At 56.3% G+C, this 69,530-nt stretch overlaps 3 protein-coding genes across 3 annotated transcripts; all 3 read right to left on the bottom strand.

Moving 5' to 3' along the window:
• Positions 1–14,574: 14,574 nt before the first annotated feature.
• On the bottom strand, positions 14,575–29,824 carry LOC311201590 (bombesin receptor-activated protein C6orf89 homolog; the record flags this gene model as incomplete). The annotated part of the gene is made up of 7 exons (XM_084276003.1): positions 14,575–14,944; positions 15,346–15,469; positions 15,890–16,016; positions 17,231–17,352; positions 17,682–17,836; positions 28,172–28,337; positions 29,636–29,824. The coding sequence occupies 7 exons, from the start codon at positions 29,822–29,824 to the stop codon at positions 14,859–14,861; spliced, it is 969 nt and encodes a 322-aa protein (XP_084132129.1). The 3' UTR covers positions 14,575–14,858.
• An 8,351-nt stretch (positions 29,825–38,175) lies between these two features.
• Positions 38,176–55,453, bottom strand: RAB44 (RAB44, member RAS oncogene family; the record flags this gene model as incomplete). Its single annotated transcript, XM_084275780.1, has 16 exons — positions 38,176–38,353; positions 38,798–38,874; positions 39,666–39,767; positions 40,717–40,831; positions 41,180–41,261; positions 41,720–42,268; positions 50,714–51,834; positions 52,359–52,453; positions 52,669–52,717; positions 53,077–53,264; positions 53,576–53,671; positions 53,794–53,884; positions 54,166–54,309; positions 54,596–54,767; positions 55,034–55,148; positions 55,244–55,453. 16 exons carry the CDS (start codon positions 55,451–55,453, stop codon positions 38,272–38,274), a joined length of 3,288 nt encoding a protein of 1,095 aa, XP_084131906.1. The 3' UTR covers positions 38,176–38,271.
• A 2,708-nt stretch (positions 55,454–58,161) lies between these two features.
• CDKN1A (cyclin dependent kinase inhibitor 1A) lies at positions 58,162–62,416 on the bottom strand. The gene is made up of 3 exons (XM_084275967.1): positions 62,411–62,416; positions 59,787–60,179; positions 58,162–59,378 (listed from the first exon to the last, which is right to left on the bottom strand). Exons 2-3 carry the CDS (start codon positions 60,169–60,171, stop codon positions 59,329–59,331), a joined length of 435 nt encoding a protein of 144 aa, XP_084132093.1. The 5' UTR covers positions 60,172–60,179; positions 62,411–62,416; the 3' UTR covers positions 58,162–59,328.
• Between the last annotated feature and the right edge of the window lie 7,114 nt (positions 62,417–69,530).

Raw genomic sequence — 69,530 nt, 5'->3', positions numbered from 1 at the left:
AAGGGAGCAGAGACACAAGGGAGTGAAACACGGTGTCCCAGACAACAAAAGAGACCCTCCAACAAGTCCTGGAACCACCAGTAACCTCAAACATCATCCACTTGGCTCTCTGGAGCTCAAATTGGACCAGCACACACGATGGCTTGTTTCTCTTGGACCAGCTTCCACCACACACAAAATACATGTCAACTGGGCTCTGTAGCTAAATTCTAATACACTTAAGTTACACGGAGAGGGAAGCCATGCAGAAGGCAGCTGTATGGAGGAGCTGGCAGCTCCTCTTTAGCACTGGAGGTTCTTCTTCTGTGCTTGCACCTAGGTGTAGGCACATGCGTAAGATAAAGTCATGGCAATGGAGTAACTGTGGGATGGGTACATGTGGTAAGAGAGCAGGGGAGAGGAGGGCTGCAGAGGTGTGAGGAGGAGCAGAAAGGGGTACACTGGGGTGGTACTGGCCATAGCTATTCCAGAAGCAGGAGGAAACAGAAATCCTCTCCTGTGGAAAAGAAAAAGAGAAAGCCACTCTGTCTGGAGATGAAGAGGTGAAACTTCCCCAAAATGGGGACAGACACATCAGGAGGGGGAAAGGGCATTTTGTGGCAACTCATCCTGACCAACACCAAACCCAACTGCCACGTCTCATGTCTAGTTGCCACTCAGGTTTCCAAATCATTCTGCTTTCCCTGGGGGACGTGGTGTGGCAGGGCCTGCCAGCCACACAGGCAGGTGGGATAGCTCATCGCTTCCAGTTTGGAAGCGGACCAGAAGCCCAGGCTGGCTGGGAAGAAAGAAGAAGCATCCAAGGTCACCATGAATATGGCAGACACCCTCCTGCCCTTGGGTCTCCTCAGGAAGGGGACCAGGTTCCAATGGGACTGCCCTTGGCTCATCGGGGCTGGAGCAGTTAAGAAGAGAACGTGTCAACCCAAATTGTCCATGGTGTCTCCCAAGCCTACCGGGGTTGTGGAACAACCAGTGCTGAAGAAAGCCTTGGTGACTGGTGTGGGGACAGCTGAGGAAGACTGTTCAAAGCAGAAGGCCCACCAGGATGACACTGGGTAGGAGGAAGAGTGAAAGCCCCAAGCAGGTACCCGGGGCTCCAGCTGTGGGCTGATCCATGCTTGCCTCTTCTGAGTTTGTCTCCAGTTCTTCAGTGTCCAGGGCACCTGCTGGCAGAGGGGAAGAAAACTTGGAGTTAGAGGGGAAGAGCTGGACGAGAGAGGAGCTCTGGGTCATGCAGGTCCAGCAGTGACGTGCACCGAGACGCCGTGAGGCAGCAGCGCACCGGAGGGCACGACACAGCTGGGGGGTTAGTGGGGCGCAGGCTGTGAACAACCCCATGCTGCAGGAAGGAGACACCCCGTCCACACAACCCCTTTCCGTGTTAGAGGGAAGAGTGAGGAAGAAGGGTCGGTGCCGCGGGGCGGGAGAAGGATCCACAGGACCAGTCTGATACTGGTTCCTCCCAAGCGCCCTCCATGCTGCTTGGGGATCACTGAGCGTCTGCGTGTCCATGCCAGGACAGACTCCACAGCCACCTTACCTGAGAGGGAGGTCTGGAAAGCAGGGCTCTGCCCTCTTTTTTCCTTGGAAGATGATGTTAAACGCAAGAAGGTGGGCTCTTCAGGGCTGAAGACCACTGACTTTGAGGGGGTTATGAGCTCAGCTTTGTTGAAACCTAACTTGAGCTCTGGAACAACTTCCCTGAGGGATGGAGATGGACTGGAAAAGGCTGGCTCCTCTTTCCCAGACTCTTGGACACCTGGATTTGTGTCTGGGACTGCCTTGGGGCTGAAGGCTGTGCCCATGCTTTCTCCTAAAGCTGGATCTTCTGTAGTTAAGGGGCTAAGAGGCTCCCCAGTGTCTACCTCTGCTTCTGGAGATACTTTATAATCCAGGTCTGATGTGGGCTCAAAGGAAGGAGTCAGCCCAGTTGCCTCAGTAGGACTGGCTGCCTCGGTCTCCCTGGGCTCTGGCTTTGTGGTCATGGCAGGCTCTGTTTGTGTCTCTGCTGGTGTGGGAGGTGCTGGTGGTGTAGTGGTGAGTTTTGGCTTTGCTGATGTTGCAACCGCAGGTGTTGGCTGGGCTGTAGTGGGAGTAGATGTGGGTGTTGGCTTAGCCACAGCTGTGGTGGCTTTGGGTGAGGTGGGTGCTGGCTTGGCTGTAGTCATGGTGTGTTTTGATGTGGAGGCTGCTGTTGTGGTGGTTATGGTGGGTTTTGGCTTGGCCATAGCTGTGGGTGTTGGTTTGACTGTAGCTATGGTGGGTTTTGGTGTTGTAGGTGTGGCCTTGGCCATAGTGGTGGCTGTGGTGGGTGTTAGCTTAGTGGTAGGGCTTGTTGTGGTGGGTTTTGGTGTGGTGGTTGGTAGCATGGTGGCCTTTGGCTTGGCTGTAGTGTTGGTGGGTGCTGGCATGGTGGATTTTGGCCTGGCCATGGCTGTGGTGGCTGGTGGTGTTGTGGGTCTTGGTTTGGCTGGGGTTGCTGTTGGGAGCATGGTGGCAGGTTTTGGCTTGGCAGTGGTTGGGAGTGGTGTTGTAGGCTTTGGTTTGGCAGTGGTTGGGAGTGTGGTTGTAGGTTGTGGCTTGGCTGTGGTTGGGAGTGTTGTGGGTTTTGGTTTGGCTGTGGTTGGGAGTGTAGTTGTAGGCTGTGGCTTGGTGGTGGTTGGGAGTGTGGTTGTTGGCTTTGGCTTGGCTGTGGTTGGGAGTGTTGTTGTGGGTTTTGGCTTGGCAGTGGTTGGGAGTGTGGTAGTGGGTGTTTGCTTGGCTGTGGCTGTGGTTGGGAGTGTGGTTGTAGGTTGTGGCTTGGTGGTGGTTGGGAGTGTGGTTGTAGGTTGTGGCTTGGTGGTGGTTGGGAGTGGTGTTGTGGGTTTTGGCTTGGCAGTGGTTGGGAGTGTGGTTGTTGGCTTTGGCTTGGCTGTGGTTGGGAGTGTGGTAGTGGGTGTTTGCTTGGCTGTGGCTGTGGTTGGGAGTGTGGTTGTAGGCTGTGGCTTGGTGGTGGTTGGGAGTGTGGTTGTGGGTTTTGGCTTGGCAGTGGTTGGGAGTGTGGTTGTTGGCTTTGGTTTGGCTGTGGTTGGGAGTGTGGTTGTTGGCTTTGGTTTGGCTGTGGTTGGGAGTGTGGTTGTTGGCTTTGGTTTGGCTGTGGTTGGGAGTGTGGTAGTGGGCGGTGTCTTGGCTGTGGTGGGTGTTGGTGTCATGGGCTCTGGTTTGGGGGTGGTTGTGGGCTTTGGCGTGGCTGTGGGGGGGGTGGATGGCCTTGCCTTTGTGGTCACAGAGGCTGGAGTGGTCTCTTCTACAATGGGTTCTGGTAAGAGATGAAAAGTGCCATGGGTTAGGGCTGGGGCCAGCTGACCCCAGCAGATCCCCTGCACTGAGCAGGGCCAGCAGAGAGCAGCCAACCCCTCTCAGGTCCCTCTGGGCCATCCCCCACTCTGGGGTTCCCAGCCTGGAGACATCTCATCTGCCCCTCAGGGGACATCCTCCTGGGGCAGGACTGCTGGCTAAGGGAGCACGGGCTCCTTGTCCCACCCTCCTCACCTTGAGCCATCTGACCTGTCTCAGGGGCTGCCAGTGCACCTGATGTCTCATGGTCCAGCCCTGCAGCTGCTGGTCCAGGGCTTCTGGGGAGCTCCAGGAGTGTTCAGAGCTCGGACCCCAGCCCAGGGGTGCACAACCTAAGGGGCTGTGAGGGGACACGCGCGGCTTCGCCCCACTCACCACACAGGGAGTTGACACAGACTCTGCCCTCGGGGCACTGGGAGCACGAGGGTCCTTCCCTGTACGGCTTCCGGCCCTTCATATTACCCCTGGAAGGAGAAGACACCAGGGCAAAGGATGTGAGAGGAGAGGAGGAAACAGCCCTTCCAGAGAGGGGCCCCGCTGCAGCTGGAGCATCCCAGCTGAGGCAGAGCTCAGGGTTAAGGTAGAGCACAGGCTTCGGGCTCCCACCACGGGCTGCTGGGTGCTGCTCACTCAACAGCCTCACCCCACGGCTGCTAAAACCAGGTGAGACATCCCCAGGGACCAGTCCCCCTACCCCAGCCCCTAGAACAGGGTGCTCAGGGGGTGTTTGGAGTGGTGATTTTTGTCTCCCTGCTGCTCGAGACCCCACAGAGGGTCTGCAGGGACCGGCTGCTCTTGCTGGTCTCACCAGCCCCAAGCAAGTGGCCCCTGAGGCTCACCCCAGGGCTCTGCAAGCTGACACCCACCTCTCCTCCCATGTCCAACCCTTCCTGCTGGTGCAAAGAGGCTTCTCCACCTTGGCTGGAGAAGAACCTCTTCCCCAGTGGGACAGAGCAAGGCACAGAGCAGGGAGCTGCTGCTGAGGGTACAGCCTTGGGCAGCCCTGGGGCGGGGGGGCTCCCTCCCTGGGGACCTGAATCAGACCTCAGCAGGCACCGTCATGGGCAAGGATCAGCAGACAGCCCCTCCTTCCCCTGAGACCAGCCCAGGACAGCAGAGGCCTTTCTGGGAGCCGCTGTGCTTTTGTTCCTGACCAGGGGCAAACCCTGCTCTGCTCCAGGGACCGAGGGAAGGACATTCCCAGCAGGAACCCCCCCAGCTGCACCCAGCCCCCAGCAGTGGGACTCACGGGGGGTAGTAGTTGCAGACCAGCAGGTACATGTCCTCTGTCTCGATCCCTTCGATCTTCTCACAGAACTTGGCCCCGCAGCCGATCTGGTGTGTGCTTGCCCAGACGACCTGAGGCAGAGACCAGGGGTGAGGGGCAGGCGGCTGGGTGAAGGCAGGGGACCTGCTGGCAGCCTGTCTGCTGGCCTTGAAGGCTGCGCTGTCACCACACCGATGTCCTGCTCATCTAGTGTGTGCCCCAGATCCCACATCCCCACCTTGCTTCAGCATTCAGGATCCTGCCCCTTGTCCCTGTCTAAGTGTCACAGCTTAGACCATCACCACCTCTGCTTTGGTCCTGGAACCCTCCATCTATCCATCCCATCCATCCATCCATCCCATCCCATCCCTCCCTCCCTCCTTTCCATCCATCCATCCTTCCTCATATTTACCACCCCCATCTCTGCTCCCACCCAAGCTGTGGAGAAACACTCAGACCTCCTATCCCTGCCCAGGACAAGCTGGCACCCAGCTCTGCTGAACAGCCAAAAAAAAAAAAGGCTGCAAAGCCCTTTTTTTATATCAAAAGGGTCTTTTTCCAAGAGGCTGCTCATGGCTGGCACCTTGCCCAGCTCCCCTCGTGGCATTGTCATGCCTACCAGGTCCCCCAATCCTTTTGGAAAGACTCTGGGACAGCTCCTTTCCCAACAGCCCCATCCTTCCACCCTGGTACCTGGGTGTAGTGGCCACACATCTGCCCAGGGACACACGTGGAGGTTGTCAGGTTGTAGTACTTCTCCTCCCCGTTCCAGTCTTCCACAGCAAACTCCAGGTCCAGGGTTGGGGCCATGGCAAAGAGGTTTTCCCCCCGTCGTCCCCTCTCCTTGTTGTGGTCCCAGATGCACTTCTCTGCGTAGGCTTGAGCAAAGGCCTCCAGCTCTGCGTCCCAGCTCTGGAAGGAGCTCAGTGTCAGCATGCGGAGAGGAGCACTGGGCTCTCAGACACACACAAGGACCCGTGCCAAGGACCCCTGGGTGCTCTGGCCACCGTTCCCCAATTCCTGAGTGCAACCCAAATCCCTCCCCACCGTGGTCCTTGGGAGAGGGGAGCTCCACAGCCAGTCCCAGCTTACAGGTCAGACAGGAGGTCGGCACAGCGCTCACAGCCCTGCCCAGGGCATCCCTACCATCAGCACGGGGCATCAGCCCAGAGAAGCCACCGAGCCAGAAGGGAGGAAACTCACCCCAGGTCATGCCGGGGGGAGCCTGGGGACACCCCTCTTTTGGCCTGGGTGGGGATGGGAGGGGAGCAGAACACATCTCCCCTGGCAGCTGCACAGAGCTGGGACCACACGCTCCCGGGAAGCAGCGTCTGTTCGCCCGGATCCGAGCGCGGCTGCGTGCCAGGAGCCCCCCGAGCAGCCCCCTCCTGCTGCCAGCTGAGCCCACCAGCCACGCTGACAGGCAGGAGGAAGAGGAGGAGAGGTTCTCTCGCAGGGATGAGTCGGAGGAGCCGCAGCTGTTTGGATCCTCCTGGTGCCGTTTGATGGAGGCAGCAGCTCCCCTCTGCAGCCGGCTGGAGGGCAGCCCAGCACCCCGCGGGTCCTAACGGGAGACCCTGCCCAGAGCCGGGGCTGGATGCAGGGGGGTGGAACACGGCCCCAGCGTGGGGAATGCCACCTCCTGGGTGTCGAGGGGATGGGCACGGGCCCCTCAGCAGCAGCACCGAGGGACCAGGGGGAAGGAAACCCCGAGGTGTGTGGATGGGGCACATGTCAGTGACCTCCCGCTGTGGCCCCAGGCCAGGCTGAGCGCGATGGCTGGAAACCAGTTTGGGGAGCGCACACCCCCCTCCCTCTGGCACAGAGCTCATTAAAACACAAAAGGGGCTTTAGGCTACACATCCCCCCTGCCCCCCCATCACCTATTGCCACAGCAACCAGACCCGAGTCCCAAACAGAAGCGGGGTGAGCTCAGCCGGGCACGGTGCCACCGCAGCAGGTGAACCCGGAGGCGAAGACAGAGGGAGCAGCGTCCCAGGAGGGAGGCAAGGACTCTGCTTTCATGGAAAGCCTCTACCAGGAAACTGTCAGGGCTGCTGGAAGCAGAACAGTTGTTGTGCTTCAAAAAAGAAAGAAAGAAAAAGAAGAAAAGCCTCTGCACTGGGAACGGGCCCTGGGTGTCCGAGCTGGAACCCAGCGGGGCTGCGGAGGGAGCATCCCCGGCACACAACACTCAAAGCTTCAGTGGGAGCAGCAGCCACCGGTTCAGAGATGCTGCTGGCTTAAGGACCCTGAGAGACTGTTTCCCTCAGGGTTTCTCTACAACTAAGGCTCCAAAGCCCCCATACTCTGTCCCTCTCTTCAGTGGATGTCGCAGGATTGTGGCACGTGGGGCTCTGTCCCCTTTGAGTCCACAGTCACCAGTCACCCCCTCACACCCTGTACCTGAACTCGGCTTTTTGCTGCATTTGCTCAGTAAACTCCCATTTACCAGCCCACAAAGGTGTCATCCAGCCTGGGCAACGGTCGGGCCAGGCAGAAAGGGCTCCTCCAAGCACACTGTGACCCAGGGAACAAAGCCCTGCGACTCTCTGTGATAAACAGCTCTTCTCCTCACACGTGATGCAGGACAAAACCTGAGAGCCAAATTTTAATCAAATCAAGGGCCTGGGTAAGACAAAAAGCTGCACCAGCTCGGGAGCTCGTTGTTGCTGCCACCTCAGCCACGTGTGCTGCGGGCACCTGACTCAGTTTCCCCATGTCAGATGAGGGACCCCTCACCTCTCAGACAGCCACGCTGAAGTAGTGGTGGGGTTTGAGGAGCAGGATGGAAAGTCCAGACTGGTGGTCGTGTTTGAAGCTGACATTCCCTCCTAGAGACAGACCTCCTTTGCCTGTACAGGCACATACACTGCACCAGGTGCTGCCCCTCAGCAGGTTCCCCCCCCCAGCCCCGAGCACTTGCGCACGGACACGTGTCCCTGCTTCTCCTCCCATCCCAGGGAGCTCCATTGGGCACACGCTGAGAGCTGCATCCCTCTGACAGCACCAGGGGACTCAGGTCACACTTGGGAACTTCCCCAGACAGCAAAGACAACTCCACAGGTGAGAGCAAACTTGTGTCTTCAGAGCCAGTTTGGGGAACCCCCTCCAGTGATGCTGGTAACACCAGGGAGGAATCGCTCTGCCTCCCCTCAAGTAACCCCCGATCCCTCCCAGCATTGCGACCAAGGCTCCCACTAACACAAACACCCTCTGAAGCTCGTTCCCCTGCAATAGAATCCACTTACCATCTTCAGCATATCCATAGCAGGGGGAGAGACCTGGGCGCGGTATTTATTGTGCCCGTCCAAGATTATCTTCTTTTCTTCATCACTCAGGGACCAGCTCAAGTCCAGCACTGTGAGCAACAGGAAAACAGGAGGAAGACCTGAGCTCAGCATCGTGCAGCTAACTTCTGCTCTCAGCAGCCCACGGCTCTGGCAGGCGGCTTTAAAGCACCTCCCAAAAGCAAGGAACACCCAACAGCTTGAAAACTGGGGAGGAAATGTATTTCTTTATTAGAGCAGCATTTCAGAGCCACAGGGTACACACCCATCTCACATATCGGCCTTGGTGGGGAAGCAGCAGCACGGCTGGTGCCAACAAGCACGCAGGGTCTGCTCCCCAGGAGCCCCAGTTGGAATCCCTGGGCTGGCATCCTCATCCAAGCCTCCGCTGCTCCAAACCTCAGACATCCCCTTAGCCCCCAGCTATGGCTCTTCTACCTCCTGTCCCTTTTCTCCTAAATTATAGTAATAATAATAATAATAATCCCTAAGCAATGGGCCAAGCTGTTTCACATGTTCCCCATCCCTGGAACGCAGCTGCCTTTGGAAACGAAGGCAACAAGATACAACTGCTGAGAACAGCTTGTAGGAACAGCCAGAGCCCACCTCACCCAGCGGCTGCACTGGCCGTGCTGGGGGAAAGCAGTGGGCAGCTGGGGAATGGCCCCCTGCCCCGGGCTCCCCCAGCCTGCTGGGACTTGGGGTTGATGCTCCTTCCCCGTGACATCAGTAGAAGAGGGAGCAGGGGAGAGGAAGGACAGGATATAGAGCTGAAATTGCCCCAAAACAGGGAGCTGAGGGTCTATAGGTGCCTTCAGGGCATCGGCTCTGGAGGGAGAAGCTGCTCCCTCCCTGGGCAGACACCTGGAGGCCTCACTGTCAGGTATCCCCATCGCCCCCCCAGCCTGTCTGCAGCCTCTTCCCCCCATCTGTGATTGTGCAACGGCCCCGGCTCAGCTCCAGGAGCCGCCTTTGGGGAACACAGGCTGTTCAGCAGGATCAGCGGGTGGGCAGCTCTGACCAGCACAGCCAAGTTACTCACAGGCTGTCGGCTCTGCCTCCCCCCTCCCCTCCCCTCCCAGCCCCCCAGGAGGTGCTTTGCCATTTTCCCTATTGCTTTGGACCATGCCCATCACCTCTCTTGCTCCACAGCTCTCCTACTTGCCCAAATCTTGTACCTCTGCTCCTTACCTTCTCCTTCGTGAGGTCCAGGGTCTACCATACTCTGGATACTCTGAAGTTTCTGCAGGGAGGGTCTGAACCAACATCTCAAGAGGAACCTTCAACTCACCTGGTCAAACCAGAGGTTCCCATTTATTGTGAACTGCAGTTTCACTCCAAGCAAACCCGTCTGCATCGTGAGATACCTCAACAGCTCTGCTGCTGCAGAGAAACACCTAGAAAGGATCATCCCCAACTCCTGTCAGGCAGCTCCTGGGGCCTGGCTTACGAAGCACAAGGCAGAGCTGAGAAGACCCCGGTCTGCAAACGTGGTGTGGAGATGAAGGACCAAGCCCCACACAGCCCCAGGTGTTGCAGCCTCCTGATTAAGCCTTGAGGAGATGGAGAATCACAGACTCACAGGGGTTGGAAGGGACCTCGAGAGCTCATGGGGTCCAACCCCCTGCCAAAGCAGCTCCCCAGCTCATATAGCACAGGTCGGCATCCAGACAGGGCTGGAATCTCTCCAGAGATGGAGACTCCACAACCTCCCTGCAGCAAGAAGCTGCAACAAGGATTAAAGAAAAGGGGGTGCTGATGAGGAAGAGTCCTGGAGGGTCCCAGCCAGCGCACGGGGCTTCAGGGGCACATGAGCAACAGCCGGTGCCTCGGGCAGGGCCAGGCGGCCGCTGGCAAAGGGCCGTTTCCAACTCCCCAACCTGCCCCCACGGCTCGTGCCGGAGCCACGGCCAAGGCGTCGCCAGGACCAGCGCAGGGTCCAAGTCCCACCCTGGGGCTGAGGAGCTGCTGTCCAGCCGCATGAGGTCAGCGCCTGAGGAATGCGCCTTCCCTGCGGCTGGCTGCAGGCACAGCCCGTCCCCCGCCCCGGGGCGCCGGCAGCCCCACACCTGAGGGGCTGTGAAGGCTCCAGAAAGACACTGCAGCAGGGACAGAGCGTGGTTGTCCTACTGGCTCCCAGCTTGAGGACCTTCCACGGGGCTTCTCTGGTGTCCAACAAGGTTCACGCAGCGTTGGGATCTGCCTCTTCTCTCCACTCACCTTCTTTTATCAGCTCCAGGGCAGTTCAGCATCTTCTGCCCATCAAGGTTTGGCTGGATTGTGAAGGACAGAGACGGTTACTGGGAGGAAAGGAGGGACAAGCAGAGCTGTTGCATCACCTTTGTTTTGGGAACCAGGCTCAGGCTGATAAAATGTTTTCCAAAGTGCTTCTCTGGACATTTTCCCAACAGCTTCACACATAGAATGACACATCCACTGAGGAAAAGCGCCCCAGAAAAGGTTCAGTAACCCCTCAGTGGCTGGTGAGGAACACGAGGAAGGAAATAAATGAGGAAAGGGGAAAAGCTGCATTAACACTTGTGTTTAATTGCAAAAAGTAAAAACTTTTTTTTTATTCTTCTTACATACAAATCTCACTTATTTACACACTTTACAGGCTTTTTCCCAAGTATTTACAAACTTTGCAATATATTAAATTATGACCATCCATAAAATTCTGCATTAAGTGCATATTTACATTCTTTTTTCTGTTTGTATTTTTTAATCCATCACTGAATCGATAGTGTTCAGCACTCCAACAGTCTTTATGCATATATAGCTTTTCCTCCCAGCACCCCTGAGCCTTTACAACACCCCTCCCCTCCCAGCAGGCAAAGAGATAATGCTAAGAATAAATCACCTGTCATTTGTTTGCCTCTCCAAAGCAAAGGGAAGTCCAGTGCTCCCTTGTTTAACTCTGCAGGCCAGTAAATCTATCCTTTCCCCAGGGAGGAGTTTCCTGAAGAGGGGAATAGAGGGTTCTACGTAGAAAATTTACCATGGGGAGAAAGTTTGGTTAGAGGGAAGGGAAAGCTCTTTAAAAGCTCTTTGTGCACCCACTGAAGTGGCCTCAAGCCCAGCAAGCGCTCAGGTCTCTCCAGGACTGTGGGGCTGACTGGGGCTGGGCAGGTCCTGCCAGCCTGGCTCCCCTGGAGCAGCGTTCCTGATGTGGAACACGGGGGTTTGGAGGCAGCAGGATCTCCTTCCCAAGACCTGGCTGGTGTTCATGTCTCCAGTAACGAGATGCTCTCCTGCTCAGGGTGTTCCCAGGCTGCGCTGGGGACCTGTTACTGGGAAGCCGGGGAGGCCGGTCATGAGAGAAGGGAGGTGCTTTGATCCAGCCCAGTAAATCCAGCTTCTCTGCCAGATCATTACAGCAAGAGGACTGAGTAGGGAGAGAAGCTGAAGGCCCAAGACTCCCATGGAAATCTGACCGTGGAAAGCTCACCAGGGCGTTGGGAAGGGAGTTAGAGGCTGGGATCTGCAGAGCTGCCCCGGGGGGGTGTGTGAGCAGTGCCAGTGGGGAGGAGAACACAAACCAAAGGGGGGAAAAGGAATCAGTGGGAACCAGCAGCTCCCTCCAGCAGGGATGCTCGTTCCCTGGTACTGAAGTAATTAGTAACACTCAATCAGTTACCCTGAGTTCAGGACTGACCCGAGAACAACGGTCACTGACCCCTGCTATTGGCACCAGCTTAAACCACAACCCTCCTGCACCACCGGCCCATCTTAGGCTGAGGAGTTGAGAAACGACCCCTCCTCATCTCTGCCCACGGGGCTCTGGGGCAGCACCCACTCCTGGTGAGATTCCAGAGCAGCCTCCAGCCATGGGGTGGGAAGGATCCATCGCCCAGCCCACAGGCCAAGAGCTCTGAAGCAGGTTTAAAAGCCAGGACGGGGACACACACATCACCAAGGCACCATGGGGAGTGGGGATTGTCCAAACCAGCACACACACTGGGAGACACACAAGGGCCACGGTGAAACCAGGGGTGAGGGAGATCCCAATGGGATACACCTTCCCCTCCACCACTCAGCCCATCACAGCTGTCACCACGATGCCTCAGTAGCTGAGGAAATAGCCACATTCCCCCCAGTAGATCACTGGGAGCCACCGGGCTCTCAAGGGAAGTCCCAGCCAGGAGATGACCAGGGCTTACCTTGCACCCACCTCCTGGGTTTGCCACTTTGGCCTCACCTCTGTGTTTTCTCTCCCAGCTCCCTGCCCCTGTCGTGCTGCAGAAGGCGTCAGCACTACTCCTCTGGCAGCTGAAGACAGGAGCTGCTCTAGAAGCTGCACTACAGACCAGGGCTCCGCACTCAACAGCGGCTGGGGCCAAAACTGGCTCTTTATCAGCAGGAAAATCGCCCTCCTTTTAGTTTAGCAGCTAATTCCTTACAGCTTTTGGAAGAGGAAGAGAAAATATACTGGAAGTTTAAAAACAAATGATGTAAACTCCAGAGGGAGCAAGGCTGGGACATATGCAATGTATCGCCTAGACACAGCGCTGGAAACTTATGCAGAGACCATAAAGTGCACTTGGAAAGCTGATCTGCCAACAGCCCAGGTTCACCATCTTCTGTCCAACCAGCTGCAGCTCTTTGAGCAGGGGAGAAGCAACACACCAGAGGGCTTTAGCTAAACCAAACACAAACCTGCCCCAGAGCCCCCCCGTGTCCCCCCACAATCCAAAGAGCTACTGCAGAGAGATCCATTTGCTCTGCTGCTTCCCAAAGGAGCCAGGTGGGTTCTCAAGCACAACACACAGAACAGGGGCATTTCACAGCCTCTCCAGAATTGTCTCTGCAGGGATTTTTACAAGTTACATTCAAGGACACTTAGAAGGAAGGAGCAGCATCCCCAAACCACCCACGGCCCCAGCAGTACCGGGCCCAGCAGGTTCCCTCCCTGTGAGTCCCCAACCAACTGCTCCACAGCAACGGGTCAGGTACAAAACCAGCAAGAGGTGGAGTAACCGTTGTCAGCCTTTGGATTTGACTTGAGAAGCTGCCAAGGTGTAAATAGCAACAGTCACTAACGAGGCCCCTAATTCTGCCATCACCAAACTCCCGAATTTCCATGAACTAAGACCCAGGCTTCAGGAGGAGGGAGAGGGGAGGTGTGTGTGTGTCTTGGCGTGTACAAGGTTGTGTGTGGTGTCACAAGTGTAAAACACACCCCAAGCACCAACAATACTAACAGGAGTCTTGCTAATCCTAGTCCCTTTACTATTTCACTACAAATTAAGTTAATCCTTTTACATCCTGACCAAGTCAGGCTCTCCCCCTTCCCTTCTATTAGACCCGGTGCACATCAGTCCAGCGTGCAGCCTGGGATGGGTGCTGGGGTTGTTCTTTACTTGCTTACAGGAGATAAACAAGGGTTGTGCATAGAACTGTTTGTAGTGTCAAGGCCTCAGACTAAATTCTTTGGAGTAGGAACTGTCCCCTCTGCCTTATCCTTGTACAGGAGCCAGCCGTGGTCATCCCACTTGGCAGCTTTATCAGAGCCTAATCAGATCAGTAGGATGTTTGCTCCCATTCTCCTGGCCTCACTCAAAACCAAAGGCTGGACAGAGGGGTTTCCAATCCATCAGCTTACACGTACCTAAAATATTTACAGAGGAAAAGGGTCTCGCTCCTGAGAAGAGAGTGAAGTTGCTTTCAAACAAAACCCCTCCCAATTCCATATTAACAAGTGTGAGAGTATGTCCTGAACCACAGCCCTGGCCTATGAGTTCAGCCTCACACATCTGTAAGTGATCTCCAACAGCAGGATCAGACCCCAAGGATCAGACTTGGAAGGGACCGCAGCATCCGCAGGCTGCAAACAGCGAATCCGAGCCTCTCTCAGGGCATGGGATAAAGCAGTGCTCAAGCAGCAGGAAGCATGAGAAGGCAGCTTGGAAAGGAGTCAGGAAAAAGCAGCCTTCATTCTGCAGAGAGTCCCCAGTCTGGGAAGAGTCAATGTGAAAATAAAATGAAAGGCAGGGATGGGGAAGCTTCGGGGTGCTCACACAGGTAACCCCGGGCCGGGAGCGCAGGCAGCACCTCTGGAAGTGAGGAGCATTTGGAAATGGTCCTGCAGCCAGAGCTACGTGGCCAGAAGATGATGGTTGTGCAGAGCTGCTCTGCACCCAGCCCCACCTCCAGCCAGAACCACAGCACCCTCAGCACCATCACCCCAAAACCAGCATCGGTGGAAAAGAGGTGGAGGAAACAACCCCGAAAGCAGAGTTACTGACTGACCGACTCCCAGCCTGCTGACAGACTGCAGGACAGTGACCACGAGACACAAAGAAGAGGCCTGAACAGATTCTTTTGGTACAAGCAGGACGATGCAGCAGGGGCCAGGGCCTCTGCCCCGGGCTGCAAAGACTCACCCCAGCCCTGGAGCCTGGAGCTGAGGCTGGCTCTGCGAGTCGCACTACTGAGGCACACAGCTATCTTTGTGATGGGAAGATGGGGTGGAGCTGGGACACATCACCAATTCATTCCCTTTATAGAGCTGGCCTGACAAGACAGGCTCAAAGCCTCCTCCTCAGGAGGAATGTACACAGAAATGTCACACACCCCCTCCACTCCCAAACTCCCCCACCCCAGGAAGTTTCAGAAGTGTCATATTCCTTAAAGGACACAACGTGAATCTCATCCTGAGAAATCCCTCTGTTGCTCCTGGAAAACAAAAATCCCAACCCTTTTTGCTGCAAACCCAGGGCTTACCTGAGGGGACAGGGAAGGTCATAAATAGTTTGAGCTTCTCCCAAAATACATCTGAGGAAAGGCAAAGAATCACCTCAAGGGTCAGGAAAAGAGTCATTTTTAAACACTGTAAACATGCAGGGTGGCAAAGCTGCCCGCCCCAGTCGCCCCAGCTCTATCAAGACGTTGCCTTGGCTTCAAAGCTGAAAGTGAAAGTCATCTTGTCCTGGAAGCAGCTTGGTTTTCCCACCCCAGGGTCCTTAGCTAGCAGCTCCATCACAAACAACGGCCGGCTCCGTCCCTTTGGCCATGAAGCTCATCGTCCAGTAATCGGCGCTGGCGTAACCTGGGGGAGACACAAGGAAGAGGCCACGTGAGGGGAGGGAGTCCCTGCTTAACAACTGCTCACGTTCCCTGGGAAGTGGTGGGGCTGTACAGAAGCTCTTTGGGAAGCCACAGCCCTCAGTGACACGCTGGGTCTGTAGCACCTGGCAGAGCGTGGTGTCTGGTGTAGCCCGTACTGCTGGGGTTTAACACTGAGCAGCTCACCCTGTCGTGCTGCTCATGGTCCAGGCCACAGGCTCCCAGTCCAGACTGATCCCTCCACTGTACTGCCAGAAGCACACACCAGTTTGGAGGTGGCACCGACACACACCACCTTCTCAAGTGTCAGAACAGACTTGGTTGGAAGCAGTCTCCTGACCCCAAGGGATGTCCCAAACCCTGCGCTACAGCACTGGTACTCACCCACATCTCCAGCTTCCAGCTCCACCTTGAACATCTCACAGTGTCCTCTGCACTTGTCCAGAGGTGCAACAGTCAGGGTGAGCTGTCCACTTCCAACAGCAAACAGGCTGTGCAAACTGTAGCTCTAGGAGGAGAGGACAATACCTCAGAAGCCATGCCAGCTTTCCTTGGGTCTGATCAAACCAGAGGCAAGTCACTGCCCGGCCGCAAGGTGAGACACCACAAGTCACCCAGCCCTGATCATAGCTGAGGCCAGCTGCATGCAAGGGTCCTTCTCCCTCTTCTGTCTAAGGCAACACAAGCCCCCCACACTCTCAAAGCCCTCAAGGAAACAGGGGAGGACAGCAGGCTGGAAGTGTGAAGTGTCACTACCTTCACTGACACATCTCCATGGCAGGGATCTCAGAACTGACTGACTGCCAGGAGCAGCTCCTGAAACCCACCTCTCAGGATTGTAAAGCTTCCTGCCCATCTCCAAAAGCCTTGGAGCTTCTCAAGGACAACCCAAAGACAGGGAGGGAGTATTTGGGGATTAATTTCTCACCTTATTCCCCAAACCTGGATGGCGGATGAGGAAGCAGCTCTCCAGGGACACGGTCGTGGGGAAGGACAGCAGAGAGGAAGGGGGAAAGAATTCCTGCAGAATCCGAGTTTTATTCACAGATTTGTTCCTAAACAAAACAACCCACGTTAAAGAAGTGCCACACCAGGATAATGCTTGTGTTTATAAAGCCACTTCCAAGTCAACAATTCTTCATGAACATTCACATTTGATTACAGCCTGCTGGCAGAGCAGCCCCTGGGAGCGAGATTCGACCTCTCAGCTTCTAAACCTGGGCTACTTCCTATCTTCCTCTTACTACCTGCAGCAAGGACAGGGAATAGAGAGATTATCAACAATGCCTAAACTTAAAATTTCCCTCTCTTCTTCCCTTAAAATGATCCAAGTTGTTGATTGGATCCATTAATTATAAAAGATGGTGAGAGGCAGCATTGTGGGTATCCACAGGGCATGGCTGCTCTCCAGGCCAGGGAACGCAGCTGGAAAAGGTGAGATTGATGTTTTTATCAATCATTTATCACTAGTTATTTTTATCAATTATTTTATCTAGTTGCTTGATAAGTACCATGATCAGCCATCTACCAGTGCTGCAGCTGGGAAGTACAGCAAGAAGACCCCACCTGAGTGCTGGCCAAAGCACAGACTCCACCCTGCCCTACTGCACATCTGCCTGGATGCTGCTCCTTTGCTCACACACAAGTGCTGGGGAGCTCACTCCACACCAGGTGGCACCTTCCCACCTTACTTCTCCCTCTTCTCCACGTGAAGAGACACAGCTACCACACCGGGCAGCTCAGCACCCTTAAAGAGAGCCCTGAATTGTTCAAACCTCTTGTAGTTGTGCTAAAGGCTTTGGCACAGTGAGCAGAGGCAGACCAGACAGACTGCAGGATGCTGCAGCTTTCTGTTACCTCAGCATTTTGCAAAGGTCAGGACACCTCTTCCCCATCAGCACTAACGAGGGAGGGTTCCCAATTAGTGGAGGTGATTGCAGATGTAAACCAGTTGTCTCAGGCGATCAGACCACTGCCCAGATGATTAATGTGTGGCCTGAAGAACAGGACTGAGGAGGCACTGGGGTATTTTTGTCTTGGAAGGGGAGTGATACCTGAAGTTCCAGCCACAGCGCTCCATTTTTAGTGTGGAAGTCTTCTCCTTGGATCAAATCAGTACCAGCAGGCAGAGAGAAGACTCTAACCCACTCCTGTTCCCCTTCCTCCAGTTGAAGTGCACCTACCTGCTGGTAGCTCACCCAGGTACAAGGCCCAGGCAGCCCTGCAGAAAGGACGTGCAGATCTATCCCACGCTCTGTCCTTGACTCACCAGGGAAAGAAGAACGGGCAGCTCCACAACTCAGCTGAGTTTTCTTCTATTATAACCTCTGCCAGCTCTGGATCCTGGGATTGAAAATGCTTCAGCTCTTCATAGGAGAGATGCTGCCCTGTCTTAAACAACACAAACCAAAAGATAAGGGTGATGCACCTGGGGTTCTTCCCCTCCCCTTTCCATCCCAGCACAGAACATCCAACAAACCACAGCCATCTGATGCATAACTTTTCAACCACAGCACTCATTAGGCAGAGGAACAACTTGCTAAGGATGCAGTGAGCTCCTCACCCCAACATCTTTAAACTGGGACTAAATATCTTCTTAGATAAATGTTCTACCTCAATCAGCAGTTTGAGGTCATGGTTGAAAATTGGATAAAGGGTCTTTGGCTGGTGCTATTCAAGGGTTTTCACTCCTCATCCAGCCTTACAAAGCCAGGCATTACCTTGATTAGAAAAGGCTGGGACCTGGGGAGCTTCTCTGGTAGTTCTCTGAAGTCTGTCACTATCTGAAGGCTTTTCACAGCAGAACAGACTGTGCAGTTTGTGGGAAGCGTGGAAGTGTTCTGTCTGCAACCTGCTGCCCACCAGTCCTGGCATTCTTGGGAGGAAACAAGAGAAACATGTTTAATGAGGCCAAAAATGAAATGGAAAGGAGACAGACTCGATGATAAACTCATTATCCCTAACAAGAAACACTTAGGTTCCTGACAGCTTCTGATGGAAGAGAAGAACCAGCTTCCCCAGGGTGGGGAAGGCGCCACAGAACGTTTCCAGCACGAGCTGAAGGTGATGGAGAAATGGCTCAGGGTTGTGAGAAATGGGAGAGCTTTGTGCAGCTCCACCCCTCTGCACACACATGGCACAGAGGCTAAGCTACCCCCTCATTATCAGCAGGACAGCAACCACTACACCCACAAGCCTGACAGATCCTGGGGTGTCACTGAGGAGACACCCAGGAGACAAGAAACCCCAAGAGATCCAAGTTGAAGAGTAACTGTAACGTGGCTGGCACCATGGACCCTGATAAGACATGGCTGAAATCACTGCCCCCCCTTTACCTCTGTGTTAAGTAAGACTCTGTGCCCAGTCTCTGATGTGGAACAGACAGGGGGAAGGTGGGATTTCACCAAGAGGTGCTCCTGCTGTTTTCATTCCAGCCACTCGCTGACTTAAAAGATGATATGGGGAGAAGAGTCTCAGCATGAGGAACCCCTGGACTACAGCTATATCCATTGTACATCTCAGAAATCATTGTTACACCACAATCCTCTGAACTGCCCTACAGTGTATGGTCCCATCTTCCAAAATGCAGCCTACATCCTGCCTCCTTCCTCCAGCTTCACAGTCCTCCCAGCACAAAGCTGGACATAAACATTAACAGAAGAGACCTGTTGCAGCACTGGGTGAGCAGAAGAGCCCATAATGCTGCACACAAGATGTGTTTCTGTGCTAAAGAGCTGCAGGATCAGCTGCCACACTGCTCAATTTTGTGGCAGTGTCCCAGTTTGGCACCTGGGTCCAAGGGGGATGGTGTGGGACTCAGGCAGTGGCAGCAAACCCACCCCAATGCCTAATCTGTCACAGGGTGGGTTAGGAAAAACCCAAAGCTCAGGACACACCTCATGTGACACATCCAGAGCTCTGTCCTCACGACAGGCCCACCCGCCCCCTCTGCTGCCAGCACATGTCGAAGCAGCTCAGTCTCCCACTCGGGGTGGGAAAGGGGAGAAGGGAAGAGACACTGAAACCTGCCTGAAAAATCAAGTTGGGAAAGAAGGACGAACAGCAGATTCTCAGAAGGAAAATAACCCGACCCCAGATGGGGGTTTCCAGCCAGGCTCGTGCTCCTGCACATGGCTCAGCACTGATGACCAGGACTTGACAGGAAACCTCTTGTTTTATTCCTCCCTCTGACAGCTGTGACAGACCATGAGGAATGCTACAGAGGATTCAGGTTCACTGGGACATAACAACAAGGAGCAGATTAGGATTCATTTTGCTTCCCCCCACACACACTTCCTCTGTAAATATCTCCAGGCAAGTCCCAAATGCTGCATTTCCCACCCTACTGCTGGGATAGGACCTGAAAGGGACCAGGATATAATTCCTAGCCTTTCTGGAAGCCATTTCTCCACTGCTTTCAGGGAAAGGGGTAAAAAGGCAAAACAAAAGTTATCAAATCCTCCTTGCAAGAAGTGCCACTCTCATGAGAAACTGCCCCAATGTACTTTCCCTCCCTGCTCACAAGAGAAAAAAAGAGAATCTTTGTTCCACTGCCTGTAGAAAGCTTCGATTTTACAACAAAAAACACCCCCCTCAACTCACAAAACCCAGCTGGTCAGTGACAGGAAACAAAAGGCTGAAAGATCTCACCAGAGGAAAGGGCAGTCGCCATGAACAGGACAAGAAAACATCTCTTATGGTCTCTCATCATACAGGGAGGAGCAAGACTGTCATTTCTTTCTGGGCAAAACTCAGAAGCCTCATCCCTGAGCCATTAAGCACAGTTGTCCCCAAATTTTCTTCTCTGGGCTCAGGGCAGCACCCCACCTAATGGGATGCTAATCAGCTTGACAGTACAGAGCTTGATTCCTCTTTTGAGCCAGGCTGGGACATTTGCATTCTCAATTGCTCGATTCAGGAGGTGATTTCTTCTCCCCATGAATGACCCGAGCTGAGCAGGGTCTGAGATGCATTTCAAATGCTGCAAGTGGGGTTGTGGGATTTCTTTTTTTTGGGGGTGGGGGGAAGAGTAATTAATCTTTTAAATTTATTGTTGAGGGTGTTAGTCTGCACAGCAGCATGTGTGTGACTGGCATGACAAGTACAGGCAGGGAGAAGGAGGGAGGGAGAAGAACAGAGCAGAGGGCTGGGGACCGGAGCCGGAGTTGTACTGAGGATGCTGCTTCTCTCCTTTCTCATTACCCTCCCTGCATTCCTTTCACATTATCACCCTGCCCAGACACCCCAGGGACTGGTTTGGTGTAAGTGCAGCACACTGTCTGTGCTCACACACTGTCTGCTGACTGACCAGAGACACTCACTCCCCATCCCAGCACAACCCTCACGTGCAGCGGTCACACAGGGCTGTACCCACTGGTGCTCAAGCGCTGGGTGTGTGTGATTATCCCTGGGGAGCCCCAGCACAGGGAAGCAGCTGTAGCACTGACACCTACACCCTGCTTGAGGAGCAGCCTTTCTGCCAAGCAGCACCTCAGCTCCCCATCCCTCCTGCCCACCTAACACCTGCCTGGTTGTCCTTTATTAGCACCCCAAAACCAGCACTGTCTTCTCCCCACGTCAGGATAACTCCTAGCAGAGCCAACACTGGGGACTTCCAGCTGCTAACACAGCACAGCCCAAGAGATAACAGCTTTCCTTCAAACCCATCTGTGATTAATGCTGGAAGGAGGTTATGACTCTACTTTCCACTATGCAGAGAAATAATTTTCCCCTTAAATCAATGTGAAGTGAGCACCCCGCCCTTCTTGGCTGTTTCCACAGAGGATCTCCCAAGTTTTTTGGCTGTCCCCAGAACTAGAGAGGGGTGTGTGCAAACAACCCCAGAGATGCTGGGTGTGGACAATCAGATTGGAAGTTAAGAGGTTACTAGAGAAGACCTGGCCCTGTTCCTACCCGTTGTAGCGGAGCAGTAAAACGTAGGGCAACTGGCCCACAGAGACCCCAGAGCAGGACCCCAGCAACAGCCCTGGTCTCCTTTGGGACCCTATGGAGGGTGAAATACCACAGCAGGGAAGCCCTGCAGCAGGGGAACCTTTTGCTCCAGCAAGATGCTCACTGAGCCAAGGGCTGCTCTGGATCCTAATGATGAGTAAAAGCTCCTGCACGTAGAACTGCAGGTGCTGAGGCAGCTTGCTGGCTCCCCACCAAGCTGCTTTGCTCCCCACCAAGCTGCTTTGCTCCCCACCAAGCTGCTTTGCTCCCCAGTGCTCAGGACTGTAAGGCTGAAGAAGTATCCAACAGGCAAATGGCAGCTAGGTCTGCCAGGGAAGTCTGGCCCAGGGAAGGGAGACTCCCCCAGGACTTCAGTCTCCCCAGATCTTCTGTCCTTACAGGTTGTTGTTACCATCACTCCCAACAAGTAGAAGAAAGCTCCCCAGAGGGGTGTCTAACACACTACACAGCTCCACAATCCGCAAAGGTTGGTTGCAAATCCCCAGTTCCTCTTTCCAAGGCTGGAGTTATCCCCCAGTCCCACCACATACCTCACTAGGGACAAGCAACCAGTGCTGGGAGTAGTCAAGCAACCTCAGCAAGCCCAGGATGAGCTCAGGGTGCTCAGGACAGACTGGCCTGTGCATTGAATATTCACAAGAGATTTCTCTGCCCTTTCTTCTAGATCCATTGCTCAAGCCTGAGTGTTCCACTAACATCCACAACACTTGTGGATTGTCCCTCACAGGATCCTACATACCACCATGAACTACAAGAACAGTTGTAACTGGGGATGGGTGAGCAGGTGCTCACCTCAGGGCTCTCAAAAAGTGTGAGCAACTCTACACTGGCCAGTTCAAAGGTGTGTTCAGGATGGGGCTGCACTCACTTGGACCCCTTATGGCATGGCACTGACAGCCACAACCTTGTTCCTACATCCAACAATGCTGATCTCTGCTTCTGCAACATCCCCCCACAACTGCCTGTTTCTGAATGTTGGGGAATTTTTCAAGGTGGAACTGAACAGACCCTTCAGAGGAAGGGATTAAGAGCTCAGCCCACCCTCTGCTGCCTGTGACCATCTTTCCCCTTGGCCAGAGACCCTGTAGAGATGTGCCTGTGGGATACCCACCTCCTCCATTAATTTTCATAGCAAAAGCCCAACTACCAGCTGATTCTTCTGGCTCACACAGGAGAGAGCTTTTTAAGAGATATTAGATCCCACCTGTAAGATCCCCAGTGTGGAAGAGCCCCCAAGATCCTCAGTGCCCTGACATCCAATTACTCTCAGCACACAAGAGCTGCAGCTCTCTGGAAGTCTCCAGCTTCCAGATGCTGGATTTTACAGAGCTGTTTTCCATTATTTTAAGGACAGGGATTTGCAAGGTCTAGCCCTTAACCTTCAAGTGAAGTTGTGGCTCATAACCTACTGTTATTGCTCTGACAGCCAAAGAATATACAGGCCAGGTCATTCTTGCTCCTAAGACACCACTGGCCTCTTGCACACTGGGACCACCACAGGACTTGCAGATCTTACACTCCTCAAGTAAACAGCTCGTTGCTTGTCATGCTGTGTTGCTGCAGTGGGATACACTATATGCTTATCACCACACCCCCTTTCCCAGGCTTTACAGAAAGGTAAAACAGCATTTTAAAAACTCAAAGCAGTTTGGAGATCAATTCATGGTCATACTCTAGGACACCAGTAAGTCTCATCATTCTTATGTTTCAGATACAGAAATTAAGAGCTCTGGAATTACTGTGAGGCACAGGTCAGAGGAGACACTGAGTGCTGGGACCAAAAGTGATGTTTCTCAAGCTCCACCTTGCTGAAATTTGATCACTTAAACTAATCTGATCACTTAAAATGTCAGGCCAAAGTCAGGCTCAACTGATGAGCTCTTGAGGAACTCTGGAATCATAAGGAGTGTTTATTAATTGCAGTGTGGAAGTCCTGATTAAGGAATGCACCACAGTGGGGTTTTAAATCTATGTGAGGGTCCTTGTCCAGCACAAGATCCTCACCTCTTTCTCACACTGAACTTTTCTGTAGCTCTGAGTATGCTGAATAGATTTATTCCAAGAGAAGCACCACCTCCCAGTTTGGTTCATGGCATTTTTAGGAACAGCTAAGCAGCAAAAACAGCAGCTCCAAATGAACCATCAAGAAACTCTTATTTTTGTTCTGGGTAAAAAGTCAACAGCTTGAAGAGCTGCCCCTTCATTTCACTGCTGGGGAACGGCTGCTCAGACAACTGAAGGGTGATTAGCCAAGCTCTAGCAAAGCACAAAAGTGGTTGTGATCCAAGGAGACATTGTGAAATCAAGCCTAGCCCAAGAGGAACTCACAGTCCACTGGGGCAAAGGAGTATTATTTCGAGGAGAAATCTGCACCTACCAATCTAGGGAACTGAAGGCAGTGACCAAGCTGTCAGGAAAAGCCTCCAAAGTCCACTCCAGCCTGCACCTCTGGTTCCACACCCTAAAAGGCAGCCTGTGCTGCTCCAGTAGTATCTGCATGAGCAGTCTGGCTTGGAGGAACAGCATGCTTTTGAAATAAAACCCTCCCAGTTGCTGCCCAACAGTGGCTTGAGTCTGTAAAAGGTTCAAGGTGTCTGTGTCACTGGTGCCAGGCTGCTGAATGCTCCTGCAACAGGCCACATCTGGCACAATCACTCTCCTTCCAGGGAACCAAACCCAAAGTGGGAATTCACTTGCTCTGCAAATGAGGAAACAAGAAATTCTGGAGGCATCAAAACACAGAGGCAAAAGGGAGAATTTTTCATGTTCCAGATTATCACAGTCAGCTGAGAGTTTGTTTGTTGTCAGCAAATCCAAATAAACAGTCCACTGGCTGAACAGAGGCCAAAGTAAAGCAGTATAGGAAACCAGCTTGGCACCACCCTGCACTGCAGAGTCAGCCTTTCCCCTCCACTTTGAATGAGCCAACACGTGTGTCGCTGGTCACTCTCAGGTTATGTTATAAAAGGGGAGTTTACACACCCCAAACAAAGATCAGAGCAAGCAGTGGCTGTGTGGGGATGGAAGGGAGCTGTGACCCACATCACGCACACATCCACCTCAAAACCCTCCAGCCCACAGCCAGGGTGTGTGAGAATATACACACAGACAGGAGAAAACCAGCTGGACTGTGCTGAGGGGGAGAAAGATCCTTTGTGAGCAAGAGCAGCCCGTGCTGAAGGCAGCAAGAAGTTAGAAATCAGACCTTGCTTTACCTCCCAAGCAGCCTTGTTGCACAACCCTTTCATTCAGAGCAGGACCATCTTCCTGGGGCTCCCTGAGCCCAGCAGGTCAGAGGGGGACAGGCTGGCTGGGAACCTTCTGCCTCACCCACACTGGGCTCAGGAAGCAGGATGTCCTCCCTTCGTGTAACAACAGCGCGCTCGGTGCTCCCTTTCTGCACAGAGCTGTGGCACAGACAAACACTCTTCAGGGCTACAGTAAGAGGAGGCAGCTCCTCCAGCACAGCTCCTTTCTCCAGAAGAGCATTTAACACAAGGACTCTTCCTCTAGCTGGGGGTAACTCATACAGGATCCCTTCTCCAACACCGAGCTGCACGTGGCCTTCCCTCTGATTTTAAGGGTGCTGAGCAGCTACTGATCCAGTTGATTTTGAACTGTGTAGGGTACATGTGGTCAGGACTGAGTCTCATTATTAGAAGCAAAGTTGGATTCTCCTTGAATTAATTACAAACCCCTGTTATCAGCACAAGGTGCAGATTGTCACATCATTGGACAAGAGTCTGTTCTCCACTGACTGACCTGCTCTGTTGAGCTTTCCAGCTGCAAGGACTGAGCTTCCCATGGGCAGGCACTCAAGTTAGGGTAAGAGGAGCTTAATGCTTTGCTCATCACATCACTGCTCTGTCTGCTGGCTGACATCAAGATTTCTGTTTAGGTCCTAACACAGCTCTAAGGACGTCACACAGTTGTGAAGGGAAGAACCACTGAAAAACAGGTGGAGTGACTATAAAGTGATCACCATTGTGGCTTTAAAACTTCTGAGAAAAAGAAATAAAAATACATAAACCCCTTTTTTTCATTTGGCTCAGTTACTACAGGCTTTGAGAGCTCATTGTATCACTTCCCAGTGCTTGCAGGGGAGAGGGAAGTACTTGTACCCCTACCTTGCCCCAAAGAACTGAAACACTGAGGGAATGACTTGTCCATCCCAGCCTATGTCAGAGAAAAGGATCCAGGTTACACAGGCCCTACTTCCTCCCTGGAACAATGTTACAAAGCCTTGAGTTAACCCACACACCCACATAAAATCCACTGTGGTGTCCTTACAGCAGGTAGACCCCAGAGGTCTGCAAACCCATCACCTCCCCCAGCCTGGAGCGGGCAGCATGACCCCACACTGGGGCCTTCACGAGCTCCCTGTAAACATGAGCTCAGGAAGAGCAAATGCAAACCACATTTCTGCAGAGCTTTTCCCCAACTGAAGGGACCTTGGTTCCCAGCCCTGGGAAAACAGCTAAAAAAGAGGCACTCGTGCCAAACCCAAGGGTCTAAGAGTCAGCTTGGAAGAAACAAAGGGTGGGAAGATTAGTTTTGATATGGGAATTGGTCTGGGGGAGAAAGGAGGCAAGCAACAGAGCAGAGGCAGGCAGAAAGGAAATTTACTTTGGACCTAATCCGATAAACTTCATGCAAGAGAGAGAGCCCTGTGGACATTGCTCCTCACCTCAGCCACGCAAAGGTCCACCCTCAGGCACCAACAGACAGGCAGCCCTTGTCATCCGCAGCAGGGCTCACGTGGTGGAAGGGGTGAGGATGGAGCTGAGAGTGAAGGCAGGTCACCCTGCAGTGGAGGGAGAGGGGAGCAGATCCCTGCACCCCTGCTCCTCCCAAAGCCTCGCTGCTACTACAACCTGAGGCTGTGACTCTGGGGGAATATTGGGCATCTGAGCTGCCCTTGTCCTGCAACACAAACCTGGCTGCTCAGCCCACATCTACCAGGGGACTGTGCTCTGACCTGCAATCCCGGACACAGGAAAGCTGCCCCAAGCCCACAACTCCTCTAGGAGGGACAGCACGGACACAGAACACAGCCCCACACAGCCCCACTGCCTGCCCAGGGGGCTGCAGGCCTGGAAGGATGGGGCTGGACCACCCACGCAAGCCGGGTGGCCGGGGGAAGTCTGCCAGCGCTGCCGGTGGGCCAGGGCAGCCTCCAAACTGCTAACAGGTGGCTTCCAACAAGAGCAGCCTGAGCTGGATTTGAACTGGTGCCCGAGCATGGAAAGCTCCAAGTTTCATCCTCAGCCCCCTCAAAATGTTCGTCTATCAGGATCAAGGCAAAGAGAGAAAGAGGAGCCTGCACGTCAAGCCCTCCGTCAGTGGCTCTCTCTGCTGCTCAGGCTCCTTGCAGTGTGCTGCACAGAGTCTGAGACCTGCTTCTCAGACCTCCTGGCCTTGCACTGACATCAATGAACAGGGCAGCAAGATGTAACTTTACCCTTTCCCTTCAGCAAACCACACGACCAACATTAAGGGTAAAACATTACATAAAACATTACATCATGCACAAGGCAGGGCTGAAGGAGCTTGGGAGACCACTCGGCCCCACACCATGAAGCTCCCTCTTCCCAGTCCCTGCTGTGTGGCTTTACCACAGTCTGCTCAGCAGCAAGCTGTCAAGTTGAGACCAGCATCGCTGGGACAGCCCTGATAGCCACAGCTGCTGTGCCTCCCTGGGCTCTCCCCATCCAAAGCAGCCCTTGGAACCTCTCAACTTTCTGAACAAGATTTCACTGAACAAATACGAGTGTTGAAGCTGCTGTTGTTTCCTTCTCCATATGGAATCACAGAATCATAGAATCACAGGCTGGTCTGGGGTGGAAGGGACCCCAAGGGTCACAGAGCTCCAACCCCCTGCCACAGGCAGGGCCAACAACCTCCAGGCCTGGAGCTACACAAGGTTGCCCAGGGCCCCAGCCAACCTGGCCTTGAACACCCCCAGGGATGGGGCACCCACCCCTCTCTGGGCAGCCTGTTCCAGCCCCTCACCACTCTCTCTGTACAGAACTTCCCCCTAATATCTAATTTAAACCTCCCCTCCTTTAGCTTTAATCCATTAAACAGAAGGGTGTTTGCTTGTGGAGGAGCCATCAGAGCCATCTCCTCAGCCTTTGTTTTTGAGATCCAAGTGTTTAAGGAAGGAGACAAACAATGGGGGATCCCCCGTCCCACCCATTCCAGCCCCAGTCAACAGAAACCCCCGGTGTCAGCGGAAGAGAGGGAGACACCCAGAGAAGGGGCTGGCATTTCAGGGAGCCCTTTTTAGCTCCGGCAGGAAGGTCAGAGCCAGGCCAGACAACTCCAGCACAATGAGCTGCCGGAGCTAAATATAAACCCCTCGAGGGCACGGAGAGAGCAGTTTGTTTTTACAGTGAGCCGAGGGATGATCAACACTGTGCCACATCCCTGCTCAAAATAATTCCCAGCTGTAGCACTACTGCCAGGCTTTGTGGTTTATCAGAGAGGCAGAGCCCCTGCCTACACCTGTTTGCCAGTTTAACTCAGTGGAAACAATTAACTGGGAAGGAGAAATCCTCAGACTTTTCCATTTCTATTATGCCAGGCTATGAAAATCTATGGCACTCCCCTCCAGTGCTGGGACCACCTCATTAGGGAGCCACTTATCTGGCTTCCTCACACCACACATTACCCTTAATGTCACATTAACTGCTACAAACACGGGTGTTCTCCAGCCCACAGTCCTTGCCCAACACACCACTTGGCAAAACCCACTTTTCCTTAAACCCAGGTCACATGTTGAGGTTTCTACACTCTGCTCACAGATACCAAGATCTGGTTGACAAACTGCTTTTTGCCTCTTACTTGGAAAAAATAAGAAGAGGTGACATTTACCCAGCATAGTTATCTCCATATGACTCCCAGAACTGCAGAGATTTTGAGAGGAAAGGGAACTCTTGTGGAAGGAAAAACCCGAGGTGTTAAAAGCAAGGAAAAGAGAATGAGCAAGAAGAAAACGATAAGGTTAGAGATAAAATATGCTTCAGCCCCAACGAATGGAAGGGAAAGTGCCTTAGCTTGAATTCTGGATGCTATTTTTAAGTACAGTGGTAGGGAAAGAAGCAACAGTGGTGCCACGCCAGCAACACTTCTGTTATTGGGTGCCCAGGGAGACACTCAAATCATTTGCATGGCTGGTATTTAACTTGCTATTTCTTGCTGGGCTTATGTTACAGCAGAGAAACGAATCCCTTACTCTCAAGCATGTACTTCTTGGCAATAGGCAGAGAGAGCAGCCGGATGTGACTGATGAGGGAGCCCCAGGCATGGGCCTTGGAGAGCGGAGCGTCAGGCGGCAGCGGGCTGTAGGGCTGGATCACGAAGTACACAGTCAGCAAGACCAACCCCAGCGTGAGCAGGCCCTGTGAGGGGAACAGGCAGGTAATTAGTTGTACTGCAGTGAACTGATGCGTCTTCAGGACAGGACACACCTTCAGAACAGGACACACCTTCTGGCTGGTATCAAGGGTTGTGGCTGCACACTCTAAGATGAGCACTGAAATCTTTGCTGTGGCTCCTTGTTCAACTGCAATGCTATTTACACACAGAGCTGTCACTCAGCTTTATTGTTAGGGTTGGCTATGGATGAAATTAAGCAGCCTTCAGACCCCAGCTACACCAACTCCATTCCTGTATTTCAGCCCTGCAAATAATCCAGCTCCAGAGCAAGGAGGATTACACAGAATCACAGATCCTGTGAGGATTATCTGCAGGCAGTTCCGATTGCCCTCACCTAGTCAAATAAAAACTTGCACTTCTGCCATGCCTCTTGCCCAAGGTTTTCAAGGCTTTTCACAAACACCCCTCAAGCCTGGAAACACTGTGGCAGAATTGGCACCAGCTCCTCCCTCTCTCTCCATCCTGGGATCCCAAACAAGCCTTACAGAGATGACATGACGCATTTCTTCCCCTGGCCAAAGTCAAACTGAGTCAACAGCAAAAACAAGAACAGGAGCTGGAAGTTCAGAATTCCTGGTTTCCCCATTCTCCTGCCATGTTTTAAAGCTTTTTATAGGACATGAGGAAGAGAGCTTGAATTTTTTTCTAAATAGAAGCCATCAGGATTACTCTGTAATGATGATGCTGACATATGACTGAGTATTATGCCAGTGGGAAGCTTTTCATCCTTGTGGTGAACATCTCGAGCCTCCCTAACTGCATCCTTCCATCCACTTTGTGAAACTTAGTTAAGGGCCTTAAAACATTTTTACAGCATCAAGCAGCACACCAACAGGCTCATTTCACAGATTAGGAGAATAAAGACAGGTAGAAGCTTGTGACAGGGTCAGAAACAGAACCTGGATCCCCTCATTATTCAACCCTGAACTTTAAGGATCTCATTCCTTATACAAGGGGATGCTGACACTGGGAATCACTGCCTGAAGAATCAGTTCACTTCTATTCTTTAATAGTTTATGTAAAGGAAGTTATGGATATGTTAACAACTTGCAACACACATGAGAAATTCTAAATCTTGGTCAGCTGTCTTCTGTTTTCAAACCAGCTCATGGGACCAAGGAAGCAAGCTACACCTCACAGCTCTTTAATAAAGAGCTCCCAAAAAAATCATCAAGAAATTGCCATGGGAAATAAAAGGCTCAGGTGTAAAAGGAGAACTCCAACCCTCAAATGGTCTGTGCATGCACAGAAGACACCTTACCTTGTAGAGAATCACTAAGACAGGGTAGCGGGGAGGTCCCCTCTGGGGTTCGTTTCTCTCCAAGAGCTGCTTGATGAACTTCTCGATGGCTTTTTCCGACATGCCACACTGATGGCCAGTCTGCCTCACCAGATCAATCGTCTCTGAGAGCTTGTCATAGATGCTGAGCTCATTGGCTGAAAGCTCCATGGCCTCTGATGAGAAATCCCTGCAGAGAGAGGCAGGATGTTAACAGAAAACACACTCCATACAGCTCAACACCAGCATGTGCAGAGAGATCACAGGAGCATCGCGATGTCTAGGGGAGGAGGAAGGCTCCTCTGGAGCAAACCTCTCTGCAGCCAAAGGCAAAACAGCTGCAGCCCTAATAGTCTCAGCTGACTGGGTATCTCCCAGGGACTGAAAGGAGCCGTGAAATCTCCTGACAAGTGAAGAACCAGGCGAGATTTGCAGCTTATGGAGATGAACAAAGCTTCCCAGAAATCAATGAAACTCCATTTATTCATCTAGTCCAGGTGAATCCATCCCATAACGCGACTGCTCACTGAGCACAAGAGCCAGCAACACAAAGCTGATCATCACACACACTAGCCAAGCTAAGCTCTCCTGCACTATAATTTTAGTTGCTTATTTTAACATAAGATTTGTTTTCATTAAATCCCCTGTCAGCAGGAAGAACAGGACAAAGAAACAAGCTGTATGTGTGGGGCAAAGTTCAACAGTTTACAACTTGTTTAAGTTTTCGCAACCTAATGTCCAGGCCAACTGATTATTGAGTAACAGTAACGTGATAGCAGCATGCTCTGCAGGCAGCAAAAGCTCCTGGGTTCCTCTGAAAGTTTGCCTGCAGATCATTCACACAGAGAAACACCACAGAACCAAATACCCCAGCAAGGATGGCACCGTGAGTGCCAGACAGAGACAAAAATGGCACCTGACAGCAAATTATTTCCTGGCGTGAAATTTCTGTGGGGAAGTTTGTAAGAAACACACCCAGAGAATCAGAGAATCCCAGCCTGGTCTGGGTTGGGAGGGACCCCAAGGGTCACACAGCTCCAACCCCCCTGCCACAGGCAGGGACACCAACCTCCAGGCCTGGAGCTACACAAGGTTGCCCAGGGCCCCATCCAACCTGGCCTTGGACACCCCCCAGGGATGGGGCACCCACCCCCTCTCTGGGCAGCCCCTTCCAGCCCCTCACCACTCTCTCTGGAAAGAGCTTCCCCCTAGTATCCCATCTCACCCTTCCCTCCTCCAGCTTCACTCCATCCCCCTTGTCCTGCCCTGTCTACCCTTTTAACAAGTTGATTCCCCTCCTGTTTCTCTGCTCCCTCCTTTACCTATAAGTGATAAACATGAGGAGAAATGTGTTCCTCTGTCCCTCCCCTGCCTGACACAAAGAGTAGCAGATGGGCTGAAGAAAAGATGCAGTGATATAGCTGGACAAGCCTATAGCTGCCAATGTGAGCGTTAGAGAGACACTGAGCCTTGCAGAAACACCACTGGGGCAAGGACAGCATCTCTAAGGTCTTGCTTTGCTTCTTGTTTCTCAGCTGGGAAAGCTAACCTGGATCAAACTGGGACAACTGGAAACCTTTCTGGAGAGACACGGTTTAGGGGTTCATCGCCCTGAAAGCACAGGCTGAGGACCTGCACATACAAACCTTGTGAAACACAACCAGTACACCCAGTTCACAAGGGAAATCCAGGTCCTGAACCCCTTTCACTCCAAGCACTGACACCAGGAACCAGCTGCTTCACCCAGTTCACCACCTTGCTGTTGTGGCAAAGTCTGTTGCTGTACAAGTATTTACACAGGTCTCCTCTGCAGGCTCAGCCTGCATTTCAAAAGCACAGATCTCTCTTTCTCACTTGAGAACAAGCTGGCAAGTACCATGCCACTGGTTCTGGCTGCTCCCACAGGACAAATCAGCCATAAACATCTGTATATAGGTGTGTATATATCAAGGAATAAGATTCTTTAGGTAACCAGACTTGAAATTTAATTTGCTTTCAAAGAACTGGCAGACAGCTCCTGAACTATGGGCTTCTACAAGAGGTCAGAACTCAAAAACCTGCACTTTTAATATTATTTCTTTTTGCAATGCCAGGGTGTAGATTCAGGAAAAAAAAAACAACCCAATTTTCAGCAGAACTCCCAGCTTCAGCAATTGCTCCTCTACCCCCAGGACTGACTCCTCATTCTGCTCTTGCACATTTGTTTATGTGGTCACATGGTGAATCAGATCAGGAAAATCATCTGGCTGAAAAATAACCCCTATTTGTTTGGTCAGCAGCTGCCTAAGCATCCAACTGGAGCAGCTAATGTCAGATGTTATATTAACATCAGTGTCAAATATCTTGCCACAGCCTTAGACACACCACAAGAGCCAAATGCCAAATTAAAACCTAACCCCCAGCACGCAATGAGAACACGCTGCACTAGACTGCCAGGTTAATTAGCTCCTGGCCCTGTCCTACAACCATTCCCTGCGTGCCATACAAATATTTGTCCCAGATCTTACCACCCCAGCAGCCCCACGGGCTGGCAAAGCTGCCCCACAGCAGGTTGGATCGATAATATCTCATTACAGACTGTAAGCCCTCCAAGGCAGGGACATTTTCTTGCCTGTGAAGCACCTGGCTCTATAAAAACAGTACACTGCTTTACTAACTCTTTCATTTATGTAACACCCTGATTCATATAACAAGCAAGAGCCAGCACATCTGCAGGATATTAAATGCCTTTCCCCGCCTCCCCCCAGCTTTCATGTTTACTCCAGTTGCCCTGATGCTGTGACTGGTGTGCTAAATGGTCTGAAAGGTTATCTAGCTTCCTCTGGCTCCTGCGTGCCAAAACTTTCCCCCGTGAAGCTCTCCTGTGCTGAATCCCAGCAGATTCTGCAAGCTTCCCCGCTCACAGGATCTACCTGGAACCACTTTAAAACCTAACCCCTACAGAAACGCTCTCAAACACAGCGGTTTCACCCTTCCCAAGCAGCAGAAGCATCTTACTAGGATAAAATACTCCCACTTCCATGGTTACATCCAACTCTGAGTAACCCCCTTTACAAGTCAGCGACACTAAACCCCAACGCAGCTCCTTGACAAACTCAAGAGGAACTAACCCGTGTCCTCAGCTAGGAAATAAAAGCCTTACGCTCCCACATTGTTTTGAGAACAGATAAAGCCTTAAAAACCCAAATAACAATCCCTTATTTGCCTTCCTATCACGACAATGCAACCAACAAAGTCACAACAACAGGCTTGCTGTACCCACACACCCTGACCCAGGCTCATCCCTCGCACACAGCAGCCCCTCACACACAGGCCTTTTAAAGCCATATGTTATCCCCAATTTCTTTTTAACTCCACCACCTCAGGAGGAATAAAGGGCTCTCTCTGCAGACACGAACAGTGATGCTTCTTGGCCTGAAAGGCTCCTACCCAGTGCCCCATCCTGCCCCAAACCCGATGCACGGCAGGTGCCTGGAGCCAGGCTGCAGAGAGAGACATGTCGAGAGACCAACAGCGCTGGTGGAGGAGTATGCAGAAGGGAAAAGCTCGCCCGGTGAACCCGAAAATACATAAGAACACCCTCTCGTCTGTCCTGACAGCCTTTACTTGCCTCCCTCGGCCCTGCTTGAGGGGCTGTGGGGGTGGGGGTCAGGTCCCAGCCCTGGGCTAAACCCCCCCCCGGGGAGTGACACCCCCAGCCACGCCATCGCCCCCGTTTCTCTCTGAGCCAGGGAAGCTCCCGCCGAGATTTTATTATTATTATTATTATTTATTATTAATAATTTTAAAAATCAATAAATGAGGCCGAAAGCAGCCCCCACCCCCGCAGCTGGGCGCCCGGCGAGGGCCTCGCTCAGGCCCGGGCAGCCCCGCCAGGCCCGGGCAGCCCCGCCAGGCCCGTGCCCGCCGTGAAGGGCCAAGGCCCGGCCCGCCCCGGTGCCCCGCATCCCCTCCGACTCCCGCCCGGTCCGTTCCCCCCCCTCCACCCTCCTCCACCACCCCCGGCCTCACCCCGGCACCGCCCGGCGGCTGCCCCGCTCCGCCGCCCGGCTCCGGGCTCCTCCCGCCCGCGATGGAGGCGGCCCGAGGGGCCGGGCCGGGCCGGGCCGCCCCTCCGCTTCCTGCTTCCGCTCTGGCCCGGCCCGGCCTGGGGCTGCTGCCGGTACCGCGGGAGCTGCCGGGGGTCCTGCGACCCCCCCCCGGGATGCACGACTTTCCCCCCCGGTGGCCCCAACGCCTACCGGAACCCAGGGACTCCCAGCACCCATCCGAGCCCGGGGCAGAGGGGTTCCCCCCAGCATCCCCCCGAGTCTCCCCCTTGCACCCCGGGAACGCCAAGGCTCCCCCCGCCCCAGCCCCCACCCGAACCCCGGAACGCTCTGAGATCTCCCTCAGCACCCGCCTGACCCCTCACACCCCACACACCTCCCCCAACAACCACCTGAGCCCCCAGCACCCTCAGACACCCCCCAGTAACCTTAAGAGACCCCCCCCCAAACACCTACCTGAGCCCACAGCACACCTGAGACCTCCCCGTCCCCACCAGCACCCCTTGGAAACTACAGCACCCCCAAATCCTTCAGAGATCCCACAGTACCTGAGACCCTTCTTCACCCCTAAGCACCCCCTAAGAGCCCAGCATCTCACAGCACTCCTGACAGCCCCCCAGACCCTACAGCAGCCCCCCCAGGCCCTACAGCAGCCCCCCAGACCCTACAGCAGCCCCATCAGTCCTCCAGCTCCGCTGAGCTACATTTGTGCTCCCCACCAAGACCCAGTGAACCCCACTTACCCCCAGCCCCATGGGGACACGGGTGCCTGTTTCCACAGCTCGAGTGATAAGCAGTGACCACACATGGGGTGTTGACTCCCTAAAAAGGGTGGGAAAGCCCAAAGAAGTGTGGGAAAGGCTTCCAGGACTAAAGGGCTTGGGAGATGGAGCAAGCGGAGGTCCCCAGAGCCACTCCCAGCATGAAAACCTTGGAAGAACCCAGGAGTGAGGGGCTCTGGGACAGGCTTTGGTCCTTAATTTCAGTTCAGTGCCTTCTCAGAGGCAGTTTGGGTTGTGGCTGTGATGGGTGGTTTTGGTATCTCTCGCTCCGGTCCCTTTTCAGCCTTGTTTAACTTCTCAACCTCAACAACTTCCTGGAGTGATGAATTCTGCAGTTTAATTAAACATTGTGAGAAAAAGTACTTCCTCTTATCAGGCTCGAATTTCCTGCCCTGTCAATCCCGGTGCACGAAGCGGGACGGTCTCTGTGCCCTGATTTTACTGGCTTTGGAGGGGAACATGGTGAAGTTCTGGGGGATGTTGCTGGGCAAGACCTGAGACCTGATGTCTGGGGCACAGGACATGTTGACTGATGATTTCTTTCTACTAGTCAGGAGCTCACTTGGGTTTCCCCCTTTTCAAGCTGGATGGTGCTAAACGCCCGCTGACTTTGGGCTGGTATCTGAGCTCTTCTGCAATCTTGGCTTGGCTGGGGCAGCTCCTCTTAATTCTTTTGTGGCTCCTTGAAATGACAAACAGCTCGAAGGGAAACAAACCTGATTTTAAAATAAAATATTCCTGTGGCCCAAACAAATACATGTTTCCCTATTGCTATTAATATCTCAGCCCTTGATCCTCCTCCAAATACTCGTGTATGTAGTGAGCTGCTGGCAAACGAGCCCTCCCTTTGCTTCTGGAGTGGGACCATTTGCTGGAGTCGTGAATTATTAAAGGTGAAAGATGCTTCCAAACCCAGCACGCTGACCGTGGTGTTTCTCTGACATGCTTTACTGCCTTCCTGGCATTTCTCTCAGCCTGACAAGGAAAAATTCATTCCCAAGTTTGGAGGGGTGAGTTGGAGAGGAGTGACACTTGTTTTATGCAACAGCTTTGGGCACCAACTCAATCCTCCTTCTCTTTCCTGGACGTGCTTTTGAGTGCAGTCAGACAGGTCTTTGCTTTCCTGGGAAGCCGGTTCCGTCGCTGATCTCTCCCCTGCTCAAGCTTCCTGGTCTTTCCTTGCAGCAGTTGAAGGTTCTGCTGGATTTGCTGCCATCTAATGGGAACACGCAGCCTCGGCCACCCCAGCTCCAAGCGAATCAAAGCATCGCTCGGCCCCATCCTGCGGTAAAGCGGCATCTTCAGCACACAGTCCCGGCGAATTCCGGGGGTGCCTTTGCTGTACGTGGGGCCAGGAACCGTTGCAGACCCAGTAAAAAGAACCTTTTGGGGTTGATGGAGCTGAAATGGTGCTTCTCTTACCTCAGAGCAGCCTTGCAAAACGTGAGTGGGGTTTGTGCTGTTTTAAGACAGGAAAGCAGAAGGAGTGAAGGTGTGCCCACCTCTTCCCCCCCAAAAAAGCCAGTTAGATGCCCCAAATACTGAACCCAGGCACAGCTTTTCCTAGAGCCACATAAACTCTTCCTGAGGAGCTGAGGTCTTGAGGCTGCTGCCGCTGCTCCATCAGTAAAAACATCTGACAATGAAGGATGGTAAATAGGGATGGATGGAACGATGGAGCCAAGGGAGGATGGCTTGTGGCAGGGGGAAGGCACACAGGGGCTGGGAGCTCTAGTGCTACAGAGGTGGTGGAGCTGTGAGATGGGGTGTGCAGAGGAGATAACTCATCTCTGAGAGACATTCCCACCTCACTGCAAAGTTGGGCTCTACCCAGTGAAGCCCAGAACCTTCTGAGCACGAGCTTGGTCTGTTGGCATCTCTCTGCATCCCCACCTGCAAATCAATGCCCTTTACACTGAGTGCTTTGGGTACCACACAGAGCTGCCCCCCTGAAAAGCCTAATTCTGCGAGCAGCAGAGCCAGGGAAGCTGCTCTCACCCAGCTCTGTGCAGCACAGGTCTCTCCCAGGGAGATTTGTCAGTGTCTGATGAAGACTAAGCCTAAACTGCAACTTTTCCCTGTCCATGGAGACGTTAGTCCCAGTTCCTCAGGACTTTATTCATACAGATTATTCTCACAGATTTGTGGTTGCTACCCCCTGGGGACTGCCACGAACAGCCAGCTGAGCAGCAACACTCAGAAACAGCCAGGCAGGCTACTTTTAAAAATAATAATAATAATAAAAAATATATATATAGTGTTATTAGGAAACCACCTCTTGTTGTTCCTGTATTTTTTGTAAAGCAGAACCCAGCCACTATTGTGCTTTGCCCTATCATACATATAAATAACGATGGCAACAAGAAGCAAACCCACCTGAGCAGAATCTTCCCCCTGGAATCTGGGTGTAAGCACAGTCTGGATTTACAGCTGTTGCACTGCTGGGAAATGAGGCAACACGTGCAATACATAAAGCTACTAAAACAACACTTGGGTTCTTCTTTATTTAGTCTGTCTTTGCAAAAATAGAGTTCTCTGCATCAAGCTGTAAAGAGAAAAAAACCCACCAAGGCCAACAACCAACCCTGATACTGCGACATGTGCCTGCAGAGATGCTCTCATGCTGGCTTCTGGAACTGATTCAGTATTCAGCTTCCTGAAGTATTGCCCCTGTGCTTGGCACTGGGGAGGCTGCAGCTCGAGTGCTGGGTCCAGTTCTGGGCTCCTCACCATCAGAAGGACATGGAGGTCCTGGAGCGAGTGCAGAGAAGGGCAACCAGGCTGGGGAAGGGGCTGGAGGGCAAATCCTCTGAGGAGCAGCTGAGGGAGCTGGGGGTGTTCAGCCTGGAGAAGAGGAGGCTGAGGGGAGACCTTCTCCCCACCTCCCCTGCCCTGCCAGGAGGGTGCAGAGAGGTGGGCGATGGTCTCTGCAGCCAGGGGACAGGAGATGGGACAAGGGGCAATGGGCTCAAGCTGCCCCAGGGCAGGGTCAGAGCAGATGGGAGGGAAAAGTTCTTCCCTGGCAGAGTTGTGGGGCTGTGGCACAGGCTGCCCAGGGAGGGGGCTGAGTCCAGCAGCTTGTCCTTCCCTGCCCACCCTGAGATTTGCTGCAACGGTGCAAAAAATCCACTCCAGGAGCAACACAGCTCCAGCAGCTTCATCCTCCCCCACAGCTCACGCCCCGGCGCTGCTCCTGCTACACAGGATGTGCACTCGGGGCTTTCAACTTATTCTCAGGGGGTTTTAGTAGTTTTTTCTGGCAAGAGCTGTTACTGCTCGCTGGTCTGGTAACCCAGGGAAGAGAACCACCAGCTTGGGCTTCCCTAACTGAAGAGACTTCAGAAGTGTGTTTAGGTGATACCACGTGTTTCATTGTTCCAGATCAAATCCGATCAGACCATGAAGCTGGAGCAGAAGTCGTCACTGATGGCCCTAAACCCCCCTGGGTTTACACACCAGGGAACTCATTTCTTTCATCCTGAGACTGGATTTCACTCCCTGCTCCACCCAGTATCGTTCCAGCATCTCAGATCCAGCCAGGTGCTTTTGCTGTCTCTTTCCTTAGGGTTTTTTTTGGGGGGGGTTGCCTCCAAAAGAAAGTGCTAAGTTTCCCAATACAGATTTTGGAGGGCTCCTGTGCTCTGGGACAGTCACTGGAGGTGAGTAGGGAAGGGGCTGGGTGACAGCCAGCTCCTCCACAGCACCTTTTGCTCACAGCATCCGAGAGACATCAGGCAAGGCAGGCACATGGGAGCAGAGATGCTGTCTGAGGGGTGTCTGTCCATCACTAGCAGCAGCCCTTCTTCTGGGGTGGCCTTGGTTCCTCTACCACCTTATTTTTTAATCCATCTTCATGAGCTTTGAGCAACCTGGGAGAAAAGGAAGGGAAATAAGCCAGGTGTTTCCCCTCTGGTTTGGGTTGCTATTTGTCTTGACAAGCATCAGTAAAGGACCCTCAGCCTGGCTGAAAGGAGTTAGAAACCTTCCAGGTCAGGGCCATCCAAGAACCACAGGCTCTGCTAGGAAAAATAAAGCCAACCTAAATCAATTCACAGACTGAATTCCTTGCAGTCAACCCAAGGAGAAATCAGCAGTATCCTGAGAAGGACTTTATTAATCTCCTTGCAACGCTGCCTGTTCTGGAGACATTTCTTTCTCTCCAGTTCATCCCAGCCATGCACATGAGTATTTCCCTGATGGTTGGGCATGTGGAATTCCAAATGACAGTAACACAGTGGCATTTGGAGTTCAAAAAAGCAGGAGAGAGCCTGTTAAATTCAGGAGAGCTTGGAAAAATCCCAGCAGTGCCTCACCTGATGAAGCTGACCATGGACTCAGAGACGTTGTGGCCCGAGGCAGCGCTACATTCGTAAAACATCAGCTGATGCTCCTGGAAGACACAGAGCCCAGACACACATGGAACGTTCTCTTGCACTGGCTTAATGTAGGAGTAAAGAGCCACAGGCAAGAGGAAACAGGAGGGGCTTGAGGAAACAAGCAACTCAGTACTGGAATACGAGGGTGAAATCCAGCTGTTCTTGTAGCTACAACATCCACTTCTAACACCAAGGAAAAGGCTGACAGACTGAGCAGTGATGCCCCTTGGTTAGCAGAGTGAATACAGAGATGTAATGAGATATTCCCAGGCCTTTGGTGCCTGCCAGTGCCTGGTTTGGGGGGGGGGGAGCATCTCACCCCTTGTCCTGCTGCCTCCATGTGTAAAACCAGCCCAAATCCCATAAGCTTTGAAATTCATTTAGTAAAAGTGAGACTCTTCTCACCTCCTTTTTATTCACTATTCTACATTTGAAGAGATGAATTGTGCTTTAAGTATTTCAGTATCTTTAAAACAGGACAGGGCTTGGTGGCTTTATCGTTCTTTCTCTGATGCTGGGAAGATTTGTGACACCATGGCAAAGGTAAGTGGAGCTGAAAGCATTTTGATTCATGGATCCAGCCCCATAAACAGCTTTACTTGGGGGGTGCCAAGTCCAAACTCAAGCAGGAAGGGGAAAGCAAGGCAGGGGAGGGTGGAAGATGGGGTCAGACATCACTTTCCTGACCACTGATGCACAGAAGGTAAATTAAGGGCTTTCACCTTTCCCCAGCTCCTCAGGCTGGTGGCATCTGTCCTTGCCTAGCTCAGGGGCACAGCAGGCTTCAGCAGGGCCATGCACTTACCTTGGCCAAGCGTTCCCCCTCCTCAGTAGGGACCCGTCTCTCTGCAGCACGGTCTGTTTTGTTCCCGAGAAGCAGAATCCCAACTCCATCTTCTGCTCCTTCCTGGGTAAATACAGAGCACAGAGTCAGGAGCACATCTGAACCTGCCCCTAATCCCAGGCAGCCACACTCTCCAGACAGATCCTGGAGCACCATGAAGGATGCCCACAGATTTGGGCCATCAACAAAACCTTAAATTCTTAAACTAGTTTAACAGCATTTAGGGAAAGGATGGGTTTTCCCCCTTCCATCACCCATCCTGGTCTGTTAAGAGGGCAGAGCACAGGGTGAGTTCCCCTTGTAGTGAATTCACTTTGTGTTCGACTTCAAGAACCCTCCAGAAGATGCTTGGGCTGGGATTTACAGGCACTGAGCAAGGCACATCCTATCGTGTTCCCATGTTCTTGAGCACTGACTTTGATTGGAAATCTCTGCCCAGTTGTTCATTACACACAGGGCACCTCCCATTTCCCAGGACTCCACGTGTTCCCAATCTCACCTCCAGTGTTCCCCATTCCTCTGCACTCTTTAACTTTTAAAGAGCTGATTGTTAGTGTAATGATGCTAGCAAATCATAGACTGGCATGGGTTGGAAGGGACCCCAAGGGTCCCAGAGCTCCAACCCCCTGCCACAGGCAGGGCCACCAACCTCCAGGCCTGGAGCTACACAAGGTTGCCCAGGGCCCCATCCAACCTGGCCTTGAACACCCCCAGGGATGGGACACCCACCCCCTCTCTGGGCAGCCCCTTCCAGCCCCTCACCACTCTCTCTGCAAAGAACTTCCCCCTAATATCTCATCTAACCCTTCCCTCCTTTAGCTTTAACCCATCTCCCCTCTCAGTACCTGAATTTAAATCCAAGAAATCCTCTTTTCTAACGACAGCAAAGCGCGTGCCCCGTGCCAGAGGCCTCGGTCTCCTCCACACCTCCATCCCCAACTGGTCAGAGCCACCCCCAGTTCCAAGGCCTCGGGGGGGGGGGGGGAGAAGGAGGTTTCCCTGCTTCACCCACCTGGATGCAGGTCAGCCAGTACCTCACGTCCGAGAAGGAATACTCGGAGGTGATGTCGTACATCAGCACCACCCCGTCCGCCTTCCGGAAGTACTGCTTGGTGACGCTGCGGTACCTGCGCGCAGGGTAACGGTCACTGGTAAGGCCTAAGGAGGCGTCACCGAGAAGCACCCTGAAATCCCAGTGGGAAAGCTGGAAACACACACCTACAACCCCCCCCCCCACACACACACACACTGGTTTTGCTCCCGTCCCGAGCGCAGAGGCCGTGCAAAGTGCTTATTTTTATCTTAATGACTTCCTTTATTATTCTTTATCAGACGCCACACTGTGCAGAGTCCCTTCGTCAACAAACCACCCCTCCCTTGCTCAGCAAAGCCAGGAACATTCACTCCCACTGAACTACCACAGCAAAGCCTCAGAACCCCAGCAGAGGTTGCTCCCCCTTGGCACAGCACCTTACCTTTCTTGGCCAGCTGAGTCCCACAGGCGGAGAGAAAAGCACTTGTTATCCACAACAAGATTCTTGACCTGATAATCCAGTCCTAGGAGCCACAAAAAGGGGTATTTGGGTACTGTAGAGCTCATCCCAGTGACAAGAGGATGGATGGAGAAGGTGCATGGGGCAGGTGAGGCTGCAGCTCAAGCAGGCTGGTCCTAAGCGAACCTCCAGCTTTTAGATCTTTGATGGCTGGATTTTGGGAAGGTCTCTAATCTCATGATGAATAAAGCCAGGCTGGCTAAGAGAGGAGAATAAAGCAGAGAGAAGAGTGCTAGGACTATTGGTATTGGTGCCTTGGAGAGGGCAAGAAGGACCAGCCTGCTCAGGAGCATCCGGGGCTGTGAATTTGGTGGGCTGGGGACAGGTCATAGAGCACGCTTGGCACGAGCCCTAACATGCCTGTAATGGTCTCCAGCAGCTTGTGGGGTGGAGGAGAGGGCACTGTGAAGAACTGTGAAGCAAGTGCAGAGCCACGTGGGAGGGGAGCTGGGGGAGACCTACCTACTGTGGCGGCGAGGTGCGGGTTGAAGGCGTCCGCGTGCAGCCGGTACAGGAACGAGGTCTTGCCCACGTGGGAGTCCCCAACGAACAGCACGTTGTAGAGGTGGTCTGGGCCCAGCAAGGCTTCTGCCCCAGCTGCAGTCACAGGCCCTGGACCTCCTGGGCTCATTTTCTGCCCAGCCTCTTGCTGCTGCTGCTCCTGCAGCCCAGGGTGGGGGGCTTTGCTCTGCTCTCCCACCAGCTGCCTTTGAGGTTGCACGCTGATGACGGCCGCATCCCTCAGCGAGCTGCTTCTGAGGCCCGTCCCCACCTGATCATTCTCAGCACCGTCCTCCTGTTGCACCCTCGTGTGAGGGGTCGATGCCGGTGGCACCTCCTGTCTCGGAGGCTCAGCGGGTCTGGCAGCTCCCTGCTCCCTTCCCATCCCATGCGGCGGCTTCTCCGGCTGCTGGGGAGCAGTGTGAAGCTTCACCTGGTCTCTCTGTGCTGAGACCTGCTCCTGGAGCTCACTTGGGGCTGCCTGTCCCGAACCACCTAGCTGCCAGGCATCTGGAACGAGAACATCCTCCTGCATCATCCTTTGCAGCTGCAGAGCGCTGATTTGTGACGGCCCTTGGGAGAGCGGGGGGGCCAGCACAGGCAGGCCATCATCATCATCGTGGCCATGCTTCATCCCTGGAGGCTGAGTGCCAACTAAACTCCTCGCCCCTGCCTCCAGCCTCCCTCCCTGCTCCGCTTCCAGAGCTTGAGCTGCATCCAAAGGCCTGTCCTCTGCATCATTCCCCTCTCCCTGTGGTATTTCCAGTGTCTGGGCATCCTCTGGGATCTGCACATCGGCCCCAGTGAGTGTTCCCAGCATCATGTTCACAGCAGGACCCTCAGCAGCACCCTCAGGATGTAAAGTGGCCTCAGGTTGGGGACACACATGTGCACCAGCAGCCCCCTCCCACACGTCTGCGGTATGAGCTGCACGCAGACCAGCCTCCAAGCCAGGGGTCTGGCTCTGCTCCCCCTCCTGCATTCCAGCTGGGCCCTGGGGTGCCAGGTCTGCCCCATCCTCAGCCTCCTCCACCAGCTCCATTGCTGCTGGACCCTCCCCTGCCAGGGGGGTTTCTGGGCTGGCACCCCCAGGCAGCTGCGTGTCTGCCTGGGCATCCTCTGCCCCCACCAGTTCCAGTGCCTGAGCCTTAACTGGGAGCATCCCCCCCAGGTCTGGGCTCCCCACAGGTGTTTGTGCTGGGGAAGGACCCTCAGCACACACCACAGCAGCACCCACTGCCTCTGCCAGCCCCAAATCCTGGTTACCATCCTCCTCCAGCTGTTGCACCCCTGGAGCCACGCTGCCTCCCTGCTCTGGATCCAGGTAACCAGCCTCTCTTGGCAGCAGATGATCTGATCCTGTGCCCCCTCCTGGGGTGGATTCGAGCTCATCCACCTCCAAAAGCAGCGGCACGTTGACATCAGCACTCTGGTCCCCCAGCACAGCCTGGATCACAGCCTCTTCCCATGGCTGCACATCCAAACCTGGCTCCTCTCCCTGTGGATCAGGCTCAGGCTCATGCAGCAGCTCATCCTCACCCTGCCCTGAGTCCTCTGCCTCCCTCATTTCTAACAACTCTGGAGTATCCAGCTGGTCCAGGGGTTGCACATCTGGAGCCCAACACCCTCCCTGCTCTGTATCCAGATAACCAGCTTCACTGGGGGGCTGCAGATCTCCCTCTGTGCCCCCTCCCAGGGTGGATTTGAGCTCATCCACCTCCAAAACCAGTGACACGTTGGCATCAGCACTCTGGGCCCCCAGCACAGCCTGGATCACAGCCTCTTCCCGTGGCTGCACATCCAAACCTGGCTCCTCTCCCTGTGGATTGAGCTCAGGCTCGTCCAGCAGCTCATCCTCACCCTGCCCTAAGCCCTCTTCTTCCCCTTTTTCTGCTACCTCTGGAGTATCGAGCTGGTCCAGGGGTTGCACATCTGGAGCCTCACTCCCTCCCTGCTCTGTACAGAGCTGCACAGCTGCCTCTGTCTCACCTCCTGGCATTGATTTGAGCTCATCCATCTCCAAAAGAGGAGGCACATTGGCAACAGCACTCTGGTCCCCCAGCACAGCCAGGCTTTCAGCCTCTTCCCATGGCTGCACACCTTGGGAAACCCCTTCTCCCTGTGGATCAGGCTCAGGCTCGTGCAGCAGCTCATCCTCACCCTGCCCTGAGTCTCCTGCCTCCCCTTTGTCTGCTACCTCTGGAGTATCCAGCTGGTCCAGGGGTTGCACATCTGGAGCCTCCGTCATTCCCAGCTCTGTATCCAGATAACCAGCTTCACTGGGGGGCTGCAGATCTCCCTCTGTGCCCCCTCCCAGGGTCACTTTGAGCTTCTCTGCCTCTAGAGTCTCCTGCACGTTGGCATCAGCTCTCTGGTCCCCCAGTACATCCTGGATCACAGCCTCTTCCCATGGCTGCACATCCAAACCTGGCTCCTCTCCCTGTGGATCGAGCTCAGCCTCATGCAGCATCTCACACTCACCCTGCCCTTCCTCATCCTCCTCCACCAGCTGCATCGCTGCTGGACCCTCCCCTGCCAGGGGGGTTTCTGGGCTGGCACCCCCAGACAGCTGCGTGTCTGCCTGGGCATCCTCTGCCTCCCCCTTTTCTACTGACTCTGCAGTGTCCAGCGCATCCAGGGGTTGCACATCTGGAGCCACTGTCCCTCCCTGCTCGGTACAGAGCTGCAGAGCTGCCTCTGTGCCTTCTCCTGGGGTTGATTTGAGCTCATCCACCTCCAAAAGTGGCAACACATTGGCATCAGCACTCTGGTCCCCCAGCACAGCCTGGATCACAGCCTCTTCCCATGGCTGCACACCTTGGGAAACCCCTTCTCCCTGTGGATCGAGCTCAGGCTCGTGCAGCAGCTCATCCTCATCCTGCCTTGAGTCCTCTGCCTCCCTCATTTCTGCTACCTCTGGGGTGTCCAGCTGGTCCAGGGGCTGCACATCTGGAGACTCAGTCCCTCCTTGCTCTGTATCCAGATAACCAGCTTCACTTGGCAGCTGCAGATCTCCCTCTGTGCCCCCTCCCAGGGTCACTTTGAGCTTCTCTGCCTCTACAGTTTCCTGCACGTTGACATCAGCACTCTGGTTCCCCAGCACAGCCTGGGTCACAGCCTCTTCCCATGGCTGCACATCCAAACCTGGCCCCTCTTCCTGTGGATCGAGTTCAGCCTCATGCAGCATCTCACACTCACCCTGCCCTTCTTCCCCATCCTCAGCCTCCTCCACCAGCTCCATCGCTGCTGGACCCTCCCCTGCCAGGGGGGTTTCTGGGCTGGCACCCCCAGGCAGCTGCGTGTCTGCCTGGGCATCCTCTGCCTCTGCCAGTTCCAGGCCCTGAGACTCAGCCAGGAACAGCCCATCCTGCTTGCTGCCCTCTCCCTGCACCAGTTCCAGCTGCCCATCTTCCTCTGGGTGCTCTACATCTCCACCCCCCTCCACTCCTGCTCTCTGCACCCCAAATGTCATCAGAGGCAGAGGAGCAGGACCCCCCCTTCCAGTACTGAATTCATCAGCCTGGGCTCCTGGCTGCTCCTCTGCCCCAGATCCATCTCCCTGCCCCAGTCCTGCCCCATGCAGAACCATCAGGGGCTCCTGTGGCACCTCATGCTCACCCTGCGCTCGCCCCTCACCCCTGACCTTAAGCTGCAGGGCTGTGGGGTCTCCCCCAGAATGGGGGGCTTCTGGGCTGGCACCCGCAGGCAGCTGAGTGTCTGCCTGGGATTCCTCTGCCCCCATCAGTTCCAGTGCCTGAGCCTTAACTGGGAGCATCCCCCCCAGGTCTGGGCTCCCCACAGGGGTTTGTGCTGGGGAAGGACCCTCAGCACACACCACAGCAGCACCCACTGCCTCTGCCAGCCCCAAATCCTGGTTACCATCCTCCTCCAGCTGTTGCACCCCTGGAGCCACGCTGCCTCCCTGCTCTGGATCCAGGTAACCAGCCTCTCTTGGCAGCAGCAGATCTGCTTCTGTGCCCCCTCCTGGGGTGGATTCGAGCTCATCCACCTCCAAAAGCAGCGGCACGTTGGCATCAGCGCTCTGGTCCCCCAGCACAGCCTGGATCACAGCCTCTTCCCTTGGCTGCACACCTTGGGAAACCCCTTCTCCCTGTGTATCGAGCTCAGGCTCATGCAGCAGCTCATACTCACCCTGCCCTTCTTCCCCATTCTCAGCCTCTAATGCCAGCTGCATCACTGATGAGCCCTCTTGTCCCTGGTGGGTTTCTGGGCTGGCTCCCCCAGGCAGCTGAATGTCTGCCTGGGATTCCTCTGCCCCCATCAGTTCCAGTGCCTGAGCCTTAACTGGGAGCATCCCCCACAGGTCTGGGCTCCCCACAGGGGTTTGTACTGGGGAAGGACCCTCAGCACACACCACAGCAGCACCCACTGCCTCTGCCAGCCCCAAATCCTGGTTACCATCCTCCTCCAGCTGTTGCACCCCTGGAGCCACGCTGCCTCCCTGCTCTGGATCCAGGTAACCAGCCTCTCTTGGCAGCAGCTGATCTGATCCTGTGCCCCCTCCTGGGGTGGATTCGAGCTCATCCACCTCCAAAACCAGTGACACATTGGCATCAGTGCTCTGGTCCCCCCACATGCCCTGGATCACAGCCTCTTCCCATGGCTGCACACCTTGGGAAACCCCTTCTCCCTGTGGATTGAGCTCAGCCTTAGGCAGCAGCTCACACTCACCCTGCCCTCGTGCTCCATCCTCAGCCTCCTCCACCAGCTGCAGTGCTGCATGGTCTCCCCTTCCCTGCAGAGTTTCTGGACCAGGTCTCCCAGGCAGCTGCGTGTCTTCCTGGGCATCCTCTGCCTCCTGCTTTTCTGCTACCTCTGGAGTATCCAGCTGCTCCAGGGGTTGCACATCTGGAGTAACACTCCCTCCCTGCTCTGTATCCAGATAACCAGCTTCATTGGGGGGCTGCAGATCTCCCTCTGTGCCCCCTCCCAGGGTCACTTTGAGCTTCTCTTCCTCTACAGTCTCCTGCACATTGACATCAGCACTCTGGACCCCCAGCACAGCCTGGATCACAGCCTCTTCCCATGGCTGCACATCCAAACCTGGCCCCTCTCCCTGAGGATCAATCACAGGCTCATGCACCAGCTCACACTCACCCTGCCCTTCTTCCCCATCCTCAGCCTCCTCCACCAGCTCCATCGCTGCTGGACCCTCCCCTGCCAGGGGGGTTTCTGGGCTGGCACCCCCAGGCAGCTGAGTGTCTGCCTGAGATTCCTCTGCCCCCACCAGTTCCAGTGCCTGAGCCTTAACTGGGAGCATCCCCCACAGGTCTGGGCTCCCCACAGGGGTTGGTACTGGGGAAGGACCCTCAGCACACACCACAGCAGCACCCACTGCCTCTGCCAGCCCCAAATCCTGGTTACCATCCTCCTCCAGCTGTTGCACCCCTGGAGCCACGCTGCCTCCCTGCTCTGGATCCAGGTAACCAGCCTCTCTTGGCAGCAGCTGATCTGATCCTGTGCCCCCTCCCGGGGTGGATTTGAGCTCATCCACCTCCAAAAGTGGCAACACATTGGCATCAGTGCTCTGGTCCCCCAGCACAGCCTGGATCACAGCCTCTTCCCATGGCTGCACACCTTCGGAAACCTCTTCTCCCTGTGGATTGAGCTCAGGCTCGTGCAGCAGCTCATCCTCACCCTGCCCTGAGTCCTCTGCCTCCCTCATTTCTAATAACTCTGGAGTATCCAGCTGCTCCAGGGGCTGCACATCTGGAGACTCAGTCCCTCCTTGCTCTGTATCCAGATAACCAGCTTCACTGGGGGGCTGCAGATCTCCCTCTGTGCCCCCTCCCAGGGTCACTTTGAGCTTCTCTGCCTCTAGAGTCTCCTGCTCGTTGACATCAGCACTCTGGTTCCCCAGCACAGTCTGGATCACAGCCTCTTCCCATGGCTGCACAACTTCAGGAGCCCTCTCCCCCTGTGGATTGAGCTCAGCCTTAGGCAGCAGCTCACACTCACCCTGCCCTCGTGCTCCATCCTCAGCCTCCTCCACCAGCTGCAGTGCTGCAGGGTCTCCCCTTCCCTGCAGAGTTTCTGGGCCAGGTCTCCCAGGCAGCTGCGTGTCTTCCTGGGCATCCTCTGCCTCCTGCTTTTCTGCTACCTCTGGAGTATCCAGCTGCTCCAGGGGTTGCACATCTGGAGCCTCACTCCCTTCCTGCTCTGTATCCAGATAACCAGCTTCACGGGGGGGCTGCAGATCTCTCTCTGGGCCCCCTCCCAGGGTCACTTTGAGCTTCTCTGCCTCTAGAGTCTCCTGCACGTTGGCATCAGCACTCTGGACCCCCAGCACAGCCTGGATCACAGCCTCTTCCCATGGCTGCACATCCAAACCTGGCCCCTCTCCCTGAGGATCAATCACAGGCTCATGCACCAGCTCACACTCACCCTGCCCTTCTTCCCCATCCTCAGCCTCCTCCACCAGCTCCATCGCTGCTGGACCCTCCCCTGCCAGGGGGGTTTCTGGGCTGGCACCCCCAGGTAACTGCGTGTCTGCCTGAGATTCCTCTGCCCCCACCAGTTCCAGTGCCTGAGCCTTAACTGGGAGCATCCCCCCCAGGTCTGGGCTCCCCACAGGGGTTTGTACTGGGGAAGGACCCTCAGCACACAGCACAGCAGCACCCACTGCCTCTGCCAGCCCCAAATCCTGGTTACCATCCTCCTCCAGCTGTTGCACCCCTGGAGCCACGCTGCCTCCCTGCTCTGGATCCAGGTAACCAGCCTCTCTTGGCAGCAGCTGATCTGATCCTGTGCCCCCTCCTGGGGTGGATTCGAGCTCATCCACCTCCAAAACCAGTGACACATTGGCATCAGTGCTCTGGTCCCCCCACATGCCCTGGATCACAGCCTCTTCCCATGGCTGCACACCTTGGGAAACCCCTTCTCCCTGTGGATTGAGCTCAGCCTTAGGCAGCAGCTCACACTCACCCTGCCCTCGTGCTCCATCCTCAGCCTCCTCCACCAGCTGCAGTGCTGCATGGTCTCCCCTTCCCTGCAGAGTTTCTGGACCAGGTCTCCCAGGCAGCTGCGTGTCTTCCTGGGCATCCTCTGCCTCCTGCTTTTCTGCTACCTCTGGAGTATCCAGCTGCTCCAGGGGTTGCACATCTGGAGTAACACTCCCTCCCTGCTCTGTATCCAGATAACCAGCTTCATTGGGGGGCTGCAGATCTCCCTCTGTGCCCCCTCCCAGGGTCACTTTGAGCTTCTCTTCCTCTACAGTCTCCTGCACATTGACATCAGCACTCTGGACCCCCAGCACAGCCTGGATCACAGCCTCTTCCCATGGCTGCACATCCAAACCTGGCCCCTCTCCCTGAGGATCAATCACAGGCTCATGCACCAGCTCACACTCACCCTGCCCTTCTTCCCCATCCTCAGCCTCCTCCACCAGCTCCATCGCTGCTGGACCCTCCCCTGCCAGGGGGGTTTCTGGGCTGGCACCCCCAGGCAGCTGAGTGTCTGCCTGAGATTCCTCTGCCCCCACCAGTTCCAGTGCCTGAGCCTTAACTGGGAGCATCCCCCACAGGTCTGGGCTCCCCACAGGGGTTGGTACTGGGGAAGGACCCTCAGCACACACCACAGCAGCACCCACTGCCTCTGCCAGCCCCAAATCCTGGTTACCATCCTCCTCCAGCTGTTGCACCCCTGGAGCCACGCTGCCTCCCTGCTCTGGATCCAGGTAACCAGCCTCTCTTGGCAGCAGCTGATCTGATCCTGTGCCCCCTCCCGGGGTGGATTTGAGCTCATCCACCTCCAAAAGTGGCAACACATTGGCATCAGTGCTCTGGTCCCCCAGCACAGCCTGGATCACAGCCTCTTCCCATGGCTGCACACCTTCGGAAACCTCTTCTCCCTGTGGATTGAGCTCAGGCTCGTGCAGCAGCTCATCCTCACCCTGCCCTGAGTCCTCTGCCTCCCTCATTTCTAATAACTCTGGAGTATCCAGCTGCTCCAGGGGCTGCACATCTGGAGACTCAGTCCCTCCTTGCTCTGTATCCAGATAACCAGCTTCACTGGGGGGCTGCAGATCTCCCTCTGTGCCCCCTCCCAGGGTCACTTTGAGCTTCTCTGCCTCTAGAGTCTCCTGCTCGTTGACATCAGCACTCTGGTTCCCCAGCACAGTCTGGATCACAGCCTCTTCCCATGGCTGCACAACTTCAGGAGCCCTCTCCCCCTGTGGATTGAGCTCAGCCTTAGGCAGCAGCTCACACTCACCCTGCCCTCGTGCTCCATCCTCAGCCTCCTCCACCAGCTGCAGTGCTGCAGGGTCTCCCCTTCCCTGCAGAGTTTCTGGGCCAGGTCTCCCAGGCAGCTGCGTGTCTTCCTGGGCATCCTCTGCCTCCTGCTTTTCTGCTACCTCTGGAGTATCCAGCTGCTCCAGGGGTTGCACATCTGGAGCCTCACTCCCTTCCTGCTCTGTATCCAGATAACCAGCTTCACGGGGGGGCTGCAGATCTCTCTCTGGGCCCCCTCCCAGGGTCACTTTGAGCTTCTCTGCCTCTAGAGTCTCCTGCACGTTGGCATCAGCACTCTGGACCCCCAGCACAGCCTGGATCACAGCCTCTTCCCATGGCTGCACATCCAAACCTGGCCCCTCTCCCTGAGGATCAATCACAGGCTCATGCACCAGCTCATACTCACCCTGCCCTTCCTCCCCATCCTCAGCCTCCTCCACCAGCTCCATCGTTGCTGGACCCTCCCCTGCCAGGGGGGTTTCTGGGCTGGCACCCCCAGGTAACTGCGTGTCTGCCTGAGATTCCTCTGCCCCCACCAGTTCCAGTGCCTGAGCCTTAACTGGGAGCATCCCCCCCAGGTCTGGGCTCCCCACAGGGGTTTGTACTGGGGAAGGACCCTCAGCACACAGCACAGCAGCACCCACTGCCTCTGCCAGCCCCAAATCCTGGTTACCATCCTCCTCCAGCACCTCTGCACCCACACTCCCTCCCTGTGCTGCCTCTCCCTTTGCAGACTCCCCCTGTGGCTGCAGCTCTGCCTCCCCAGGCTGCGTTACCTCCACCTCCCCTTCCTCTCCCCCAGCCCCTCTGCTCCCTCCCTGCTGAGCTGGCAGCATCTTGGCACCCGAGGGGTCTCCCTGCAGCTCCACACTGACATGTCCTTCCTCCAGCATCCCCAGGCCAGCAGCCACTGTCACCTCGGGGGCAGCATCCTCCTGGGATGGTGGCTCTGGCTCCAGGCGCTCTCCAGGCTGTATTTCGTGTTCCTGGGGGAGCCCTGACAGTGGCCCAGCCTCCTGCCCCAGCCCTGCTCCTGGGGGCTGCACACACTCCTCCTGAGGGGCAGCCAGGCCAAGCTGCCCTCCTGCTGCTAGACCTGCCTCCCCAGCCTCAGCTGGCCCCAAGCCCACCTCCAGATTTTCTCCCTGGGATAATGCTGCTTCCTTAGCTTCTCCCAGGAGCCAGGCCTCCTCCCAGCCTGTTTTTCCCTGCATCCATCCTTCTCCCTCCCCCTCCAGCAGCACCCACTCTCCTGCCTCCCTGCTCTCCCCCTCTGCTCCTTGCGGGTCCTCAGCTGCCCTTGGCATCGGCTCCTTCACAGCAGAGCCCTTTCCTTGCAGGAATATCATCCCCCATGCCTCCTCCAGCGTCTCTCCCTGCTCTGCCCCCAGCTCCTGAGCCCTGGGGTGCCCGGCTCCCACGGACGCACCAGCCTGTGTTACATCTGGAGCAGGAAGTTCAGCTGTGGCTGGTCCCTCTTTCAGGTCTCCTTCAAACGTCTCGTGACCAACGGGGCTGGAGAGGGTCTCTTCCCTGACCCCAGGGGGTGTGCCATGGCCTGTGGCTGCCTCTGGCCCCATCTGGGGCTCAGCATCATTCCAGGGCTTTTGGGCAGCCTCTGCCAGCACAGGGGGTGCATCGAGTGCCTGTGGCTTCAGCTGTTTGTTCAGAGCAGCTATTGCATCATTCATCTCTCTTAGCAAAGAGCTTTGGTCAGAAAAGTGTTCCTCTTTCAGAAACTCTGGGAAAGGGTCCTCTTCTGTGGAGCCTGCCCTTGGCTGGGGTCCCAAAGAGCTTACTTCTGCTGGTGGCATTTCCCAAACCCTGGAAAGGGCAGAGAAGTGGGAAGATCAGCCCAGTCCCATCCCCAGGTCAGGCTCCAGCTCCCTCCCATCCATCTGGGCTGGTACCAGGAGGGTCTTTCCTCCCCTACCTCACCCCATCCTTCTCCAATCTTGACTGTATTTATCCTTGAGCTGTACTGGAAGCTCACACAGGCAGCAAATGGGGACAGGGGAGAGGGGGATGCACACCAGGGGAGACAGAGATGGGGCTGCATCCTGCCTGTGAGCGAGCCTGCCTCTTCCCAGGCTCCAGATTTCCATGGCTGGAGAGGAAAAGCCAACTCAGCCAAGTGCAGGGAGTGCTGGAGACTAAGGAGTGATGCACATGGGTGAGCTGGGGTGAGGTCTGATCCCCAGGAGGAGATGGGTGTGTGGGGAGGGAGCACTGAAAGGAACACACATCGGGGTTTGCCTGGGCTGGGTGGAGCAGTTGGGACCTTGGTACCAGCCCACAGATGTTGAGGGCACGAACTGAAGCAGCAGCTGTTGCCCAGGAGCTCTTACACTTGGTGGATGCTCTTGGTTTTGGTCTTGGTGCCCTGGGACCCCAGCCTGATCCTCATCTTGGAGTGGTACACCTCGCTCTTCTCCAGACTCGCCTGCAGCCAAGGGGGTGAGAGGAGGAGAGAGAAAAGCACTTGGCAAGGGAGCCAACGATGTGAAAGGATGCTGAGCTTGTGGGCAGGTATCCAGGTGCACCCACCCAAAATCCTGGGGGTATCAGAGCTGACGTGCCCTCCCCAGGGTGCCATGCCAAGGCCTTGGGGCACAGACACCCTGTCCCATCCCATCCCCACACACCCATCTCAGGTACCTGTGGGGACAGCGGGGTCTTGCTGGGAAGCTCAGCCACCACCCTGTATCTGCAGACACAGAGCACAAGGGTCAAAATGACATTTTCACCCTCTTCACCATGTCCATCCCAACCCTGGGGGGCTGTCCCCAGCCTGGAGGCAGTGACAGGCTGGAGCAGGACAGCAAAACCTTGCACCAGCCCTGGTTGGGTGCCTCTGGGTGAAGGATGTCCCCATGTCCCCAGGCACCACCCTCAAGGACACATTCAGTGCATGATGCTGATACCCAGCCACGACTAATCTGCACCACAGAGACCACTGAAGCATCGTGATGGCTGAGACCCATCAAACTCCCCCTCCAGCCCCTGCAGCCCCCAGGATGAAGCCACCCACGTGCAGAGGGACACGACAGTCCCTCAGCGACTCACCTGGGCTCCTCCACGTGCCCCTGAGCCACCGCAGCCCGTGCTGTCTGCAGGCGCTCCTGGGTGTCCTGGAGCTGCTGGTGGAGGTGCTGCAGCTGCTCCTCCAGCAGCCTGTTGCTCTCCTCCAGCTGCTGGTTCTCGGTGCTGGTGGCTTGCTGGGTGCTGCGGAGGCTGCGGCACCGTGCCTCCAGCTGGGGGACAGCCAGAGGGACACTCACACCCCACCCAGAGCCCCGTGCAACAGCAATTAAGCAGCTATGGGTAATCATCTCCTCCAGACCTGGGGCTGGACGTGGCCCCGCTGAGAGGGATGGGCGGGAAGCTCAGCTTGGAGCCTCTGGAGAGGGAGAGGAGGGTTGGGGTGGGGGTGGGAAAGGTGGTGGTCGAGGTCCTACGTGACAACCTGCACCCAGGGCTCTGGACCAGCTGCACAGCAGCGTGTTGCTGCCAGAGGCACAGCCCAGAGAGATGGGGAAGGGATGTGGGGCCGGGGCCAGCTCACCTCCTCCTGCGCCGTGACCAAGCGCTGCACCTCCCTCTCGCTGGCACCCAGCGCCTGCTGCAGCTCCAGGTCCTGCTGCTGGCTCCTGGCCAGGCTCTGCCCCCACAACAAGCATCCTCGCACCCACTCGCCCGTCTGGGAGCTTCCAGAAGGGTTTGGGGGTGCTGGGTCCCCTCCCAGGGTGGGTGGCAAGGGGAGAGGAGCTGCTGGTGACCCACCTCCTGCTGCAGCCGCTGCTGCTCCTGCTGAATCTGCTGCTCCAGGGCCTCGCAGAGCTGCTGCACCTCCTTGTCGTGCTCAGCCACACGCCTGCCAGGGACAGCAAGGCCAGGGGGGTGGTCAGACCCTGCTGCCCTGGGTGCAGGTCCCTGAGACCCCCCCCCCCACATTGCCCTTGGGATCTGCAGGATGCAGGTGGGTCTGCCTGGAGAGGCTCACCCAGGGAGGACGTGTCCTCAGCCTCCCAGTGTGACTGGAGAGGGAGCCCGACCCCAAACGTCACCTCCACTCCCACAGGGATGCTGGAAGCACCCAGGTTTCTCCCTCCTCTGCTCCTCCCCACTGCCCTTGGAGGGGGGGGACACACTCACTTGTTCAGGGTCAGCTCCAAAGCCTCCTTCCTGCTCTTGGCCTCTTGGATGCGGTGCCTCATCTTGGCCAGGAAATCCTCCAGGTTGCCCAGGAGTTGGGGTTCATCCTGCCGGAGCTTCACCCACAGCTGCCAGATCTCCTGCCTGCAGGGAGAGGGGATTTTTGTGGTGAGCATCCCACCCAGCCCCCCGTCCCCCCCCAGGCAGTACAGCTATGGGGTCCTGGCTGATTTAACTCCTCTCATTCAGGACGGGTGGTCTTGGGGGACAGATCAGCATCGGGGTGACTGTGGGCCTGTCCCCTGGCCCTGTGCTCGGGCCAAAGGCACCTCCAAGCCATTCCTGGGCTCGCTGCCTGCACAGGGACCTCCTGCCCCAAGCCTCTCCCCCATCCTCAGGGCACCCATGGGTGCTCAACAGGGTGGCTTACTCTTCAGAGACGTTGTCTGTTCCCAGCTGTTCCATAAAGGCAGCGAAGTGTCTCTGCTCCTCGCTGTCTGCTCCCTCCGACACGGGGCTGGGGATGACCAGGCGGACCCTCCGGGATGCCACTTTGGAGCGGCGGTGCTGCCTGGCAGTTTTCTGGGAGCTCAGGAACTGCCCTGGAGACACCCCAAACCCTCAGTGCCTGCCCAAGGCAGCAGCACAGCCCGAACCCTGACGCTTCCCACCCCATGGCTCCCACAGGACCCTTCACCAGGCGAGCCCTGGGCTGACATGGGGACGATTTCTGGGCCACCATGTGCCACCCAGCAAGAGGAACGTTTCAGGTTCCTCCTGGGAAATCATCCAGGTTTTTCCTGGGGAAGCACAGGGGCTGCACCCAGGATCAGCCTGGGTGGCTCAGGGGCGACGTGCCGGCACTTACAGAGCCCAGCAGTGAACTCCTCGGTGCTCAGCCGCCCGGTGCCAGCAGCATCCAGCCCATCAAAGACGAGCTCCATCTCCTCCCTGCTGCACGGGAGATTCTCCTCCTGCAATTTCTAAGAACAAAGCAAATGAGGGGTGGGGGGAACCAGCCTCCAGCCACCACCCTGGTGGCTTTTAACCCAAGAAGACACCCTCATCCCTTCCTTACCTCCATGTCCGAGCGGGTGATGAACCCTGCCTGGTCCTTGTCCCGCTCCCTGAGGAAGTCCTGCACCTTCTGCATCATTTCGGATGCCCACGGGGACTCCTGCCCCGAGCTGGGGGCTGCGGCCGGTGGCTCAGCAGGGTCCTCCCGCAGCAGCTTGCGCCGGCTGGAGCCCATCCGCCGGCCCTTGGCACCTGCCCGGCGCTCGGACATGGCTCCTGCTCTGCCCTTGCCGAGGGGGAAGCTGCTGGGTGCTGAGCCTTGGCCGGCTCTCTCCTTGCTGGAGACCTTTGATCCGGTGTGGTGGGAGATGCAGGAGCAGGACTGAGCTGGGAATTCGTTATGGGTGGTGTGAGAGGCCCGTGGGTTTGGCAAGAGGAAGAGGAGCTCATCCCCCAGGGCACGGAGCAGCCCCCGACCCCACTGGCTGGGAGCCCAGCACCCCCCGGGCAAGGGGCTTCTCTGACCCCAGCCAAGCACCCATCCCAAAGCTCCCCCCCCGCTGTGGGGGGTGCACAGGGCTCGGGCACTGCTGGGGCTCCAGGGGCACCTGGGAGGTGACACACCGGGAGGTGACCCCAGCAAAGGACCAGCTGAGGAGATGCTGGGGGTCTGGGCAATGCGTGGTGGTCCCACCTGCTTTCCCAGAGCTCAGCAGCAGGTTTTAAAGTTCCCCCCACCCCTCTTCCTCCTCCTCCTCGGGCTTTCGCAGCCATGAGTCACCTCAGGAAGAGCCGTGTGACACCTCGGGGAGGGTTTCACCACCGCGCCTGCGGGGTCCGAGCTGGGGGCCCCCCCCGCTCCCCATCGTGGGTGGGTGACAGTGGCACCAGCAGCCCCCCTGCCACCCCCACAGGAGTCATTCTGTGCCTGGCAAAGCCAAAAGCACGGCTGAAGGAAGCCATGGAGAGCAGCTGATGTAGAGCTGGATGCAGCCTGGCTTCCTGCTCCCAGCCTGGGAAACCCCCCCCACCACCACCCCCCCACCCCGATGCTCCATCCCCCAGCCCCCCTCCTTTTGTGATGTGAAATGGAGTTTCTGCTCCAGCCCGGGGGGCACCAGAAACACGCCCCCAAATAACCCCCCAAAACGTCTCCTTCCCCTTCACAGCCCCACAGGCACTGCCCAGTGCCAATACGGGGGCATGAGAGGGTCTTGAGGGGGCACAGGACCCCCACGGGACACCCAGCAGGCCAGGGACAGAAACCGGGTGCCTTTACGGTGGTCCCAGCCCCTGAGAGAGCACAAGAGGGAGCTCTGGGTGGCAGCTGTGGGTGTCTGAGGCATCGAGGAGCCCCCAGTTACCTGCCCCAGCCCTGGGGTGGGGGGGGATGAGCTGAGCCCACCACACAACAGAGGCACAGAAGAACAAGGGGGGCTGGGATGGGAACCACACACACCCCCAGCCTGGCTGAGCAGGGCTCCCCAAACATCAGTGGACTCCCCACAACCACCTTCCCCCCCCAAAACACCCCCCACTGCTCCCAGCCATCAGAAAAGGGCCCTCAGCTGCAGTTCCGTCCCCAACTCCCCAACAGCAGGAAAACCCCCTCATTTTCCTCCATTTTCTGTCTTTAAGGTGATGCCCCCAGAGCAGCAGAACTCACCTTCCCCACGTGCCAAGAGGGCCCCTCAGTTCCGGGGTGCAGGAGGCCGGGAAGCCCCCCAGGCCGGGAGGGCTGCTGGCCCCACGCCGGGCGCGCCGCTGCCGCCCACAGCCCTGCCCCGAGCCCCAGCCCTCATTCTCTCTTACCCAAGGCAGCTTTTCCGTTGTGGGGTTACACACAACTGCTCACACGTTTCCTGTTTGCTGCCTTGCAAGTGGGGGGCAGGAAGGGCCTGTCTGGGGGTCACCGCCCCCTGAACCCCACAGCAGCTCTGCCAAGGCACCGCTGGTGGCACGGGGAGACCTCCCCATCCCTCCTGGGTGTGTAGTGCTCCAGCCAAGGCTGGAAGGAGCTTGGGGCAGGAGAAAAGCATCAGAGGGATGAGAAATGTTATTTTAAGAGCCCAAATAACCCAAACTGCAAGACTGCACCTGACCCACAGGCTACAACATCCTGCTGAAGGCAGGACAAGCCCACAGAGCCACCCCACAGAGGCTCTGAGCCCTGGGAGTTGGAATCCAGGATCTCTCTCTCTCTCTTTTCAGAGATCCTACCTGAATTATTAGCCCAGCTTCCAAAGCTGCTGGCTGCCCCTGGTCTGCAGCCAGCCCAGTTTGGAGGGGGCAGAGGAACCAGACAGGGCACAGACTCATCACAGGGTTGGGAAAGAGCTCCAAGATCACTGAGTCCACCTGTGGTTTGGGTAAAATGGGAAGAGACCCCAAGCAAAAAACCTCCCCCAAACCTCTTAAAAAGAGGTAACAAAGCCAGAGATGAACTGTTAATCTGCAGGAGTTAACAGGCACCAGCTGGGGATGGGTGCAGGACCGTGGGGTGGAGGCCAGTGCCCAGCCCCATCCTGCAGCCCAGCCCTGCTCGTTTGCTGCTGAGCCTAACAAAGGCCAGGCAGCTCCCCAGCAACCACACTGCTCGGGCTTCTGTAGGGAGATTCAGGGCTCAGCTTGGGGACAGGGTGGCATCACCCACCCTGCACCCAGGCACAGCCCCAGGGAGTAAACACAGCTCTTTTGGGGGGAAGGGGTTGCCCATCTCAGCCCTCACACAGCACCCCCCACACCCCTGCTGCAGGGGAACCACCCAGGGCTGTACCAGCCCCTTCCCCAGGGGGAAGGCACAGCTGGGCTCATGCTGCACCCCCAGTGACCCCCAAGCCAGGCACAGACCCAGACCAGAGCATCCCCACAGCACAATGACTTCCAGTAACCCCCAGTCACCTGCACACAAGTGTTTATTCAGAGTTAACATGGATAAACAACCAGGTACCCCCCTTCCCCACCCACCCCCCAGCTCCAGTAGCAGTTTCCCATTATAAATAAACATCTAGTGCTGGGAACTTGCCAGTTTCCCCGACAGCAAAGTGCATCGCGGTGCAAGGAGGGAGGGTGACCCCCTCCCCTTCCTGCCTGGGATCATCTTGCACCAGTTCCCAGAGCCCAAATCCAGCCAAGCAGGAGATGAACCCCATCAAAAAGTGCTGAGACCTGACAGTGCTGAGCCCTTCAAGAGCAGGGACTCATCCTTCAGCGCTGGGACCAAGCAGCCTTCGCTCCAGGACATCCCTCTATCCCAGAGCCAGGTGAGGGTTCTCTGTCCCCTCCCAAAGCCCCAAAGGAGAAAAAAAAATAAATCAGGGGAAACAACAACAACAAAAAAAGCTACAATTTCTTCTTTCAGTGTCATCCTCACTGGGGAGGAGGAGGACCCCATCCCCAGAGCAGCCCAACACAGGGGGAGCAGCAGCTCCCCAGCCTGGGGTCAGTGTTGGAGGCAGCAGGACTGGGGGACCAACAGCACCACTCAAGCCAAGAGCAAGGAATGAAGTGGGGGGGTGATGGGTCAGCAGAGCCCAGGGGACCCCAAAGCCTCCCAGGCAGCGTTGGTCCCACAGTGAGCTCAGCATGGGACCCCCCATGGGTCTGTCCCCAGCTGCTGACAGGTGACTGTCACCCACAGGAGGGGCTGTCCAGGAACAGCATTTCCTCTGCCAAGCAGCAGGCAGGGGCAGCCCCAGGGTCACCCCACCCCTACACACGGACAAGTGCTCTGCACCGCTGGGCCCATCCCGCAGCCAGGGTGTCCTCAGGGCCAGGCAACCCCTACCAGGGACCCTGGGGGTGCATCTGGTGCCACCAGCACAGCAGGCAGGGCAAGAACCACGGACAGACAGCAGGACGGCGTCAGGACGGTGCTCGGCCCCACCACCACAGGGTTCTCCCCACCACCAAGTCCAGCTCAGTCCTCCTCCATCCATCTCCACGGGGCTTCCAAGCCTCAGCTAGGCTGCTCCTCTACATTGCACATGGTGAAGGTCCCTCAGGACCCCGGAGCTACTCATAAATAAGGAACTACAGACTCTACATTGCTTCGTACAGACAGGGTACAGGGTGGGGGAAGAGCGCCATGGACACCCCCAGGGCACACCAGCAGCTGCCCCCATGGCAGAGCTGAGCACCACTGGGTCACTGCTTGGGCTTGTCAGGGACAATCCTTCTCTTGGAGCTGTAGAAGTCTGGAAGGAAGAAAAAGAGGGTTGGCAGGTGCCTCCAGCCCATCAGGAGCAGTGGGGCAGAGCAGTGGGGGTGTCAGCAGGGACAGACCCCAAAACCCAGCCCAGAGCAGTCACCCACCCACGCCAAGCATCCCTGGAGAGAAGAGCCTGTGGGTCTCCACCATCTCTTGTGTTTGGTCTCACCTGCCCATCCAGCCCAGCCCTTGATCTCAGGGGACAGGCTCAGGCCATGGGAACTGAGGGTGAGGAACTGTTTTGGGGCACATTCAGCTATCCCCTCCCCACGCCCAGGAGCCCAGCAAGGCTCTTGCAGCCACGTTCCCCCCCATCTGTCCCTACCAGGAAGAGCTGGGACACCAGCAATGCCACCGAGCGTGCACGGGATGACACCAAGGCTCCAGCACCCACCTTTGATGGTGGTCTGCCCACGCTTCAAGCCCTGTGGGGAACCAGCTCTGTAACTCTCTGAGCTCTGCTGAGACCCCTCGGGGCCAATCCTGCCACGACGGTCCCTGGGGGAGACCTTGCAGACCAGAGAGCCCCTGCTCTCGCTGCTGGGCACCTTGACATCCTGGGGCTCTGCCAGGAGGACCCTCTCCCACTTGAACTGTCCTTCCAGAGGAGTCTCAGTCTCAAAATTGAAGTTCCAGCGCTGCTGAGCTTCTTCCAGGTGCTGCTTCAGCAGGTTCTCAGAGTCAATCTGGAGCTGGTGGTGGTCCACGGGGCCAAAGAGGTTCCTGCACACCTTGCTGCTGCATGGCATCTGCCCAGCCCTGCTCTGAGACAGGGGCATGGTGGTGGCTGGGGGGGAAGCAGAGCAAGTTATTGGGGTGCTGGACAAGCCAGGAGCAAGCCCAAGGGCCAGCACAGGTGCTACCAGAGCACAGCACCCAGTAACCCAGTTGGGACAAGCTGGGATGTGCTCTGCAAGAGGGCAGCTGAGCAGGAGCCTCCACGTGCCAGTGCTCACCCTGGACTCAGACATCTGGGATTCTGGTGGTGAATCTGGCAGAGGGTTGCACGTGGCTGAGGTCAAACACAGCCCAGGGTGATGCAGAGGGATGGGGAAGGTGTGAACATCGCTGGTCCCCATCCCTCCTCCAGCAGGTACAGCCCAGCCAGGGCAGAACACCCACCCCCTCAACACCACCCACCACCCCACCGCGCTCCCACTTCCACCCAGCACGAGGCGAGTTGGGACAGGGGCAAGTGAAGCAACAGGATGTTTTTCTGGCCAGTTTCTTCATCTCCAAACCCCAGGTCCAGTGGCAGGGAAGCCTTTTAAGCAACTGCACGGACGTGCCACAAGCTTGACCACTTTGTTAACCACCCTCCTTATCTGCAGGGAGCTGTTGGGTAACCAGAGACAGGCCCCTGTTTGTTTGTTTGCCTTCAAATCGGTGCCCAAAGCCCCGACCTTCAGGCTGAGGGTGAAGCCTCTCCTTCCAAGCAGTCCTGCCCTCAACACACACACGTGGGGCTAGTGGGTTCCTCACACTGCCCAGGGTTGTTATCAGGGCAGAGCAAAGGATGCCCTGGGACCTGCCAGCTTTTGGAGCAAAGGCCTGAGCCTGCTGGGAGAGCAGAGCTCATGGCAGCTGCTTCAGGAGCCATGGGGAGGAGACCCCTGCATGTGATACAGCTGAATCACTGCCCACCCAAGCCGGGACTGCAGACCCCCAGGTCTGCACCCCACCACCCCAAAGCTCCCCAGAGTTCGGGGGGCAGGCTCCAGCCTCTCCACAAGGAAGGTTTCTACCCAAATTGATCACCCAGCCCCTCTGGGGTGCCTGGGCTGTGTTACCAGGCACCCCACCAGCTGGGGAACCCCCGTTCCTGGGGTCACCCCAACGCCCCAGCCCCGCTCCCACCCAGCCTGAGCATCCCCGAGCAAAAATAGCAACCCAGCTTCCTATCTCCTGGCAGCCAGAGCGCACGAGCAGGGTGACCTCACTGCAAGGCAAGTCCCAGCATGTCCAGGCAAGCCCAGGCAGGTAGCAGGCCAGGGATGGGTTTCGACACCCTGACCAGACACCCACCAGCTCTCCCCACCCTATGTCAAGGGCCCATCTCTGCATCCTCAGACCACCGCCCCGGCCCAGGGGCCAGCCTGGAGCCCCACATCTCAAGGTGACAGCATCACCCCGACCCAGGACTGCAGATACTGGGAGCCAACAAGCAGGGAAGGGACAAGGGCCGGGTCACCATCCCCTCCCACGGGCTGGTGGCGCTTTCAGCAGCCACACCAAAGCTTCAAGGTTTTTGGGTGACGCTGCTGGGGAACCCCAAGGCCAGGGCAGCGAGGGGATACAGGCTGTAGCACAACCTCACCCTGGGAGATGAGGGCACTCCTAGGGACACAGCCCACACCCCACAGGCACCTGCAACACCCAGGACCAGTTACACCAGTTGGTGGAAGGCTTAGTGGGGAGCAGGAAGGGCTGGGAGCACCCACACCCAGGGCTGGATGGAGCCAGCAGCCGATGTGACCCAACGCCCAGCTGAGACCGTCCCGCTCACCACACGGATGAGTCCCCGGCGCTCTCCAGCCGCGGGGGCCGTTCCGTGCCCGGCTCCCAACCGCCGGGCAGCCGCCCCCGCCCAGCCCCGCAGACGGCGGCCACGCAGGGATGGATGCTCCGCGGCGGAGCTGCCCGGCCGCGCCCCGCACCGCGCCCCGCACCGCGCCCCGCTGCCGCCGGGGGGCGAGCGCAGCCCGGCCGGGGCTCCGCGCCCGCACGGAGAGGGGGTACCCCGGTAGATGGGGGTGGGGGTATCCCAGGGGGAGGTTAGGGGTCCTCAGGGCCCAGCCAGCCCCGGGCTCGCCCCCGGGAGCGGCCCCGCTCCCTCCCGGCGCTGGGGACGCGGCCGCCGGGGCGAAGCCACCGCCCGTTCCCGCTGCGGCGCTTCCCTCCCGCTCCCCCGAGCCGGGCACCAGCGGCCCCGGGGACGGCCCCGGGCAGGGAAGCGCCGAACCGGCCCGGCCCCACCGGCCCCAGCCAGCCCACCGGCCCCGGCGCTGCCGCACTCACCGTCGCGTCGCGTTCCCGGCAGCCGGTGCCGCGCGTTCCACCCCTTTTATAAGGCGGGGGCGGGGCCTGTCCGCGGCTCACGGCGTCGCCCGGGATTTCCCTCCCGCCCCGCCCCGGGACGGGCCCGACCCCCCCCCAGCAGCGGCCCCAGGGCGCAGCGGCACCAGTAACACCCCATCTCCCCCCCATCCCCTCTCCCCATCCCGGGGGGCCCGGCGGGGAGCGGGCGCGCGCCGGAACCCCGGTCACTGGGTGCGGGGTCCTCCCGCCCCCCCCTTCTAAGGGGGTGCAGGGAACCCTCCCCGGGAACCCCCGTTAGGCGTGCAGGGAGCCCCCGCTGTGAGGGGTACAGGGAACCACCCCCCATCAGGGGTACGTGGACCCCACTGCCAGGATACAGGGACCCCCTAACCAGGGGATGCAGGGTTCCGGGGTGCCCCCTCCCCACCGGGAGACCGGAGCAGCTTCAGCCGGCTGGAGGGGGGTGCCCCACACCCCACCCAGGGTGTCCTGCCCACCGGCTCCCACCGCAGAGGATTCCAGTGGGAAAGGGGGATTAAGGAAGGGGCGACTCTTCCCCTCGGGGGTGGCCGCCTCAGGGATGATGCTCCGCTGGTCCCCAGCCCCATCCTGGGCAGCACAGGCCACCCATGGCCTCTCCAGACGGTTTTGACCCCCTGGAGCCCGGCTCTGCTGCCGCTGAACCCCCCCAGCACCCACCGGGGCCAGGGCAAAGCGTTTGGGAAGGAGCTGCTGGTCTGGGCGCGGGCGGCCGGGCAGGGGTGAGCAGGAGGAACAAGTCCCTGCATGTCCGGCAGGATCCTCGCGGGGAGGGAGGGTTTGGGGGGAGCTGCGGCTTCTCCGGGTAACGCATCCGAGTCCACGGGCGGGAAGGGTCTGGACCCAGGGCAGCATCTGCCGGGGTCACGCTGTGGGGCTGGTCAGTGGGTCTGTCCCTGCCCCCATCATGAGAGCTGATGCCCTTGGGATCTGCTCACCCCTCGGGATCTGCTCCCCCCGGAGCACGAGGAGGGCGATTCCTGCAGCACCCTCTCAGCATCCCATCAGCATCACCTCACAGCTTGGGCAGGCAGCAAGGTCCCAAACACATCACAGCCCTGGGGGACCCCAGGAGGTGCACGAACACTTCTGAGTGGCACAGACTGAGTTAAAGCCATCCCCTGGGACTGCCTGGCACCTTCAAAGACCCCAGGAGCCCCCAGGACCCTCGGTGTGCAAAGCAACCCGGCATTTCCCAGCTGGACCAGCAGCTTCTCCCCATCCTGAGCAGCTGGAGAATATGTTTGGGCATGTCTGGCTGGAGGCTGCCACACGCTGCAGGAGCGTTTGTCATCGCTGGTCCCCACTCTGTGGCGTGGGGCCAGGCCAAGGTGCTCATGTTTGGGTCATCGGGGGCTGCTCATCCCCTTGGCTGCCTCCAGACAGGCACGGTAGGGTGGGGAGGAAAGGTGGAAGGATGCTGGGGAACGAGAAAGCATCCTAAAGGAATGCTGCACACTGCAGGGGAAAAACCATCCCAGCAGCACTGGGGATGCTCCCAAATTCAGCTTTATGTTCCTAATCTGCAGGGAGAGGAAGGGAGAGCTGGAACAGCCTCCCCTTGCTGGGGAGCTGCCGCTGCTGTTTCCATGTGGGAACAATTTCTGCTCCTGGTTGCAACGAGCAGCTCCAGAGCTGCTCTGCAGAGGGCTGGCTGCGGCGCTGCGCAGTAGCGGATCTTTCCCTCACCAACCATCAGCTCTGCTCCGGCTGCAGCTCGTTGGTTCACTCCCTCTGGATGCCAGGAAGATGTGAGGAAGACCCAAGGGAAGCCCAGCACCATCCCAGCAGCAGCATCATGAGCATCCTCCCCTGGTCTGGGCAGCCTCCAGCTGTGAACTGGGACTCTCCCATGACGCAGCATTTACCAAGAGGATGCTCGCTGCTTATATAAGCTTTGATTTTCATTATTTTTTTCATAAAAGCCCCTCAAATGTGCAAAACTGGACCAGCAAAACCCTCCCAGGGTTTTAATTCAGTGCCTGAAGAGGCAGAGGAAGGATTGGCCTCGCTTGTGCAACCCTCAGTGAGCTCCAGCAACTGCTGATGCAAGAAGGGGAATGAGAAAGCCCAGTGACGTGGGACAACCAGCAGCCCGGCTGGTGTGGGTGCCCCCAGCTACACAGAGGGTCCCTCCCAGGGCAAAACCAGCCAGAAAAGAGATGGGGTGTAGCTTTTCCCCTTGAAAAGTAACTCTCTGATTATCTCTGTGATTTTTTTTTGGGGGGGTGGGGGGAGGGTTGGTCCCTGCACCCTGGGACTGGGGGGGCAGGTTTCTGGGGTGTTGTAAATTCAGCTCTCACTTGCCATCCTTGTGCCCCCACACTGGGAACTGAGGAGCTCTGTCTGCACGGCACCAGCACGGGGAGGAGACTTCAGCAAAGTGGGTTACTGGAAATGGGAAGTGGGGAGAGGAACAGCGTCAGGGGCTGGGTCAGAGAGTCCGTGGTCAAACCTGCAGTGGCATCGCTGGTAAAAAAAGGGAGGGAGGGGAGGAAGAAAAGTGATTAATGCAGGAGAGGCAGCACAGGAACTCAAAAATAAACCCCACAAGTGACTCATGATGCTCAGCCCCAACTACACGTAGCAGGAGGTGGGAGGTGTGGGGCTGGGCACCGGGGCTGATGCTTTTCCTTCTCACCATTTACAGCCGCGCTGCCGGGGATGTCACCTCAGCTCAGCACATCCCAGACCCCAGCCTGGGAGGGGTGTGACTGTGGGAGAACCCGTCCTAGTAATTAGCTAAAAACCCCTCATCCTAACACCTGGAAGCAAAAGGAAGATGTGAATTGGTTGTGTGTTTCACAGCCTCCAAAGTGACCTTCCTCCCAGGACCAGGGGCACCCGAATCCCGAGCGCTGGGGACCCCCGGGAGCGCTTCTTTCCCGGTGGATCTCCCCAGGTGGGTCCTGCAGACGAGGAGCCCAGAGGAAGCTGCTGCAGACACGGATGCAAATACATTATTCATGAAGGGGAGAGTCGGTATGTGACTCAGCCCTCAGCACCCGGGTTTCGTCAGGGGATCCTGTCTGGGCACATCACCTCTGACACCGGGTTTCACCCTCTCTGGGGACACAGGGAGCAGCACCCCTAAAAAATCGAGGGGATGTGGGTGGAATGGTTTGAGTTGGGTGAAGAAAGCAGGGCTTGGATGCCCCAGCCTTGAGTGAGGAGGAGGAGAATGGGGAGGCTTCGTGGAGCCACGTGGGGACCCCAAAGAGGAGAGCCAAAGGCTGTGCCAAGGGTCTCGGGGTGTTTGATGGGAACCACACGCTGAGGTCCAACCTGTGCCTGTGCTGATGGGTCCAAATGCAGACAAACACCCACCCCAAGGGGTTTACAAAGGCTGGAGACAACATGTTGTTCAGACACAGAAGTACATGGTCGACCTGGAAACAGAAGCCTGTGACAGCATGAAGAGAGCCGTGTGGTTCCTCACCCAGCAGTGAGGACAGTTTGGAGGTTCCATGGTCAGAGGTGTGAGGGGAGGGTTTTTTTTTATGGTATTAATATATTTTTGTAATGATATTCCTGGGGTTTTTTGTAATAACACTCCTGTTAGATCAACAGATGTAGGGGGAAGGAAAGAAGAGGCAGAGGAGCATCCCTTTGGGATGAGTTAGCAGTGACAGATCAGGGCACGCTGTTATTTTTCAACGTAGGATCTGCAAAAACACCTGAAACAACCCAAGAATGGGGGAACTAACAGGGACCTGCACCCTGCATGGAGAGTGGGGATGAGCACGTGGAGCTTGGGGTTCAGACCTGGGAAACCAACCACCCTACACCCCAAGGGGCTGCGCCCACCGCCCACGGGGTGACTCTTTCCCTCCTCAATCAGCCTTTTCTCACACCAAACCCCAGGCAGGTGTGAAACCACCCAGCTCAGGGCAGCGGATCCACAGGGATTTACTACAGGTGTAAGCAGCATTGCTCAGGACAGAGCCCCTGGAGCAAGTCCCACATATTCGGGCAGGAAAAAATCCCCCCCCCCAAGATTCAAATCTCTAAGAATTTATTATTTTTTTAAAAAAACTTTAATTATTATCTCTACTAACAAGCTTTTTTCTTTCAAGTGGGAAACGTGAAGGCTCTTAATGGAACACTCACGCTCCAGCAGAAGTCTAAATGAACCCAGTGTTCGGCTGAATGGCGTTTATATCCCAGAGAAGCCTGTTTTCCCATCAGCTCTTTGAAGTGCCCAATTAAGTGATTTTATACTAATAGGATTTTCCCAGGGAAGAAAGGCAAGAATGACAAAACGCTGAATGCTTGATTAACTCTGCCCCTAAAAGAACTGGGATCGTGTTAATTGACTGTTTCCCTGCCATCCACAGCCCTTGTTTGCTCCATTTATGAAGGCATTTTGATGAGACACCGGACCCAGCAGAGTGGAAACCGAGTCCCACAAGCACAAATGGGGGGACGAGACGGTCCCTCAGACAAGGCCTGTGCTTACTGGAAGTGCTCCTGGCTGCGGGAGCCGGGGGATGAATCGGTCGCTTCATTCAGCCCCCTCACTCATTTTCACCCAGATTGGGTTTAGCCCCGTTCACAGTCATTAACGTAATTGCTTCGCTGACTTTCCCTGAGCAGCCTGGAAGCTCTGTGGGCTGGTGGTTGGGGTTTTGGTGGGGTTTTTCTTTTGTGCTGGCAGCAAAGGAGCTCATTGTTTGGAGCCTGGGGAGGGTGGCAGGGAGTACCTGCCCTCAGCTCAGGCTCCATCGCTTGTTTACTCCCTGCTTCACCTCACTGACTACAGCCCCAGAGCAAGGACAGGGCAGCACCCTGGGGTGGGACACACGGACATGGGATTTGGGATGAATGGCTCCAGCCTTTTTGCAAAGGTCCTTGGAGGGAATAAGGTCCATCCAGAATGTTCACAGGGTTGTTGGCTTGGGGGTTGTTTGGGGTTTTATTTGCAGCCAGATCTTCCCTGTGGGCGTCTTGGTAACACCATCTCCTTGGGGTGGCAATGGGCTGGGGGAGGACAGGGGCTTCTCCAGGCTCAGCAAAACCTTCCTCAGTGGGGTTCACTGCCTGGGTGGAGGGGCAGAACTGCTCCCATCCATGTGGTGTATGGGGGCTCTGGCTCTCAGCAGCTCTTGGTGCAGCCAGGCCCAGGGGAAGCTGCTGAGCAGCATTGCTTCTTCCCAACGGGCACAGCGCTGCTGCTGAGGGGTTTGCTGCTCCCTGAGCCATGGTGCTGCTTGAAATCCATGGAGAGCAGGATCTGGCCCTTTAGAGCTGAGTGTGAGATGGAGGTGACTATGGAGAGATGTTGACTAACGCTCGCTCACCGTGTGTGCCTCAAAATGAATCCCTGATTCAGCAGAGCACCCTCTGCCTGGACAGAAGGACAGGATGTCTGCAGGGCACGTCCCTCTGCTCCGCTCGCAGAGGCAGCGACGCCGAATCCCAGATCTCTGGGAGCTGGGTGCCAGCCCACTCGCCGCCCCGGTGCCGCTGTGGCTCAGCATCTGTCAGCATCTCCCCACATGCGTTTTGGGAACCCCATCACCCCAGGTGAGGGTGGGTACAGGGTCGTGAGTCACATCGCCCTTGTGCTGGGGGGTGAGGAGCAGGGCTGGGTGTGGAGTGGAGGAGAAGAGACAGGGTGGGTCAGCCCCAGGCACTGCGAGCACAGGGATGCCTCAAGTGGCCTCTGCAGGAGGACCTCACTCCATGGACAGGCAGACGGACGGCTGTCTTGCACGGTGACTCGTGCTGGTGCGCGGTGCTGCGCGGAGCTGAGGCGATGGGAGGGAACAGCTGTGTGTGCTCAGCTTCCAATAAAGCCACTGGTGGTGATAGGACATCCGCCACCTACACCCTGGGTAAGGGTCGATTGCTCTCTCTGCACGTCAGGCGTGTGCCCCAGGATTTCCTGGAGCCGGGGCAAAGGAGCAGCTTTCATCCTGACTGAACCACCGCCGGCCTTGACACCGTGTGCCGCCAGCACGGCACCAGAGCTGGCGATGGAGCTGCAGCTGGAGCTCTGCTCGGTGCCACCACATGTGGCCCCCAGTCAGGGAGTTCCCGGTGCCGACAGAACCCCTTTTGCTTTTGGTTTCAGCCCCCCTCGCTGGTTTCTGTGCCTCACACCAGGGAGAGGGAATTTGCTGCATCGTGGAGCTGCTGGTGGTGGTGGCAGAGGCTGGTTACAGAGGTCCCTCCAGTGATGCTGCAGCAGAGCCCTTCCCACCTCCTGCAACAAAGTCGGGCTTCGCAGGACCCAAAGGTTTACAAAGACCAAAGTGGGAGGGAGACAAAGAGGGTGGTGAAACATGAAAACCTCTGCAGGTCAAAAGCCCACCCCACAGGTCCCTGTCAAACCCACCCCCAGACTCCAGATCTGGTGAACACTGAACCACGGGTTTCCAAGCAGGACGTGTCAGGCCGGCAGGTAGGAGAATTCCTCTTGGCAGGTGCAGGGTTGTGCCACACCTGAGCATATCTCAAGCTGGGGCAACCTCCTCCCCAGAAGATTGTAACAGGAATGTGTGAAAAGCCAATCAATCCAGCCGGCCAGCACCAGGAAACACGGCACCTGGCGGGTGTTCTGCGGTGAGTGACAGTGTTTTAACGAGACAGCAAATAACGTGTTGGAAACCAGTGGCTGCAAATAATTTATAGCAAGGACTGAAGCAAAGCCCTGCGTCGGCGGGGGCACGGCGGGGGCACGGCGGGGGCACGGCGGGGCTTCCTCGCGGCGCCGCCGCCGCTGCGCGTTGTTTCCTAGGCATGGGCAAAGCAGCCCTGGAGATAATGCCTGGCTCTCACAGCTGGCAGCAGCGATCTCCCAGCCGGCTGCCAAGCGACAGCCCGGGTGACAGGGTGCCTCGCCCTGATAGCGCAGCCCCACCCTGATACCGCAGCTCCGACCCAGGGCTGGGGCTTGCCAAGGGCCTGCGACGGCGTCGACGGGCTGCGTGGCCGGTGGCGTCGGGCAGCGACGTGCTGCACGTGCTGTGGGTACCTCACAGCGTGTCGTCCAGCCACAGATGGGAACAGTCTGAGTCTGCCTGTAGCAGGATGGGTCCTGGGGTGCCGCAGGGAG

The sequence above is a fragment of the Gallinula chloropus genome (assembly GCF_964237585.1).
Source record: "Gallinula chloropus genome assembly, chromosome: 27".
Classification (NCBI taxonomy): domain Eukaryota; kingdom Metazoa; phylum Chordata; class Aves; order Gruiformes; family Rallidae; genus Gallinula; species Gallinula chloropus.
Note: the sequence above shows the minus strand (reverse complement) of the source record. Positions and strands in the feature narration are given on the sequence as shown.

Coding starts and splice junctions, on each gene's coding strand:
- CDKN1A (XM_084275967.1), bottom strand. CDS start 60,171: ATGCCCCTGTCTCAGAGCAGGGCTGGGCAGATGCCATGCAGCAGCAAG. Junction 59,379..59,786: donor TGGGCAGACCACCATCAAAG/GTGGGTGCTGGA, acceptor TCTTCCTTCCAG/ACTTCTACAGCTCCAAGAGA.